Raw genomic sequence first — 72,089 nt, 5'->3', positions numbered from 1 at the left:
TAAACTTAATCCTTCTCAAAGTACCTGCGTTGTATTCTCAAAAAGGCGGGGCATCCTGCCCGATCCCAACGTAAAACTCTTTGGTGACTCGATTCCAGTAAAAAGAGAACACAAGTTTTTGGGTGTGGTGTTTGACGAGAAACTCTCATTCATACCCCACATAAAACGACTTAAACAAAAATGCCTAAAAACAATGAATATTCTAAAAGTCTTGTCTCACCAATCGTACGGTGCAGACAAGCAACTCCTGCTTAGACTTTATGCCGCGTTGGTAGGGTCACGGTTGGACTACGGAAGCGCTGTGTATGGTTCAGCCACAAAAACAGCACTTAAAATGCTCGACCCAGTGCTTCACTTAGGGCTTCGCCTGTCTTGTGGGGCGTTCCGTACCAGTCCTGTCCACAGTCTTTATGCAGAGTGCGACAAATGGTGCTTAGCGTACCAGCGAACTTATGTTGACCTCCTATATGCCTCCAAAATCTCATCAATGAATAACCATCCCTTTAAACCGGTTTTTAATGATACGTCCACAACTAAACTCTTTTTAAACCGCCCATCCATTGCTGTTTCTTTCTCGCAGAGAGTGAGGGACGAGGTGACTATTCATGACGTCTCCCTCTTAGACACATTCAAATCATCTCACACTGATCTTGTAGCACCATGGCATCTTCGTCCTGTGGCATGTGACTTGTCTTTCGCACAATACAATAAGACCAGGACACCAAGAAGTGGGATTTTGCAGCATTTCATGCATCTGCAGAATAAATACAGGGCTGCAGAGTTTTTCAGCGATGCATCTAAAACGTCCACTGCGGTGTCTTGTGCTGTGCATGGGCCCAATTTTGAAGCATATAGAACAATGAATGTTAATACAAGTATTTTTACGGCAGAGGCATATGGCATATTCCTAGTTGTAAGTCACATAGTTGAACATCATATTCCTACATCCGTCATTTATACAGATTCGTTGAGCGTCGTCCGTGCATTATCATCCGGAAAGTCATCAAAATACCATGTCATTAATCTTGTCTTCCAAACGATTATGGCAGCTTATTCTTCAAACCTTGGGGTGACTGTGTGTTGGGTGCCAGGCCACTCTGGCATTGGCGGTAATGAAGTGGCGGATGAAATGGCCGCCAATGCTGCACTCCGAAACACAGTCGACATGGCAACACTACCTTACACAGACCTCAAGCCACACATAAGACAACAACTCCGTAAAACTTGGCAAGCAGACCGGAGCGAACAGACAGACAACAAACTACACGTAATAAAACCACACTTGGGACAATACACTACTGACTCACACAACAGGCACATTGAAGTTACCTTAGCTAGGTTACGGATAGGCCATACGCATGTAACGCACTCGCACCTGCTCACGGGATCTCCAAGACCCCTGTGTAGCAGGTGTGGGGAGGGCCTATCCGTAGTCCACATACTCATACAATGCAAGGCACTTGACACAACACGACACAAACACTTCAGAGAACTCTACAGACAACATATTCCCCTACACCCATCTCTGTTTCTAGGTGACGATGCCATGGTTTCTGTGAAACACGTTTTTAAATATTTGTCAGATGTTAAGTTTTTAAACCTCATTTCCTATCATGCGTAATCACATCTGGCCCTATACACCAGCCATCACCATTATCTTTATTGATCTTACTATGTACAGTTTACACATTTTATACCTACCTTTTGTGGTAATCACTTGTTTTTATTAAATAACTTCTCTGGCGCTCTCTGCCCTCGTCGGCCTTGCGCCATTAAAGACCCAGCATCATCACCATTTGCGCTTAAGGGCACATTATTTTTATAGCAGCAAGAATTGGGGGTAAACAGTGTAAGTTGGGAAAGTACACGTATACATAGAAGCAGCGATGTGTACTGCCGTTGGTACTGCGCACACTATGCTTGTTTTAGCTGACTGCCCGATTGGCGTAAGAGACGGTGTCTTACGTGACCATAATTGTCGAGCGAACGCCATGTTTCACGAAACGGTTATTTTCTAGCTTAACGTAATCTAGCCAGGTTCCAATGTGGTCAAAAAAAATGAAATGCAGAAAACGGCTTTTTGAGGTATGGTGGCGCCATCTATGTCGACTAGCGGTAAACGAGGCTCCTCGATCCGCTCGGGAGCCGTTCTAGTGAGATGTCAGTGGAAACGTCGGGAAAACGCAATTCGTCGGGAGAATCGACATTCCAACTTGAATTGATTAATTTCGCAGTGATTAAAGCATCATTTCATTCCCGACAAGTGCTTGAGGTACTATAAAATACAAGATCTTCCGAATAAAACTTGTACTTAGCCTGCATGGCCCCTCTAAAGAGACACTGAAGTAAATTTGCAGCCTCCCATTTTTGCGTGTACTGCGTATACTGGCTCAAATAAGCATTCTTTTCATCGTTTATCTGTTCAATAAGGCGGTAGTTATTTTATAAAACCCTAAAGAAGAAAAACTACCATGCGCGGTCTGCAGCATCCGCACCAACTAAACACGGTCACGTCGGGAGGAGGTGCACCGTGTTTGGACAATGTCCAAGATTAGCATTCAAACAAGTTTCGGTTCCGATTCTGTAGAACAACCCGCTTGACACCCGACGTTATCGTCGGAAGGACATTCTCAATAGCGAGTTTTAGGTGACTGCTTTTCACGGTCCGCTCCGTTCCGATAGCAAGCGGGAGCGCCATTTCGCATGCGTGGCGCGCCTAGCCGAGAACGGCATTGGCTCCGGTCGCCCTGACCGTGCCGCCGATACCGGAGGGGACCGTCGAAAACGGTTTGCTAAAACTCTCTAATATCTCAGTAACCGCCATACCGCGCTTCTCTCATGTTGTCGGCTGTAAAATGACTAAGATAAGCCTCCCAGGACGACTTGGAATCGTAGCAATCACTAGCAGAGACGCACGCAGTGAATGAAGGCTATCCGCGTCACCGCGGACGCTCACATGCCATGCGCTTTTCCCGCATATTTGGAACTTGCCGCACTCATGCCTGCATCGTAAAAAGTGTGGTCGCACCAGCCCAAGGGTCTGCTGATTCTCTCCTGTGTCAATTGCCCGCAGGCAATCTGTGCTTATGGCAACGGCACACCAACGAGAACTCGCTAGCGCGTCACTGTCAGTCTGCGCGCGTTTTGCGAACTCGCTCGTAGAGAAATGAACGTTACGGCCCACAAATTGTGGATTCAGTATAAAAAAATCTGGTGAGAACGAAAAAATCCACGCTCAAAAAAGAAAAGCGACCCTGGAAGATTCGAACTTGCGACTTGAAAAATAACATACCTAGCGCACCAGATCACTCGGCAACAGGCCAGCGCTGCCGCCGTGGGAAATATGAGGTAGATAATGTATAACCAGCTCACACTTTTATTCTTCTTTAGCATTTGAAGCAGCTTAATTGACTATTTGTTGTATAGCGGTCGTGCAGTAAGCGTCCACGAAATTTCCACTATACATCACGTCTAGCAATTCCATTTCTTAGACTTTTCTAGAAAAGCATTTGGAAATGTGTCGTCGTGCTGCTGACCGCTGTGCTTGTTGACCTAACTTAAAAATGGGCTTCCTGCTTCCTAGTTTTACGCTAAACGGCAAAAGTTTCAGTTGATTTTATTTCTTTAGTACCTATAATAAATTCGCTGACTCTTCTCCCGCCTTCAAATGCCCTTAGATTTTCCTACTAGCGTACCAGTCAGCGAAGTGCAGCGCTTCTGTCGAGCGACCTGGACTTAAAGCTTCCTAAAGTGTACAAACTATCAAACCAAAGACAGGCATAATCTTCCATTTACAAACGTATCATGGGAGCTTCAGATGAGCGAACGAGTTGCGACGACTCGTCGGCGGCCGGCAGACTAAACGCTGGACCGACTGACACTGTCGGAGGGTGGACGAGCCGTGCAGTGGCGCAGCCAACATCGTTTTCAAATTATTTTTCTACTAAATAAATTCACGTAAACGCACTCAGAGTGTTTGAAACATGGCCTATGCACTCTGGACTACACATCTAGTACTAGTAGTCGCGCATTGTTTACAAATTGTTTCACTGTCCCTTAAAGCAAGGTGTTTGCTAATAATGGCTTTTCGAATTAATATTCAGTTATTTTTCGCACCACGGGCAAAATATAAATTTGATTTTGTGCTGGAGCACTTCCCTACAAAGAGATTGATAACGACGCCGGGTGGCAACGGATGCCGGCGGGTGATTTATTGGCACTGCAGTTGTAGCCGGCGCTGCATCTAAGTTCTGCGTGGGCTTGCCTCGGCTGGTCTCCTGTCATTACGTTACAGAAATATTTTTGGTGAGGAGACAAATTTCACCATTGTTTAGAGCTCCCCTGATCTGGCCCTAAGTACGACATCGTCTCGCGTTTTCTGGAGGAAAGTGAACGTCGCAGGTCTCCACGCCAACGAATGTGCCGACGATACCTCAGGCTGCCTACGACGACAAATGGCAGACGAACCTGCAAGCGCCATTGTGCGAGAACGGGAGGCTGCGTGAAGAACGAAAAAGTCTTCCGAGGCAAATGGCGATAGTTGGCCGCACGTTTTCCACGGTGCCTCAACTGCACGAGATCCGGAGACAGGCAGCATGCTCAACGACACTTACACGAACGAGACGACGCACATGCAAAATGGTGCACCGCCTGCTCACTGGAGCTCTCCGACGTGATCGCTACAATTACGGAAACGCAAGCGGAGATCAGTTCTTTTCTTGCGAGATCACAAACCCCCGCTGCTCTGACAAAGAGCGAATATGCGAGCTACGTCAACCACGCACAGGTCCTTCCAGTGACGAGCAATGAGAGGCGCAACGTACTTATCGCGCACGAGCCATAAGGAAGCACGCGCCTGGCACCCGCTCTTCAGGTCCAGACCTACACGAACGAAATGTTTCGAGCGGGGAACGCAATGGAGCCAGTACGTATGACATTTTTCGCAGGTACTGCCCCGGCTACTCCACGTAACCAGCGACATTGCACCCGGATTGTTGGATCTGGTCACGACGAGTGAGATGCATGGTGCAAGAAAAGCATACGTGGAGAACGACAGCGCATCAAGATTTGGGGGAGTTTCCCACGCAACTGAGGGGCACAGCGCACGAAACGCACGAGAAGTGACGAACGACATCCGATCAGGACCGGTGGAGCTGACCATGGCGAAGGAACCTCATAGTGCACGAAACGCGCGACATCCTCCGCTGCCGCTGCTGTTATGTGGACTTGGCCAGCGAATGCAGCAACCGCAGAAATTAACCTTGCCACAAGGAACAAAAGCCCCAGCGCACGTGGTTCAACCCTAGCGCAACGTACGAGCTCTCCGGTACTCGCTGCTCGAGCCCGAGTCCAACGAACGAACGACATCACACTAGTGCAGGTAGGTCCGTCAGCGAGCAACGATACTGCACGCGCATTCAGCACGTCCGCGCCGGAACGGACAAGATTGCCGGCACCAACTGCTCCGATCGAAACTTACCCGACAAACGTCTGTTACACAGAACGCAACTGCGAGCCAGCGGACTTGGAACGAAAGGAACGCTTTTGATCCTGCTTCCATGCAAGAGATACCGATCTCCGTATTCTTGAAACAACGGGCGAAATACGAGGGTGAGTGATGCCACGGACACGGATAAACGACAATAAAGGAACCCGATCCAGACGAAGACATCTCCTGATGGCAGCACTAGCACCAAAGCTACCGCAACCGTTCAGGAACTATCATGTGAAATCAAAGCCATTTCCGAAACATGTGACGATTCCGAACACCGCTTTCGACGATGTAACTTGCTTTTTTTTGGAATTCCGGACGTGAAAAATGAAACCTGGCCCCAGTCAGAAACAAGCGTTGTTTCTTTCTGTTCCGAGAAGCCCAGCGTATCCATTGCTCCTACCGACATTGAAAGAGCGCATAGAATAGGCTGTTACCAGAAAGATAGGAAGTGCCCAATTATCGTCAAGCTAGGCCGTTTTAAAGACAAATCCAAAATTCTGTTCGCTGGACCTAAACTGAAAGGCACAGATTTTTCGATCCGTGAAGACTACTCTGCACGTGTCCGCCTTTCCCTCAGAAAAATTTACGAGTTCGGCCAACAAACAAAAGCTGATATCAAAATACGTTTTGATAAGCTAAGCATATGAGACAAAAAATATATCTATGAAGCGGTATCCGATTCCGTGATGGAACAGAAACCATACCAGCCACGGCTGGCTTCCAAGCATCCGGCCACAGCGCTCTTATATGCACGCAAAGACCGCACCCCTTCCTACGATTCAATATCAGTTTTACTTCCGAACGTCCGAAGCTATCTACCCAAAACGGCAGCTTTTGAGGCCATCTTAGAGGATAATGCAACCGACATTGCAATACTAACTGAAACATGGCTAACTACTTCGATTAGAGACGAAGAGCTACTCCAGGATTACACATCATGCCACGTGTACAGACTTGACCGGGCCGGGCGTAGGGGTGGTGGTGTCCTAATCTTTGTCAAAAGTGCTTTGCCATCCTTTCATGTTAAAATTGACACTAATAACAAAATTCTTTGCGTAAATATATCCATTCCTTCTAGTACAAACATACAGCGAGTTACCGAGTTCCTGATTCCGATATCTCGTTTACTTACGACCTTCACTCCGTGATGCTTGATATTTACTGTCGCTTTCCTCGTGCCAGTTAATTCCTACGCGGTGATTTCAATTTTCCTGACATCGACTTGATTAACCTGTCCGCACCATCCCGTCATTCAAAAGTTTTTTCTGGATTCGGTACTAATGTTCAATTTCACCCAAGCAGTCAATAAGCCGACACGTGGAATTAACACTGTTGATTTGGTTCTTTCTTTGAAGCCTTATCTAATCCAATCATTATCGTGTAGAAATGGGCTAAGGGACAACAAAACTGTTTTGTTCGACATGGTCATTCCTATTCTTCGTCGACTATCCTCCATAAAATATATTCGGGATTACAAGAAAGCAAACTTCACTGGCATCAACACCGATCTTGAAAACTTCTACAGCTTTTGTAAGGTATCCGTCCTTCAGAGGGCAGTCGAACAAAATTGGCTTCTTTACAAACATAAAATTCAAGAGCTAATCGAAACGTGTGTTTCCCTTATTCGTATTCGCGGCGATTCCAATCATTCATAGTATTCTAATGCCTTAAAAAGCTTTCGCAAAAGACGAAACGCCTCTTTGGAGAGGCAAAACGCCGCACTACTGCCGCCAAGTAGTCCAAATACTTCAAGTGCCTTCATGATTACACGCGTCTTCTGCGACGCTCTAAACAAACGTTTTACCACCTTGACATGTTAAACATTTTACGCGTTACCCCCGTAAATTCTGGAATCTCCTAACTCCGAAAAACAACCACACACATACAATTTCTCTGAGAAATTCCCACAGTTCGGAGGTACCGCAGGACCAATGATCTGACAACATGAATACATGTTTTCTGTCAGTTTTCACCCGTAAAATGACTTTGATAGCCCTGCTGCTTTACCCTTTCACATTTCTCCCAAATGCTTCCAATTTGCATCACTGCCTAGGGTATCGCCAAACGTATAGAAAAACAAAAAATTTCTTGTGCCCCGGGACCAGATAAAATCACAGCCAAAATACCTAAAGGTATGCTAACGCTTTCGAGCAAAATATTAGAAATAATATTTACGCAAACGATAAAAGACAGTACGATTCCGCATGACTGGAAGTTAAGCAGGATATCTCCAATATTTAAAGCGGGTAATCGGTCCGATCCTTCACATTATCGTCCAATTTCTTTAACCTTACCTTGTAAGGTTACCTTGTAAGCTGCTTGAGAACATATTCTACTCTAGCGTGGCAACCCATCTTTAAAACAACTCCTTTTTTAAAAATCAGCATGGCTTTCGCCCAGGTTTTTCCTGCGAATCACAACTTTTTGAGTTTACGACACACCTCTAATTAAACCTCGACTGTTCATTTGAAACCGATGTCTTCTTCCGCGATTTTTCTAATGCGTTCGATCGCGTTCCTCATCAACGACTTATGCTTAAACTTTCCTCCCTTGATATCGACCCGCTCATACTGTCAAGGATACAAGCCTTTCTCACTAATCGATCCCAATACACAGTCATCGGATGTCACCGTTCCTCGACTGGCGTACCTCAAGGTTCCGTCCTTGGCCCTCTCCTCTTTCTAATTTTTATTAATGACCTTCCCTCAAGTGTTGCATCTCCCATACGTCTTTTTGCATACGATTGTGTCGCTTACCACCGTATACGTGGCATCTCTGATCAACTTGCGCTCCAAAAGGATTAACGGTATTGAAAATTGGTGTTGTTTATCCAACTTAATATTTCTAAATATAATTTATGCAAGTTTTCCGTAAGCGTTCCAACATAAATTATACTTATTCCCTGCAGTCTACCCATCTCGCTCTAGCAGAATCGTACCGATACGTGCGTGTACTCAACAGCAAACTGACATGAACCGACCATTACGCACAGCTAACGGCCGATGCCTCCAAAACATTACGTTTCATTAGAAGGTACCTGTCCTGCTCACCGGCCTCTCTTCGTTAACTCACCTACGAAACCTACGTCCGTAATAAACTCGAATATGCTTCTCCAATTTCGAATCCTCACCAGTCTTATTTAATAGACGCCCTTGAAGACATTCAGAATCCTGCGGCTCGATTCATAGCCTCTTATTACAATTTTCGCACAAGTGCAACTACACTGAAATTATAACTGTCTCTCAACTCGTTGGATCTTAGACGAAAAATAGCACGCCTCAGTTTATTTAAGAAACTGTATTTCAATTTCGCTTACTTACATGGCTCCATGCTTCTTCTGTTAATTCAAACTTCGCGCCGTCTGTTTAATTTTTTAAGTGACCAAAATGTCAAAGGTTCAACTAATGCTTTCAGCAAATCTTTTCTTCACTTAACAATTGAGGACTGGTGGTGGTGGTAAAAACATTTATTTGAGCTTTAGGGGAAAGGTAAGTGGAAGTGGTCAGCCCCCCATGCCCAGGAGGCCGCGAGCCTGCGCAGATTCCACAGCTCGTTTCAGCAGGGCGAGTTGCTGCTCCGGTGCCTAGCTGGTCAGAGCACACTCCCACTGCTCAAGGGTGGGGTGGTGAAGGGGGGTTGGGGAATCGGCTTCTAAATGCAATAGCTAATGAGCGTAATACTTAAAGTTTAGAACCTTACTCGAAACTCATTTGACAACCCCATCGTTGCAATTTCTGTGTGTAACCAGTTGCTTTTTTTACATTTTTATGCCACTTTGAATTGTGCTATGAGTTGTATAACAAGTTCTGCCATGTAATTCAAATTCTTGAATTGTATCCTACTTTTTGTTCTTGGTCTGCAATTGTCTTTGTGTATGCTTGTTCGACCCCCGCCGTTATGTATTACCGCGTCAGGGGCCCTTAAGGATAAATAAATGATGATGATGATGATGATGATGATGATGAATGCCCTGCCGATTAAGCCCCGGTTACATCGCCAAGGAACGCCGGTGCGGATAGACGAGACCGACGACGCCCGCTTCACCTCCACAGCAGCTTCACGTCCGACGCAACCACGTGAAATCGCGCATGGAGCCGCAACGATTCTGACTGATCAGCCATGCCACTGTAGGGAGCAGACTCGTTTGGTGGGCTCCTACATTTGTTTAGAGGGCGCAGGCCCGGCCAGGAGTGGGAGCGTGCAGGCATGCGGCCGCTCAGGCGCTCGGTCGTGTTTGATCGGTGTGTCCCGTGTCACTGCTGACGTGCCCGCCCACTGATGATGATCGTAGTGAAAGGATACGGATGATGATAGTGGCGGTGATGATGGCGATCGCGATGATGCCGCTACAGGGTTCCCCCCCTAGCGCGTAGCTCGTTAAGATGACAGATGTCGAACAAGTGTGGCGCGAAACTAATATTATGTACAGGTATGTACAATTTGTCCGTTGTCAGCAAAAGTCCATGGGCAGTGAGTGCTCACGTGGCAGGGGTTGACTAACGGGACGGTCCTGGTCGTCGGCGAGGTAGCGTCCGGGATGTGAGGAGATCTCTGGTGGACGAGGCTGGGAGTGGAGGGTGGACGAGTTGGCGTGGGGTGTAGCAGCCGCGAAGAAAAAGTGACGCTAGCCGCGACCACTGCGTAGACGACCAGGCGATGCTTGCACAATAGGCGCTCCTTGAACAGCCACCCGCTACGCTTGTACAGCGACGTTCGGCTGCATGCGCGAAAAGGCTAACATTTCCGCCAATGAAGTGCTGAGCATAGGTTCAGGCGCAGCCCCGCGGCGCTGATTCCACGTGAGGCTGTGGCAAGACACTTGAACTGAACTCGGCCACTGCGAGACGTCCAAGTCCAAGAACGCCGATGAGCAGCAGCATGAATTCCGAGTCGCCGTCCACCGCGTGCGTGCGGGAGACGTTGGGCAAAGCGGCGCTGATGACCCCCGGGGGTGCGCCGCAGGAGTGCCAGCGACGAAACTCACTCTGTTGGCGTGGGCGTACAACGTCGGTGGCCACGTCGGCGCCGAGTTGCAGAGGCGGGCTCCAGTGGCGGCGACATCGGTGAGTTGCAATACTTAACGGCTGCCGCCGATTGGTCGGGCTTTCTCAATGCATCCTGCACGGCATGGGTGACGGGCCGCTCTCGGGGCGCTTCTTGCGGAGCAGAAGTCGTGGCTGTGTTGTCGGTCTTCGCGAAGGGGGGCACGATACCTTGCACCCGAGACAGGCCCTAATTCCAGTGGAGCCGCGCATTGCGTCAACGTCATGGTGAACTTCACATGCAACGCTCGCGTAGCTGTCGACGAGGATCGGCAAGATTACACGGTCACGGAGCAAAGGCGCTCATCAGAGCCCTCGCCTGGGGTAGTACAAACGGTCGAGGCGGGCGGTGACAGGTGGGTATCCGTGACGTCGTCCGCTGCAAGTGTCGTAGGTGTAGGTTCAGCTGCTTCAGTATTGTTTGGCTCACTAGTGCGTTTACGTGGCGTAGCAGAAGCTTGCAAGGCGGGAGGTGGTCGGTGAGCACGTGCGATGCCGTAGGGTTCAAGTCCGGTCGGTGAAGGTGGGGCTGCCGTGCTGCAGATGGAGAGGAGCTCGTCGGCCTCGGTGGTAGAGGCCTCGCCGTGCTGGGTGGCACGGAGGGTACCGTGTGGGTCGGCGTAGGGTGTGCAAGCCTTGCGGGTACCTCGTGTGCTGCCGGTGGAGGCGAAGGGTGCGTAGGCTGCACGGGTATCTCCACTGCTACCGGCCGAAAGCGTTGACAGTGAAACCGTAGTGCGTGAGCACGGCAGCACGGTCATCGTAGGGGGTGGCGCTGGGCACTGGTAGGGCGATGACGCGGCGGAGCTCTAGCGGAAGCGTCTCCCAGAAGATGGAGTGCTTCAGAGATTGTACACTGAAGTGGTTGAGCCAGAGGGTAACCTCGAACTTGAAGAACCTTCCTCTGACATGGCGTGCGTCGAAGACCGATATCGGTGGTTCCCCCCAAGTCGCCATGTCGGTGTGCAGCTGGCCGGGTATATGACGCGGAACGCCCGGGTCACCACATGTAAGGAACGTCCGGGTCACCACTTGTAAGGAACGTCCGAGTCACCACTTGTAGGGAGCACACTGGGTTGGTGGGCTCCTACATTTGTTTAGAGATAGCAGGCCTGGCCAGTAGTGGGAGCGGTGCAGATATACAGCTGCCCAGGCGCTCGGTCGTGTTCGATCTCTGTGTCGCTTGTCACTGCTGACGTGCCAGTCCACTGATGACGATCGTGGTGAAGGGATGCGGATGATGATAGTGGCGCTGGTAATGACTATGGCGATGATGCCGATACACGACCCTACGGCAATGCCACGCCACCACACGCTAAACTTAGAAACAAACGGCTCACACACCATATGCAACGCACATCTCTATCGAAGCAACGTCCTGAACACGCCGAACTATGCCATCCCTGCACACCGAGCTCACCAATGACAAAACGGATGCCTACGCTTCCACATGTATGAAGCGCGCGACGAGCTACACGAACACAATCGTCGACGGAAGCAACGTGGCTAACGCAACGGCGTCCACGCTATGGAATTCCTGTCTGACACAGTGAATCCCACGGTACGCAAAAATATTCAAGCCGATTTGAAATTAACCGACCGTATCGAGACTAACGTCCCGTTAACCACGTTTATAGCATCCGGAACAACGAAAAACAAACATGAGCATCGAACAATTGCTACTCAGCGGACAGTGATCTCGATATGAACGGACGGTAATCTACACGGACACCTACTGGCCCTGGGGGCAGGCACAAACTTGAGGTGGGGCGTTCCAGCTAGCAACGACGATTCGGAGAATATCATCACGCCGAGGAACTAAAAATGCTTCCGTCCGAAGACACGCAGAAAACCGCAAGCCCCGAGCCCCCCCGAGAGATCGAAGCGCCCCGGACTTACTTTATTCCTGAGAACACAACGAGACACCAGAAACAACGCGAGTGTTTACGTACCGTTTCTCACTCATGTGTATGGGGCTTCTCGCAGCAAGTCGCCCTACGATAGTGCACCGCGGCAGACGTTTTCTTCCCGTGCTGCTGTGTCCTAATCTATATGCAACTGAAGTTTTCCTAGTCAATAAACGTTTAAATTTTTCCTATTTAGTCTTTCACTGGAGCCACGACTTAGCTAAAAGAGATAAGTTGAGTACCCGTGAGTGCAAATTTAGTTCTCATGAGTACAGATTGATTCGAGTATAATGAGCAGAGATTGAGCACGCATGACTACAGATTGAGTAGTCATGATTACAGATTGAGTACTAAGTAAGTGCGAGTACAGATGAGTATCAGTACTCGTGAGTAAAAATTAGGTATGAGTACAAGTGAGTAAAGATTGAGTATGAGTACAGGTAAGTACAGAAGAATTGGGTACTCACGAGTACAAATTGAGCACCAGTGCTGTTACAAAGGAGTATGTGATGAGTGCGTGCGAGTGATTTTGAGAACAGACGAGGTCTTTGAGTCCGAGTTTGAGTGAGTACAGCCTGAAGGAAAAAAGTGAGTTTGAGTAAGTTCTGTTTTTCCGACATATGGGGAAAGGCGGGGATTCGAAAAGGTTCCATCGACGAAAACGGACGTGATGAAAGAGCGCGGGAAGTGGAGCGTGTGCGCCTCGTTTCCCTCCAGGTAACAATGGCCCGGTGTCCGCACAATCTGAATGAGGGGGGTTCCCTCATTCAGGATAGAATCCTGATCCCTGAGTGCGAAGTGCGGCCTGTACACTGGTTGCGGCAAGCGTGTTGCGAGTCAGTGAGGATATACACGTAGTTGGAGGAAGCCAGTTGGCGGTTGCTGCCAGAATTATGGCTGTCTCGAGCCATGGCCGGTTGATTCCAGTGGCCTTGCTTCACTCGTCGTGGTGCTTGCGGAGAGAAGCCTAAGGGAGTAATATTACCCGATTTGGAGTGGGCGACAACCATTGCTTCAGCGGGACGGGGACGTGTGAGAGCGATGTGGCTGTATCGGTTGTCCGGTTTGTTGTGGTATTCGGCCATGAAGTGGGTGACGCGGGCCTGCGACCCTCATTGCTGTTCTACCAAGTGGACCCGCCCCTTGCATACCCTTGTGCATCTCTTGGTCCTTGAGTTGACACGATAATCGATAGCCTTCTTGACGTGGCCTGTGCCAATAAATTCCCTTAACGTATTGGATTTGCTCACGAGGCATGCTGTTTTTGTGGACACCAAACTGGAGACGTGCGTCTGGATCTGTTTTAAGCTTCAGTGCCTCCTATATGCAACCGAGGGGAAAGAAATTAGGGAAGCTTGAACTCACGCGCAAGACTTCAATGGAAATGCTGTTGTGGATGAGCATTGCCGGACACATGTTTACGTTTTAGTATCATTGATTTGCGTAGTAAAGGTGCTCGTAATCGTCGTCATGTGCCTCGACGAGGTCGTCGTCTTTGCGGCGAGTGGTGGATGCAAAGTCATCCTCAGCATTGGAGACCTTCACCAGTTCTTTGCCATCGACCCGACGCAGTGGTGGCTCGATCTGCAAGTCGTCTCGGGAGGCATTGGCGCAATCGCATCCATGTCGCTAGTTATCCATAATAGCTTCTAGATAATGTGGCGGTCACGATAATCTCTCTCAAGCAGAGTGTATTTTCATGTTAAGTAATACAACGTGAGTTTCTTTTTTTTGTTTTGTTTTTTGCTAAAGGCCCTGCGCGTGCCGCAAACGCTAGGCATTTTCTTGGTATTTTTTAAACAGTGAATCCACGGCTATTAAAAACAGCACCGCTTTTACATTGATTGTCAAGCTTAGTCTGCTTTTCTGTGAGACTAATATCTTTGAAAAAATTGTTGAGTACATGAAACAATGTGTGCAATCAAACCAAAGCCTTCTTCGCCATAAGGGATTTTTTGCAACAAACCAAAATGCCTGAACATGACTAAACGAGTGAACATTCCTCTGGGTGAGTGTGGAAACACAATGGTGTTAGGTATATTACGTGCAAATATCTGTGACCTATCATGGCCATTTCTATTGCATGTCTCTATTATATTTCGCTATTGTAAGGAAACATATACGGCATTATATACTTCTGTTATAACCATTGGAAGTAATTTTCCGTGCGATCAAGTGATCTTTCAGCCGGTGCTCCTTTATTATAGCACTTCTAACCATGGGATTCATTAAGACAACCATCGTAGCTTTTAATTCAGCCAAACTTTGAAGTGGCAAGCTTCTTTTTAGGTTCAATATAGACCCTCGAATGAATCATTATTTCTCTCTCGCTTATTTGAAGGAAGGTTGCACACTCTTGGGGATGGGAGCCACGAATACGTGAGTGCGGAGTGATTGACGGAGAAGCTGGGATCGTCGAGACGGGGCATACTGGGGTACCCTAGTTTCTGCAGCACCGTGCGTTCCGTAGGTGTGAAGACAAGTCGAGTGAGTTGCTGGACCGGCTGCTCTTCTAGTAACTCAGGAAGCGAATTGTGGATAGCTAAATGCAGAAGGCGGGCAGTACGCATGAAGCCAGGGAGGCGGCGGGTGATTTTGAAGGATTTCCTGATGAGAGCGTCACATTTCGCATGTTCCTTTTGTTTCAGATTGACGTACAGATTGCCGTATGTGATTCGGCTGTGCAGCAGAGCTTGGACCAGACGGCAGGTGTCTGGTTCGTTCAGTCCATGGCGCTGGGTGCAGATTCTTCTGTTGAGATGTGTGAGCTGAGGGACTTGCATGAATCGGTGGGAATATGGCCGCCCCCATGCCGTCTGCATGGAACGTCACTACAAGCATGCGGAGTAAGGCAATTTTGGGAACTAGCCTGGAATGAATCGTAATAAATGGGTCCACAGAAAAGTTTGGGTATTGGCTTTAGGTGCGCACTCGAGAAACGAGGAGTGGGGCGAGAGAAGAAAAAACTTTGGGAATGCAGTGGCTCGAGGCCAAAACTCCTGAGGGTGGCGGCTCCGAAGGGTCTCACGGCGAAGTGTGCGGTCGCCGGAATTCCGTTCCCCATCGGACGCCCGGTTCTAGGCACGAGAACACTGCGGCAGTCGACCGGAGTGCTAGTGTTTAAGGCAGAAGCCATTGCCACTCAACACGCCCAGCCTGAAATCATGGAGCAATGACCTAGTCAGAAGATGATGATTTCAGGTCGGAGGTCTCGTGCAGAGAGGGAGAGCTGTGCGGTTGTCGGAATTTCTCTCCCTGTTCCACGCCCGGTCCTAGGGACGAGAACACTGCGGCAGTCGACCGGAATGCCAGTGTTCAAGGAAGACGCCACTGCCACTCAGCACATCCAGCCTGCAGGCATGCAGCAACGACCTAGTCCAACGTCTCTGCACCTCAGGTGCGGCTGCAGAACCGTCGCTGTCGCCGGCTGCTGATGTTCCGCCGCACTTACGCTGCCTGCTGTTTCTCGCAGCGGCCGTCACCCACCAAGTCTGGGCCCTTCTGCAAGAAAGTGAGACTTTTTTCCCTAGCCCTTCCTGGAGTTTGCTGAGAGATGAACCGTTTTCACGCATTTCCCTTATGGTCCGTCTCACTTGTAGATCTCGCGACACCCCGAAGTTCCAGAGATCCTACCGATAGCATCACATGCTCCTACAGAGTCAAAGCGTCGCTCCAGCGCCACATCTGGCCCGTCAGCTTCTGCCTTCTGTCTTGAATATATGTGTTGTCCTGTTGCTCGGCGTTTTCATAGCATAGTGTAACTTATTACATTTCCACGCGGCTCCTCGTTTGGTACAAAATTGTCTTGTCCTTTGAAAAGAGATAAAGATTGCAGTTAACTTGTTTTTTCTGCAAAGCTGAACCACCCAGTACCCAAAACAAGCTACGGACATAAATTTCAAATTCTGCTGGATCATTCATCTTATCCCGGTTTCTCAGGTAAACTGTGGGTGGGTTTACCTGGCTTCCTATAAAATATTTACACATTCTAGGGCCTTCCCTTAACTGGTTCCGATGAGTATGGAAAACAACTGCTATCTGATCGGAGTTACGTTATTCTCTGATTAGAAAATTCACCCGACGAATTGGAGATCTAGTCCTCTGACGGAACATTCGCTACTCGTCTGTCTATGAGTACCGCTTGCATGTTTGGCGTCTTGCTGCTTTTCCTTTCTTGCGTTTTTCGCATTTTAGGGGTTACAAAACTAGAAATTTGTGAACAAAACAATTTAGCAACCAATTGTGTGCTCAGGCTTTGGAAATAAATTGCTACCTGGATCATTTTGTATGCTTCTTATAGCTTCTACAATGCAATTTGTAATGCCTAAAATCCCTGTTGTAATCCGTTTTATTTTTTGTGGTAGTGTTGACTCCTTCCTCCGACATTTTTTGGATGGCATCGCTGTGTTGTCTGTCGAAATGTAGTGAAGATAGCTGTTTCCATTTCATAACAGTTGCACATGTCTTTCAATACGCGGAACACCTGCCAACACGGAAACCTGTGGCGTCGTGAATCTGACTTCGCTCAGCGTTTTGCGAACGCTTCCAGCATCATCATCCCTGTGATACAAAATAAACGAATCTATTCTATGACACTCTATGTTGAAGATATCGTTTGCAACCTACCCAGCGGATGAGCTAACAGTCATTCCAGGCAGTATTTTTTTAACCCTTTCAGTAACGAATGGTTATATTCACTGTATAAAAATCCATACTTGGTGGTTTAGCAGTGTCAAGTGTCTAGAGGTAAGAAAAAATGGTTCAGTATCTCTAGAATACTTATTACGCAAATGGCGTTGTGTCCTCATACGGTGACACCATTACTCAATCCTGCTTTTCCCTATAAAAATAATAAATATTCTGAGGCAGTTTACAAACAAGGAGGTGAAATAATCATTTCTGCATATGAAAGAGGTGTTTATAGCCTTCATAAATGATTTACGCCACAGTAAAAGAGAACTTAGGACGGCAAAACACCGGAGTTCCCACAAAACTTGCTGGCGTCCATTCTGAAACAATGTTCATAAGTGCGATTCCACCATTCTACATCACATGGTGCTACCTTTCACTTCCGTATGTTTCGAGCATCAGCCGCACCGCTCTGCTTTATGAGCTCTCTTCGTTTTCACGAGTAAAACGACGAAGAAAGTCGCGTCTCCATATGGAGTTACGGTGACTGAAAGGGTTATTGCAACAATTCATAAGTGGCATTTTGTTACTAACTTCTCAAATGAGTTTTTTAGTTCCTGTGATCGAATGCTGTAAAAGTGGATCGTGAATACGTCCAATCAGTATAGGTTACGCATGATAATTTCGCGCGCGCATGACACGATGACGATAAATATTTTTATTAAATATTCTTGTATTTCACTATCCAACTATCATAGTTCTGTAGAAATCCTTTCGGTCGACATGAAAACTGAGCCTGCAAATAAAGCGTAGAATAAGAGGGATTATCCCAAGGCTGAGCACCAATGATGTTTTTGGGAAATCATTGCTTCCTCAAACGATGCTACTTATTGAACATTGACTGAAGTACGGCTACAGATATTTCACACTGCCCCAAGCTAGTATCATTAGTACAGTTAGTTTATAATTGAGAATTGTTAAAATCGGATTTTTTTTAGGGGGTCTACTTTATATATAGTCTTCACTTTTCTTGAGAGCAAAGAACGCCGCGGTGCACAACGCTTCGTCCGGACATCACACAATAGTATGCGTCTTTTGTTGTTATAATAAAACGTTTCACTTTCGCAACACGCTACAGAGAAATGTGTCACAACTCACGCTTAATTCCGGGAGTTGTAGTTTCAGACGGAGGCTTCTCGGTAGGCTTCTGTGTAGGCGTGTGTGTAGGTGTCCTTGTAGGCTTCTGTGTAGTCCGCCGTGTAGTCTTCCGTGTGGTCTTCCGTGTAGTCTTCTGTGTAGTCTTCAGTGTAGTCTTCCCTGTAGATTTTGGCTTGGGGTTCGGTGTGGTCGTTTTGGCTGGTGGGGGTGCTGCGGGAAAAAACACGCCTGATCAGACTTGTTCACAGTATAAGATGCTGTCGCCGGTAACAACTTCACTAAAAAATTGCTGGCACGTTAGCGACACGAACATTGCAATGATCTCGCACAGCGCATCGGTTAATGTTACACATGCAGCGTCAATGCGTCATTGTCACAGCACTTTATCTAAATGGTTACGGATTAAATTGCGCCGCAGTCACACATCTCGTGAGGCCATTCTGTCGACTTCATAATCTGTTGCCCCTGTGCAGAGTCACCAGCTGCTGGCCTACAAAGACCTAAAAAATCTGTAATTTGACGTTGATGGTACTCTACAAAACATGAATAACCTCACATTCATCTAGGCCTCCACAGAAGGAACCACTGCCAGCCAAACGGCCCCGATCTGCGAAAGCTGCGGAAACATCTAAAACCCGGCGCTCTTCTGGAAAGACGTAGAAATGGAAAATTCTGCGTATACGGCCAGCCCCTAAGCTGTCCACATGAATAGGAGGCGAGACACCTAAAAAGAACATGCTGTGAGAAGTTGCACTTTCTTTGCTCGGAAGTGCTATTCAGCACATAGGCAGAAGGGCGTTGCTGCTGCGTTGTTAAGTGAATGCGGTTTTCTCAATTACAATACAAGAAAGCCATTATTCTGCCAGTGTTTACAACTACAATGTCGATTGTCAATATACCAAACCGTATCTAGTATGCACCTGCATCAACGTAGCTGGTATCAGGAGTGCTTTTTGATCGGGCCCAAAAGCAACGCAGGAGTGGGAATTTTTGGGCACAATCTGTCACCTTAAAGGATAGGCAGCTCCTATTTAACACAATATTGTGGTTCAGAGAAAGTTTTACCTTGGATTTAGGCACGTTTACATTGTTTTGGAACAGCAACAGAGAAGTGGGGTGCTTTCAGCGGCCAATTTGTCACCAGGAAAGAAGCTGGCCTTGTTTTAGAGAAAAAATTCACTTCTACCGCATTTTTTTTTCAAGGTGCGTTTCTTGCATTTCGGACGCCGCTACTTGTGTGGCGTAGAGCAAAAAATTGAAGCCAGGTGTTTATCTATGAATCATTTATCCGAGAGTCTCACTCTGACAGGAACATTTATTCTCAAATTGGTTACGTGCATCCAGCTTTAACTCAAACATCTTGCTCTGACTAGCCACTTACACAAAGCTTTACGGTGAACGTTTTATGTGTAAACAAATGATCACAATATCTAATGGAATATGGGGTTGAAATCGAATTGGCGGAGCCATGAAATTTATTAGTAGACGTTATTAAAATTAGTGACTACAATGTGGAAGATTTATGCAACGCTCAAGAGTGTAAAAAGATTACAAGAAGCTGTAGCGTCACCATCATAATCTTCTTAAGCGCCACCATCATCATCAGCAGATTGGTCAGCTGGCTCAGGAGGACACGCAACACTGGGTACCCGGCACACCTCGGGAACGGCACCCTCGTTCTAAGCGTCCTGTCCATGGCACAGCCAACGCAAGAGCAATTATTGTGGGCTCGGCCGCACCGCCTCATCGGCCGCCTACAATTTGGTGACCCGGACAAGCGGCTTCGCCATGGCATCTCACCGCTGCTTCGCCAGCCACAATGCGGACAGCGGCACGCGACGAACGTCCATCGCCCTCCCAGAACTTCCCTTGCTGATTCCGTTTGACGCCATCAGAAACCACGCTGCTTGGTTCGTCATCCTGGAGAGCCATTTTTACACTCACGATATCCAGTCCCAGGAAACCAGGTACCTCATCACTTTAGAGAAGTTACCTGCTGACCTCATTGAGCGCATCCAGCTGCCGGCCCCAGGCCCTAGTGCATACGACAGTCTGAAGGCCGCTGTCCTAAACCATTGCGGTATGGGAACCCAGCGGACGCCAACAGCGGCTGAACCAACGCCATTGTCTATACCACCACGCCTTCCAACGGCACCTGTCGATTCCAATTCGTGGGAATGTCCAGCATCGCCTGTCCAGGAAACACGAGCCCCAGCTACGACTTTCAGCAAGACGGAGTCGACCTTTTGCTTCGTGAACTCGACAGTACATCCCGACGACGAACCACCTCCTCAGGGCAGGTGTACGAGTGATCTCCGAGACCACTCCACTCCCGTTGTACGACAGCCGTCTTCCTCGCCTCAGGATGTACGACAGCCTCCAGCAGCCAACGACAGCCCGAGATTCAGGGAAGTCCAACTTACCGTCAAAGCAGATCAGACTGCTCCCGACAATCCTGACGTCCTGCCTACGATGACAAGACTGGAACAAGGATTGTGGGACAAGCCTCCCAACAAACGTGGCCGAAAGCAGCATTACGCGTCTCCGTGCCATCGCGAGACGCCTCACAAACTGGCCACCAGACCTCTACCGATTCCCTGCTGCAAGAGAACTTTCAGTCGACACTATAACATTAGCTCAACTGTGCGACTACGAGCAAGGCACACAAAACTAGCGCGCAAGACGGGAAGGAGACTTCACGGCAGAGCAACCACAGCTCATCATCAGACCTCCCTGCTTGCAAAGGCTCCACGATGCCGCCTCCCGTTTGGTGTTCGCAAGTTGCAAAGACAGCGGTGCAGCCACCATCCCCACTCTAAAGACCACCCGCGCAGGTATTTCAACTCCCCTTACACTGCATATCGGCCGCTCCTGTGCCTCCCGTGGAAGCTGTGCTTGCTAATCACACCGTCTACGGAAGATCCAGTTGCACCACTTCCTCCCACGCGTCCTCTGCCGCACTCCCAGCCTCGTCCACCAGAGGTTTCCCCACATCCCGGACGCTACCTCGCCAGCGACCAGGACCGTGCCGTTATTCAACCCCTACCCCTTGACCACTGACTGCCCACGGACTCTTCCTGACAGCGGACAAATTGTACATACCTGTACATAGTGCGTAGTGCATTTTCGTGCATTGCCATTTACATTCGTCACTTTACCGCGCTTCACGCTAAGGGGAAGCCCTGTAGCGCCACCATCATAATCTTCTTAAGCGCCACCATCATCATCAGCAGATTGGTCAGCTGGCTCAGGAGGACACGCAACACTGGGTACCCGGCACACCTCGGGAACGGCACCCTCGTTCTAAGCGTCCTGTCCATGGCACAGCCAACGCAAGAGCAATAATTGTGGGTTCGGCCGCACCGCCTCATCGGCCGCCTACAAAGCTAAAATGAGGCTGGCTGGTGCAAAGATCCAATCTACTCACTATGAAACGGAATACATAACCGTGCGCACAGCATGAAAAGACCGATTGGTGGAACAAATCTATACTACGTTGTACGCTGTAAAGGTGAGTCAGGGTACAGCATAATCCTACAAATACTGCTTGCGAGGTCTCACTTATGAATATAGAGGGGGTACAAAAGGCGCCAAATAGTATGCAAAAAAAGCGTCTTGCACTACGGCATCACTAGATCACGCGAAAGAGGGACGCAAACGTGGAGCTAGAAAGCTACATTCAAAAGGCATGAAAATAACACACGGATAAGCCTACTCTGTGTTTTAAACAAGCTGTTTACAAATACATTGCGTACCTACCAGTGGGTTAACCAACGGTGTTTAACCCGTCGAATAGGGGACATACAATACAGTAACCGCCCAAACCCAATGACAAAATGCAGTTTTGGTTTCCAAGCCGCGTGGAAATTGATGGACATGAGATAGCAGTCCCAGTGGCACGCAGGTCAGTATTAGGACAACTAAAATAGTAAAGATTCTTCACTGTCGTTCTATGGAATTTATCAGGAGTAAACTGACAGCAAAACGGCTATCCTTGTGGAGTAATGTATTTAGCAAAAACGCCCCCTGGTTAAGCCCAAATGGTGCAGACACCAAGAACTCCTCACTGAAGTGCTTTTATGTCGCCTCCCCATTGTACATACGTATCCTACACAAGATTCTATTCCCAAAACAAAATAAACCGAGATGTGACCAATGTAACCACGAGCTGAGAGTAAACCACACCATACTCGGATGCGAAAAACTCGGGATCGTGAGAAACGTCTTCAAGCAGTTCAGGTGGAACAGGTTCCTCTCCATTCCAGTTACCTATTAGGAGACCATGCGCTAGTTTCCATTTCCTGTGTTTTTAGTTTACAGCGTCTTAAAAACTATTTAGTCATTTTCTATACGCAAACACACAACCCGTCTTTTGTCGCATGGTGGCCTCAGTTGCTTATGTGCCATAAAAACAAACACGGCGCAACAACGTGTGCCTACTGTCCAGTCATGAGAGAATAATTCTAGTCGAAGCAGAGCAGTATTAAAAATGGGATGATTCACACATACAACAAGAGGCGGCCATCTCGTAACGCCACGTGACACGGGTATCACGCGTCACCATAAATGGCACGACGCAGCCTACTGCGTGCGCCATACCCTCCAGCTGCCCTTGCTACGTTATCTACAAATGACCTTTCTCACAAACAGCGAGTATTAATTATCGGTCAGGCAAACTCAATACCTTTTTTCAGCCCATTGCACCATGACACCCAAACTAAACCCAGGACCTCCCAGTGCCCTAATGGTCGCCGACGACTAAGTCACCCAGCCCCGGCGTGTACGTCTGATGATCTCCGTCGAGGGAAAAGTGGGTCTTTCTAACACCGACGCCAAAGGTGAGACCTAACAAATTGCCTCTTGCTTCATAGCTTTTACGCCTTCGCAAGAGGCTTTGAGCGCTTGAAACACAGCAATGCTCAAGATTTTGTGTTGTATTTTCTGGACAATCAGTATATAAATCAGGGTGTCGAACCAGAACGGACCCGAAAACCAGAGCCGAACACGAATTGTTGCCCTGAACCGGAACCGAACCGTACCCGCATTTTTCCGCCATTTTGGAGCTAAACCCTAACCGGAACGAATCAAAGAAACCGTTCCGAACCGGTTCCGGTGCTTCAAGACTGATTTATACTGTTTGATTATGGGGCTCTACTTCAAGTCTGAAGATATTTTTACCACTCGCCTGACAGCACCGCCAAATATTATGCATAGTCTGTAGTTCCACAAACCATATGGTTCTCTTCTTATTATTACCTTGATTTTATTTTGAAGTTGTATGTATATACCCTCAAATTGTATTAGGTACTGCGGTCTCCTCCAGTTTTCTTTTGCTTTTAGAATCGTATATTTGGATTCTTCATGGTTGCAGTGTACATATTGTGCAAAGTTTTCTATGTCTAATTTTATAAACCCATGCCCACTTCTGAAAGTCATCAAGTATATAATCAACAATAAATCCATATCTTATACTTGTTCTTGTTCTAACAGGCAGTTATTTATTTATTTATTTACACACACTGCCAATCCCAATTAGGGATTATTGCAGGAAGGGCACATACATTGTGGAAGTGCAAGATTTATACAAAGGGTACTCACTGAAATATTGCAATACGAGTGAAACAAAACCGACTGCAATACATTTTATGAGTACATCACTACAATTATAACTACATCAATACCATAGAACATCAATACCAACTAGTACTGAAAAAAGAATACTGAGCACTTCAAACAGTGTACAAAAAAACTCAGTTTGTAATTCCAAAGACAATAAGTAACATTCAAGCAGGGATGAAAAAGTTTCCAATGATTGTCTGTTCGTTATGCTGATTGGCAAATTATTCCACTCACTAATTGCTAGTGGAAAAAAAGAATATTTCAGACAGTCAGTACGGCACTGATATTCATTCAGTGTCTGTGAATGCTTTTGTCGTGTTGGCCTTGTTTCTGCGTACGACATGTACTTTGAACTGTCTATGTGTAGCTGTTCGTAAATTAATTGATACAGGAATTTCTGATGTGCCAGTTTAGCGCGGTTTTTTATTGTTAAGAGTACTGCTTTTTTTAATTAAAAAGTTCTGTGGGTGAGTCTTATTCTGTACTTGTTTTAAACAAATCTCATCGCTTTTCGATATATTCGTTCTAGGGCATTTATGAGATTGATTGTAAAGGGAAACCACGCGACATTTGCATATTCTAAGACGGGTCTGACGAATGCTCTGTAGGCGAGAAGTTTGGTTTCATGTGGTGCAGAACTGAGACTTCTACGAAGGAAAAACAGTTGTTTTAATGCAGCTGGTGTGATATGGCTAATGTGGATATCCCATCTAAAATCTTGTGTTAAAGTTAAATCTAGATATTTGTGTTCAGTCACTACCGGAAGTAGAGAGTTGCGTAAACGAATTCAGATACATGCTTTTTTCTGGTTATCCTCAAGAGAGCAGATTTTTTTAATATTCAGGGTCATTTGCCATAGAGCACACCAGCTAGATATGTACTGCAAGGCATTGTTCAATTTTACATCATCTTCTGGTGCGTTAATTCCTTGGTAAAGTATACAGTCATCGGCGAAAAGCCTCACATTAACACCAATGCCAGCAGGTAAATCATTAATTAAGATCAGGATTAAAATGGGCGCCAAAACACTGCCCTGTGGTACACCTGACGTAACATTGGCTATGGTAGAACTTTCGCGATTGACTTGCACGTACTGTGTTCGGTTACTCAGATAATTGTCTATCCAGTCAGTAAGTGGACCTGTGCCTATTGTTGCTTCTAATTTTCTTACAAGTTTTTTGTGTGGCACCCGATCAAAAGCCTTTGAGAAATCCAATACATTTAAATCGGTTTGTTTTCTTCAGTCTACATTGAGGGAGATGTGGTGAATTAGTTCAACCAGTTGGGTAACTGTGGATATTCCTTTGCGAAAACCGTGTTGTAATGGCGATAAGATGTGATTCTGGTCAAGATACAATGTTAGATGTTTAAGAATTATGTGTTCTAGTAGTTTGCAGGTTCTGCTGGTTAGTGAGATGGGTCTCAAGTTTGATGGGTCAGCTTCACTACCAGATTTATGAATAGGGGCTACCTTTGCGATTTTCCATTCTTGGGGGAGGGAACAGGTTGATAGGGACTTATTGAAAAGTATACACAAGTATTTGGCTACCCATTCAGCATATCTCCTAAGAAATTAGTTCGGCAAGTTGTCCGGACCGGCACCCTTTTTAGTATCTAATTTTAACGACAAATTAAGCACTCCGGACTCTGTCACAACAAGTGGTTCAATATGTTGGTGGTTGCAAATGTCAACATCAGGCACATTTCCGTCAACAACCGTGAAAACAGATTGAAAATAGTTATTTAGCGAGTTTGCTTTATCTTTGCTTTCTTCTGGGGCCACGGGCCTATTATAGTTTTTGGGATTGAGGTAGTTCAAGAACTTCTGGGCAGACGTTTTCAAAAATTTGGGTAGCGTTCTCGTAAAACAGTTTGCTTTGGACATTTTTATTTGGGATTTCATGTTACTAAGAGCTTGACTCAACTTGTTCCGAATTTGTGGCGTAGGTTTTGCCTTCAAAGTTTTTCTGAGGCGTTTTACTTTACGCTTGGAATGAATAATTTCACGCGTTATCCAGGGGTTATGTTTTCTTGTTTTCTTTGTTTTAGACGGCACATAGTTAAGAACGCAGTGTGTTAGGACCGCTTTGAACCTTGCCCATAGGATTTCTATATTTGTGTCTGCATCATTCGCAAGTAGTTCAAACGAAGCAAGTTCATGGAAAAGATAATCAACTATGCTGGTGTCATCGGCATGGATCATGTCAAAATATGTAGTAAAGGAGTTGGGATGTCAATTATAGACACAGAGCCTTGAATAACTTCGTGGTCGAATACGCCTGCAAGAATTACGATCTGTGCTTGATCTGCAGGGAAATGATCGCTTAAAAACACCACGTCAAGTACATTAGAACAGCACCCTTGAACACGGGTAGGCTGTTTTAGAATTTTGGAGAGAATAAATGTCAACATGATATCAAGGAGCACATCCGAGCATGCGCTGTGGTGTTGCATTGTTTGCCAGTTTATATCGGGTAAATTAAAATCGCGAGCAAGATTAGCCTGGCTCCGAGTACAAACAGCAGCGGCACACAAACCCTCGAAATCCTCTACGTCACCGGGACGTCTTGTACAGGTAAATTTTGTCGTGTTTACTGCTCTACTAGAGTGTGACAATTAAAAAAAAAACTTGGCTCCGCATTGGTGAAGCTGAACATAACAATAACGAAAGCATGGTATGAAAAATTTTCAGCAAATTGAAGAGGTGGAACAGCCACTCTTTGTTCGATCTTATCTGAATTCATCCGCCCCCCCCCCCCCCTGTGTAATTCGAAATTTCGGGTTCTTTGGACGCGCCGTCTAGTCCCTTCCGAATTCTGCGGTCTTCTATGGCCGAAAACTCAATAATTATGAGAGATTCGGCCGCACTTCGGTAAATTTGAACTCCCAACCGAGTTCAGGTGAGAAAAAGCAGGGCATTCTTCCGCGCCCCCGTTCAGTAATTCGGATACGCAGAAGAAATCAAACGCGCATTTTCGTGATCAGAACTTCGAGATTGGAATGGGATATACGAACCAGTTTGGTACACCTCGAAGGCACTCACTAAAGAAACACATGGCACCGGTTCACAACCAAGTAAAAGGCAAAGTGCCCACCCATGTGGTCATTATCTAGCCGACAAACCAGGCGACCATGACATTGTCTCTTCAGCCTTCTGTTTCGAACACTTTTTTATTGTCAGTATACGACAGTGACTAACTTAAAAAAACACGTTTCCTGATTTTCAATGCATCTTTAGGTTTCATGGCTGTTCTCCCGAAAATTCGTACAATCTCTTCGGTACCGTGACATTCAAAATAACGGGGATCCACGGCCCTGTATACATGGGGTAAGTCTGTAGGAAGCAACGAAACTGAAAGGAAAAATCTGCAGAAATTCAGATAATGAGCTAATAATGCCGCTTATGCCGCTTTTGTAGACAGTGAGTTTTCTGCAGCCACAGATGGCTATGAGTAGCGAGAAAGATTAGAATATTTGTTTCTTTTTGCGTTCTCTTTTATTTCTGTTCACCAATGGTATAAACATATTGACCAGAATAGCGATGAAGTGCGTTTCCTTCGCTAATAAGGTTTTTTTTGACGATGGAAGGCGCACTGCAGAGTTGGTTCATTCACATTATTTTATAGGAATTTCCAACGTTCTTTCGCGGTAGTTTTTTTGTTTATTTGTCGGCCTTGGAAGAACTGTATATATATATATATTTTAATTTTGTCAGTTCATTTTTGTGAAAATATTTGTTCTTTGTAATTTTTGCTTTTCTAAATTTTGCACGATCAATTATTTCGGTTTGCGCTGTTATAACGATTACATGCGGTACTTTCGTCAAATATGCATTTTTCTGGAAATGCAGATTGTAAAACTACTGCTTGTGAATTCACTATGCTACTACCTTTACTAGAACACAGTCGTTGTCACCTGTCCCTTGAAGTGTCATTCGCAAGCATCAATTGTCCTTGTTTCCGTATATTCAGTGAGTCATTATAGCCGTTCGTTGCATCTGTGCTGTCTGTTAGCCCTGAAGGGGGGAGAATGAAACCGCACTTCGCCCTGGAAGGTGGGGAGAATGAAATTGCACTAGACGCCACTTACCACGCTTTCGAGGTGGACGCCGGACAGTTTTCGACTTCTCGCACTGCTAATGATCTCGTGTTATAGCTAAACCGCCATTGGAACTATGGGTACATGAAAAGCGCAGAAGACCAAACAGTTTTCGTAAAATGCCTCACTGTGCGACATAACTGCCACCTACAGGGGTTGCCTGCCCTCCATTTAGGCTGCCCGCTTGCCAGTAAACTACTTGTCTGCCTGCCTGCTTGCCAGCAGAAGCTTCCGTTGGGGACCTGTGATTTGAAGACGAGGTGCAGCCCGTCATGAGGCACCCAGCGGGGCGGGGGTTCACAAAGCCGCACTACGGTGGCAATACATGCTACCAAAAACGATGGTGGACGAAAGGGTCGTCTGCTTTGCGGGCGAACGGGGCAATGGGCAGCCTGCAGGAAGGCTCTCCGTTGCCAGAATATTCAGGAGAAGACGCTACAACAGCGAAGCAGAAGGGGTAGGGGGCCGTACTCGGCACCGCATCGCTGGCCCCTGGCCATGCCTCCTCGCCAGAAGACTGCGGCGAGGGTGCGTAATTTGAAGACGAGGTGGGAACCCTCACTGGTCGGTGAGGGGAGTGTGTTCCAAGGCGTCACCGCGGCGGGTCATGGTTTAGGGCGCAGCACTTAAGTGCCCATTCCTGTGGTTTCGCGTAGACCCTCCGCGTCTGCCTTGTTGTAACCGGGAGAACGAAGACACCACCGAAGATGGAGCGAGCAAGAAAGCGGAGGTCAAAACTGCGAGGGGGAGCGCGTTATGCGAGGCGGCACGAGATATACTCTCTCCGCGGAAACGCCGTAAGAGAGAATAGCGCGCGCCACCCCTCGTTCTCTGATGACACGATCACTTCCTGTAACTCAGCAGCTGTGCACCGTCACCTAGAAGATTGCAGTGCACGCTGAACTCAAATGTCGCATTACGGAGGCTTCCAATCGGTAGCCATTTTTTTGTTTCTTCAACAAAACAACTGCGGGGTATTATACTGTGGATTTAGAAGGCCGAAAAAAATGAAATTCAATTATGAAAATGAGCGAAAGTAAATTATTATAAAAGAAATTGGCAGAACAATGAATAAATGGTTAACACACAAAGTGAAGATTAACAGATATTAGCAGCCTTAAGAGTCCTTGCGAATTTTTTATTTCAGTTCAGCTAGGGTTGTAATCGTTGACCTTACATAAAAAGATTCAAGTTTGCAAGACAAAATATTTGCGCAAACAGACATTAAGAATTTGTTTTTCTAGCGACATGAGATAGCAACGAAAACGCAGCACAAAAAACTTGTTTTATTTTCTCCGAACCCTTTACAACCCGTTCGAAACACTTTGAACCGGTTCGAACCGGAACGGAATGGTGCTCCAGAACGGAACCCGGAACTGTACCCGAAAGGCTTTAACCCTAGGCCAAAAAGCCAAACTGAACCCGGAAAACAATCCCGTTTGACATCCTGATGTAAACACGCACGTCTCTAGCACTCCCCCAAAAATTCAAGAAGGGAGTGACGTAATCACTGTCACCGATAGCATGCGTATACGACGTTCCTGCAAGGCTGTTGAACTCTTCGATGTGAACCTTGCACTACTGGAAGGAAAACAGAAACGGGTAAAGTCTTTGCTCTGGCGATACAGTGACTTTTTGAAAACAAACTTTCGCTAATGTCGTCGTCGAGCCGTTTCGCCGTCGCGGGGGATTTGACCTCACGCGTTGCTAGGTTTAAAAACATAGCAACGCATGCGGCATGGTTCTGCAGCCAAGGAAAGTTGAAGGAAGCTGATGTTGACCGTTTCATCCTATAAAACCTGACAAAAAGAAGCAGAGCCTTGCTGTCGGCAGCCCGAGAGTGGGCGCATACCACCGGTTATCAGTATGCAAGGCACAGGGACGGAAAGATCTGAGTGCGCACGAGACGGCGCAGGTGCGATAGCAGTACGAAGTGTTGGCGAACTTGCACAAAATTGCACCTTAAAGGGGTCCTAAAATGCCTTCTGCCGATGCATGGATGTACATGTAACCAAATAAAGCAATGTATTAGCAATCTCCTCCCGCAAGAATTTTGTTAAAGCGATGAGTATTAGCTGAGAAATCGTAAATCAAAAACCGCGCATTATCATCGCTCCGCGTTTCCTCCTCCTTTCGACTTACTCTCCGCTGTTGACGGCGCGCGAGACTTGCCTCCCATGATGTTGCGCTCCTCAGCGGTGACGTACTTCCGCTATTGCGCTGCTCATACTGCCGTCTGCCACGGGCAAGTTTTGTTCACACCATGAATCCCGCACTCCGCTCAAGGCTGGAAAAGCGAACGAAAAATCTGGCCGCATGTATGCGGCGGCCTGGCCTTTGCCCTTTCGCGGTGTACGTTGCTGAAGCTGCTAGCGGCGGCACGTGACTTTATCGGCGGCGAACTCGCAGCCGCACGGGAAGGATCGTGCGCTCGTTCTCTTTGATGCACCGCGCACTGTTCATCCAAAAAGCGCAGTGTCAGATGTGGCCCCACTGGTGCCGGGTCTTATTTTGCGGCGGTTGTAATTCCTGCCGACGGCATGTGAAAAGGGCATTTTAAACAGACACAGAACCCATGCAAAAAACGCTTCAATCATGTGACGAGTTCAGCTTGGGGCGACGCGTGGTGGAGAGTCACAACGTTGGCAAAACATGCTGCGGCGCGGCTCTGAGCTTTCTAGCGCTGGAGCGAGCGCCATTTCTTTGACAATCTCAAACATCGGTTGCCTTGGCAACAAGGCACAAACCGCTCTAGAAGTCAGTTACGGTTCCGGGATCCCGGTTCAGCTCGGGGCCCCACCTAGCGACATGTGAGCACTGCAGGCGTACCACTCACTCCCATTCCGAAGTGCGAGATGCGTTTGGCATTAGAGGAGGCGATGCTGTGTATGTTGTGGGCGCCTTTGTTTCGCAATGAAATGCGACGCTGTGCTTCTGCGGGTGGATAGTGCTTCCCATGGTCTGGATTATATTTCGCGATCGACGTACGACTCCACCTCGCGTGGGGTATGTGCAGTGTCCGTGGCTAAAAGCCATCTCGGCTTGTGGGCCAGAGTAAAGTGACTTGCTGTTCGTCCCCGCAAACCGCCCGCGAGGTGAGTGCCGAATTTACGACGGGCAGGAGGAGGCAACCGATCGTCTGTCAATCGCTGTTCAGATTTGCAACGCATGTTGTGACGTGGTGTTCGTTCGAAACGCATCTCTGGATTGTTTTGAAGTTGAATAAAGTGTGTGCGTCAAACCCGAGAATTCGGCTCAGGGCGTTCTCTGCGATTGCACGAAAGAAGTTCCACGGGGCTTCAACGCTTTCTTTATGGAACGTACTCAGGTAAGACAATACGCATGTCGTGGTATGGCCGTGTTGCATTCAATACAAACGGTTATGCGTTTGTTTACACTTGTTTGGTTTGTCGGAAAATGTCCAAGCACTCCGGCACAACGCTGGCAGATCAGCCGGCGAGCCGACGCTGAGCAGACGACTCATCTCTTTGGCGGAAGTGTGGGAAAACGTCCCCCAATAGCAGGATGTCTAGCTCATGACGAACATCTGGGAATCGCTGACGTACACATGTGAAGATGGCGGCGTCCAAAAACACGAACGGAAGGTTGAGAAAAACGCGACAAACTTTGCAACAAAAGTGTGAGCTTTCCGCTGCGCGTAAAAGAGTGATACTTGGCACAGATGGCGTTGACGACCCAATCTAGCGATTGCGCTAACTCATTTAGTGTGCTCAAAACGCCTTTCAGGGCCCCTTTAGGCTTTCGGTAGATTCGGTATGGCTGAAGTTCTCGTTCCGCAGTGGGCAGCCGCTATTTTGAGCCAGAAACGATTGCCAGTGATGGAAAATACAGCAAAAGAGCCTTAAAATGTTTTCACCTCAATTTACAATCTGCTTCTAACAAATTTCATGATCTTGACCACTTGTTTTCTCGTTTTGGATTTGAGTTTGATGTTATGTTTACGGAAGCTTGGTATACAAATCATTCACCTCTATTTGAACTGCTGTCTTTTTTCATGAACCGAACCTCCAGACGGGGCCCCGGTGGAATATCAATCCTGCTAAAGTCGAACTATTTAGGAGACATAATAAACGAACTTTCCTGCATAAGAAGTGACTGGGAAATGCTAAGAATTAAAACTAAGAATTTAAAGTATTAATTTTTGCAAACGAAAATCGATGTCAGCTGGTAGTAGGAGGGGATTTTAAAATCGACTTGCTTACAGATACTGCCATTTCACGTAATTTAGGAACAACTATTTTATGTTACGGATACGTAAACGTTATAAGCGAGCTTACTAGAGTCACTCCTCAATCCAGAACTTTGATTGACCTTTTCCTGATCGACAATAGTAAATTACCAACGCTTTCAGGCATGATACTAAAAGCAGTAAGTGCCCACATGGCCACATTTTTTTTTAGAAGCCCAGCCCCCACCAGTCAGAACGTAAGGAAGACCGTTCTTGCATTGATAATATAACGACGACAACGCTCGCTCAGTTTAGGATACTGATATCATCACAAATAGATTGGCAAGACGTATACAAACAAAATAGTACTGAGGGTGCTTACATATGTTTCATTGAGATTTTCAAGGACCTTTATTGCCTGTGTTTTATTTCAAATATTCGCCGTAAAAGTAAAATTAGAAAGCCACCGATAACTGCCAAGCACACTGCAAACATCAAGCAAAAAAATAAATTACATAAGCCTTTCATCAATAAGAAAGATAATAAATTGTTTGCTCAATTTAAAATATTTAGAAATAAACTTCAAAAGGAACTTAAGGCAAAGGAAGCCTATTACCACGACCTTTTTACTTCTTGCAGTGGCAAAACAGATCGTACAAGGAAAATAATTAACACCCTGCTAAACCGGAGCAGGTCGAACAGTTTGCCGTCTGAGATTGTACGTAATAACACTGTGCTGACAAATGATTCTCTTTCAAACGCTTTCAATGATTATTTTGTGCGCATGTTTCAGGGCACCACAAGTCCTGTTGCATATGGCAGCATCGAGAGCAGTATAAATTCTATTAGCCTACTACCCGTTTATGTCACTGAAAAAATGCATGTTTTCCAAAGTCTAAGTAACAGCCATGCTTGTGATAGCGATAATATACAGATAGGACCTGTCAAGCATGTTATCATAGAGATTGCCCCAGTATCATTTATCTTTAACCTTGCGATCCAACAAGCAGTTTTCCCTTCACGAATGCAAACTGCGAAAGTTATTCCTATACATAAGAAAGGTAAAAAAAACGAATTTGGTAACTACCGTTTTATCTCCATTCTCCCAGTATTTGGCAAAGGATTTGAAAAAATTATTTTGTTAAGACTTTCCAATTTCGCTAACAAACACAAAACCTTCACAGACTCGCAGTACGGATCTATACCTTCGCGCTCTACTGAACGGGCTCTAATTAGACAGAAGGAATTTCTTTTAGAATCACTAGAAAACCAAAACGTCCCACTTGCCCTTTTCGTAGATTTTACGAAAGCTTACGACTCTCTATCACATTATATTCTGTTTAAAAAGCTAGAGGCATATGGGTTTCGCATACACGCGTTACTCCTGATAAAGTCATATTTGATCCAACGTCGCCAATACGTTCAAATCAATTACTGGACTTCTGCAGTAAAACCGATCATGTCCGGCGTACCGCAAGAAAGCATATTGGGGCCGTTTTTGTTCAATTTCTACATTAATGATATAGTTACTGCTATCCCGCAGGCCAAGCCTATTATTTATGCCAACGACACCACCCTTCTATTCTTTGGACCAAACTACGCTAATTTAGTAACTATTGCGAATCAAACCTTGCTGGCGCTGGAGAAATGGTCCGACAACAATAAATTAACAGTTAATGCGTCTAAAACGAAGGCTGTGTTCTTTTTTGCTAAAAATAAGCAAACACCGGAAAACTGTACCCTTTCATATAAGTCAGAGACTATTCAGGTCGTGAGCGGCGTTAAAATTTTAGGAGTACATTTCTCTACTTCACCTAATTGGAACATTCACGTAAACCATGTGATAAATAGGCTATCTTTTGTTGTGGGCGCGTTATCAAAACTGAGACTCGTAATACCAACTCGAGTAAAAATACTAATCTACCACTCTCTTTTTCTGTCCCATCTGAATTATTGTCAACTTGTCTGGGGATTGATAACCCAGACAAATAAACAAAAAAATATTTTGCAAAAAACAGCGTTGAGAGCAATTTTCAATATTCGATTAGACAAATCCATGGAACCGGCCTTGAATACCCTAAATAAATTCAGTGTTTTAACCTTATACGACATACGTCTATTCACGCCCTATAGGAAACCGTGTTCCCACCAACGAAAGTTTTCTTCAATTAGCAAACCTCACCTAGCGAAATCTACCTTACCCTACACTACAACCTGACAAATGGATTGTAACATGCCCTAGACCAAATTACGACTCACATATGTTGTCTTTTGTTGCGCCCTCACTGCTAAACCAGTTGAGAAAATATAACGTGGATACCATGTATTCCAATCTACAAGATATTATTTTGCTAAGTTGAATACACACTCATTAACAATTTTTTTGGTTGTGCAGTAACGCGGCCCCCTTTTTTGCTTTTGTTGATTTTTTTGTCTCGTTTACTTGTTGTCTGAAGTGCTGATCACCTTGTCTTTGCTTTGTACCCGATGGGGCCAAGGGCTATTCAAGCTGTCTAGTCCAGCTTTTTGCCTTGTCCCCACCACTTTATACGAAAATATCTGTACATAAGTGGAAATAAAGAATTCATTCATTCATTCATTCATTCATTCATTCATTCATTCATTCATTCTTTGGACCACCGCTGCGTGGTACTGTCAGCGACTCATCACGTGACCCGCTATCCGCCTCCGGAGGCTTCGCGTATACTCTCTTCGCCGCAGTGTCCCAGATTAGCTAAGTGGGAGAGGGAGGCCATAATGTCTCCTATGAGTGTTGCGCTGGGGTGGAGGTTCTGAGCCGTAGTGGCAAAGTGGCGTCTCACCACCGCCAGGAGGTTGCCCGGTGAGCTGCTTCACTGGAAGATGGAGGAAGAGCGACCCGATCGAAACGGAAAAGGCGGGAAGCGGGATCACAACGGTAGACAAAAGCAGGCTTTGGACAAAAAGTATTATCATTACAGCTTCCTCTTCTTCATGGTTAGCTCAGCAAGCTGCAGACATTTTTTCGTTGACTCCTTCGTAACTCGAGCCTCTCCCTGCCACACACTGCAGCATCACCAAAGATAGACACCGATTCCCGCTAAAGGCCAGGCATCTTCACACGGGTCCGGAGATATTCCGGCACAAGTGGAAGACTTGTTCACCGACGAATCCATACTAACTTCTAAAACCGCACTGGTCAGCCCGTTTGTGCTTGTGTACAAAAAGACGTCACACCGAGGTTTTGAGTTTGATGCCGAACAGAATTACCACAAAGACGTGTTCTGCCCTTCCAGGACCTCCTCCATCACCTCTGCTACGCGAAATACTGCTCTTCGATGGATTAGAAATCTGCCTGCTGACAACTTGAAGCACCGAGCGAGGATGGCCTCGGGCGTGCTCCACGGGTTCAAGGTTATGCCTTGATGGCGGAGTAAGAATGAAGGTGAAATTAGTGCCGCAAGTAGGGTCAAACGTGCTGAATTGCTCCAATGCGCCTGCAACCGGCGCGTCCATGAAGTGCACGCCTCGTGGGTTGTTAAATTTGTGTCGGACGTAGCGAAACAACCAAGCCGAAGAGATCCGATCATAGACAGAAGAAAAAAGACGGATGGCGTGTGCATATTATTAGTGACCCCAGTATAATGCGAATATACTGCCCTTGTATTTTGATTTATGGCTCCTTTCTCCCACATGGGTAGTCATCGGATGTGTGTGACTTAAAGCATCGCCACTCAGGTTGTCTCTTACAACGGAAAGCAAGGGGGTTGGTTGGTGCATGTTAAAAACGTGGAAAGCAGCGCGAATTAACGCCACGCAGAGTAGAAGACAAAGACGACGCTGACAGTGCCGCGTGTGTGTCTTCTACTCTGCGTCCCGCTAATTCGCGCTGTTTTTCACGTTTCTAACAGGCTCTCCCCTTGAAGTCGTCGTGAGGGTAACATAACAGGCCCTGATCACGATCATTTTAACTTCATGCAGAAAACAGCTCCTAATATGTGTACCAGGCCCAAGCGTGGCCTTAGGTTACTGACCGCTTTAACACCAGCTTGACGTTTTGTCCCACGTGTCCATCGCATCAGTCATTAGCGTCCTTACAACCCTTCCTCGTGGGAAGGGTGGTAAGGACGCTGCTGTTTGCGGGTCGTTACTCGGGAAGACCGCATCCGAGCATTCCTTGCCCCCAAAATGGCTCGGGCAACAAGACTGCTGTGCCGTCCCGTGGTTGTTTGCGAACTAAGCAGCGCCTAGCCATGCAGACAACGCTGGTGTTACAGTGACTTTGTGGAGTGCGCAAGAAATGTCTTGTTAACTGTGCAAATACTTACTCCAATTGTCCTTTAGAAGCAAAGTTCCTTCGATTTTTAGCATGTTCGTGTATTCCTGACCAGCGAACATGGGGGATATGCAGTGTGCGTTGCGTGTAGGAAATACTTGCTTACATATTGCCACGGGGCAAACTACTAGACGAAGTAGTTCTGAGGGATTGATGCACAACCAAAAACAGGACGTTCAGAGACGGGTATTGGTAGAGGAATACGAGGACTTTTTGTGGGGCTGCTAACAATGCTGCCGCTAACAATGTTAGCGGCACCACAGCTTTTCCTCGTGTAAATAGGCTGAATATTTTAAATACATTTTTGTCTACCGCATCGTCGTCTCGTAACATCTTGTGGTGGAGCTGCAGGGCCTTCTGCGAAGACGGAGCTGCGGAGCGGACGCCACGTCTGGCACACTTCCCTTCGCAAGGAAAAATCGGTGACAAGCGTCACCATGACAGCCTACCCAGGCCGCGCCAGGCCAGACCATCATCCTTACCCACATGCGCGAACCCGATAAATTCAGTGCACGGATGACGGCGACGTGGAAGCGTGGATCCTTATGTACGAGCCCGTCAGTAGCCACAACTGCTGGGACCCCACACTCATGCTCGCCAACGTGAACCTCTACCTTAAAGGTACGGCCAAGGACTGGTGAGGCCCGCCTCACCAGTTGAGACATTTGTAAATAGCTTAAAGCTTTGTTCGGACGGCCCCAGAATAGGCAGCTGGTAGCCAAAAATGACCTTACCTCCCGCGTGCAAATCCCCACTGAGTCGTACGTTACTTATATTCAGAACGTGCTGTCCCCTTTGCTACAAAGTCGACCGACTGATATTCGGAAGAAAAACTGTGCAACGTGCTAAGAGGCATAGTCGACGATGCTTTTAACCGGCTGGTATTCAAGAACTGTGATAAAGTTGATACCCTTATTGCCTAATGTCGTCGTTTTGAGCAGGCGAAAAGCTGCCGAATCGCTCAAAAATTCACTCGGCTCCCTAACACGGCCGCGACATCTTCCTGCGAAGATAACCTCCAGCCGCCAGCAGGGCACGGCTATTCCACCGGAACGGCCCCGGAAAATATCACGAGACTCGTAAGTCGTGAGATTGAGGCCATGGCCTCAACTTGCTTCCCGCACGAAGCAAATAACTCCTGGGTGGTGCGGGTAACTCTCATACAGGCAGTTGTGAGCAAATAGCTGCTGAACCTAGGGGTGCCGGCAATTTGCTCCGTGAGTCACCCATGTGTTCGTAATGGCCGTCCCGTCAGCACTTCTTGACGCGACAGTATGCCGCCACGTTTCCAGAGCCGTCTCACAGATGATAAGCTGACTCCTGACGACAGGCCGATCTGTTTCAACTGCATACGTGTAGGCCACGTCGCTCGATACTGCCAGAGCCGTTCATTTCCGCCCTGCCGGAACAACTTCTACCGGTACCCTGACCACCCTCCTCGACGCCTCTACTCCCGCCGTTACCCCAGCCGAACACCGCCGATTCCGCCGGCAATTGCTGGTCTCGTGGTTCCTCATCGCCGCAGCGTCGCCAGTCCCATTCTCCTCGCCGCTTTTCCTCGACGACCCCGCCGGCCAGCTACTCGAGACCCTCCCAGAAAAAGTAGAGGATGCAGCCCCCGGAGTCGCCGCTGCATTTTCCGACCGACCTGAAAATCCTCTAACAGCACTGCCAGCCGAAAAAAACTTGTTGGACGTTAAAGCGTATGGTGTCGACGTGAGTGCACTCATTGACACAGGGGCGGAAGTATCGGTCAGGAGTGCGAAGCTTCGGTGCCGCCTGCGAAACGTTTTGACGCCAGCCACTTGGTGTCTCCGGGTCGCTGATGGAGGAACCCCGGCGGTTGCTGGTATGTGCACCGCGCACGTCACCATCGCTGGCCATGACACAACCGTCCGTCCTGTTCGCCGTTTTAGACCACTGCACCCATGACCTTCTTCTAGGCCAAGATTTTTCGTCGGATCATTCAGTGCTCATCGATTCTTCGCTCGGCCTCGTCCACCTCGACCTTCCAGTGGCACCAGACACCGTACAGAACCCTTGCGGCATCTGTGCTGTCTCGAAGATGTTCGTTTACCGCCTCAAGCATGCACTTATGTCGCGCTGTTCATCTCTTCCCTGTACCGGACGTCGTCTCGCCAACCACGTCGTCTCGCCAACCACAGCCGTTGCACTAGAGCGCAGTGTGAAACTACCACACACAGTTGTCAGAATCAAGCAAAGCGTAGCATCTCTTCCGTTTGTTTCTACATTTCAGCTTTTCTGTGCACTCACTCCCCAAAGGCATCCCTCTTGGTGTTCTTTCCCCTTTAGGAGAGTACAACCTTTCTTTTTTAACTGCCGATACCCAAAAAACCCCGCCATTAACTTTGCTTGCGCACCTACCCCGACCGACGCATACTCAACGATGTTGGCTCCCGATCTTCTTCTTCCTGCTCCGATGAGCTCCACCGCCTGCTGGCTTCCTGTTGGGACATTTTCGATCTCAAAGATCGCCCTTTCTGTAAAGTTTCGTCGGTCACGCATCGAATTAATACCGGGAGCGGAAGCCCCATTCACAAACTCCCGTAATAGTTTCCCGCGCTGAGAGGCGAATACTCCAAGTGGATAAGATGCTGGCAAAGGATATTGAGCCTTCCTGCAGCCCATGGGCTTCACCAGTGGGGTTGTTGTTGTTGAAAACGTTTATTAAGAAAAGAGTGGTTAAACTTGGATCACCGGGTGGCCATCCTATTCCGGCAGGCCGCGGGCTGTGGCTGCAGTCTTCGACCGGAGAATCAGGGCTTCCTGTTCTTCGAGATGGCTGCAGCGCAGCGCGCGCTCCCAAAGCTCACGAGAGTGGGAGAGGGGGGTATGGAGGGGGGATTGGACGGACATGTCCAAACTAGGTGGCTGGTGGTGTTGGGAGAGTTGCAGTATGGGCTGTTGAATGGGTAGAGGGTGGGGGAGACATAGTGAAGGCGAGTGTGATTGTGGTACGTCTGTGTTTGTAGGCGCCGCCATATGCGGGCGTCGGTGGTTGTGAGGCAGGGGAGTGCTAGCCAAAAAAAAAAAGATGGCACATGACGGTTTTGTGTGGACTATGGACGTCTTAATGCCGTCACGAAGAAGGGCATTTATCCCCTTCCGCGGATAGACGACGCCGTTGACGACCTCTACGGAGCCAAGTATTTTTCATCCATGGACCTCCGGTCGGCATATTGGCAAATTGGCTTGGTTGAAATGGACCGTGAGAAGACCGCCTTCATAACTCCTGGTGGTCTTTATCAGTTCAATGTGATTCCGTTTGGCGGCTGCAACGCTCCAGCAACATTTGAACCCATGATGGACTCACTACTCCAGTGCTTTAAGTGGTCCACATGCCTCTGTTACTTGGACGACGCCATCGTTTTCTTGCCTTCGTTTACTATCATCTAGAGCACCTTTCTGAGATTCAGGAACTTTTCCGACGGGCGGATCTCCAGCTGAATTGCTCAAAATGTCATTTTGGCCGTAGACAAATCGCAATGCTGGGGCACCTCATCGAGCCCAGGGAAGTTCAAACGACCCAGATAACGTACGCGCAGTCGAGAACTTCCCGGCACCGCGCTAAACCAAAGACGTTAGAAGCTTTCTAAGACTTTGTTCATACTTCCGCCACTTTATCAAGGACTTATTTCCCGACTCCTTACCGGCCTGCTGAAGAAAAAATTAGTGCCCTTCCACTCTGTGAGGAAGGATGACCTGTAAAGCTGGGCGCATTCCACGGAGTGCACAAAATAAAACAGGTTTATTGTACTTTGCGATGGAGAACGTTTCTTACACAATTAGCTGAAAGAACCTCGGACAGATTCAGGCTTTGTTCTTGCAGATAAACATGGAACTGCTTGTATCCCTTCCGCGTCGTAAGCATGTTACTGTTTGTGTAAGGCCAGTTTCAAACTGTTGACGGAAATGTCGTAATAACTTTAAAGAATGACGTTGTTTCACGTCTCAGCCAAACGAACTGCGTGACATGCCGGTTTTTTTGCGTCTATAGATCACGATACGGCTTTTGCGTCGGTAATCTGCATGTAGCCTAACACACAAACCCAATCTGCTCTACCACTAAGAACTCCGGACCGGTCCTATTGAACCGTTTAACGTCCGCGTTTAAATCTTGAACCAGCACAACGGACATCGATCAGTACGGGCATGAAACCTATAGCTGCGTGTTCACGTCCTCCCTCCTTCACCCCCCCCCACTATTCTCCACTACAAACCTGCGCACGCATAAACCAGCAACCGGTCATTTGCGCGTGCTTAGAAGTCACAGGCGCCGTGGCAAATATACCCTGAAAGCCCTCTAAAGAAGTGATATGGGCTCACGCCGGCGTTCCCAGCGGGCAATTTGCTGTTTATCCGGGAGGGATTTGCCGCTACTCCAAGACCAGAACTTGAGGAGGTAACAGAGGGGCCAGCAGCTTTCCGTTGTTTTAGCACGCATTCGCGCTTCTGTTGGGGCGAACGGTTCCTTTCTTGCTCTTCGTCCGCCAAACGAACGGCATGCATCCATCCCACACCGATTTAAACCCGGAAGCCCTTGAGCTCTAAGCTCGCGTACAAACATCCGACTGTCCGTTGTCCTTCCCCCTCGTATGCATCTCACTGTGTGTGTAAGTTGTCTGTGTAACACATCAACCCACACACGAACGGCTCGATTGAGGAGGACAGCCGGCTCACCGCATTTCGAAATCTAAATACCAGCACAATCGGCATTTCACCGGTAGAGGCATGAAGCCTAGCTGTGCGGGCACGCCCCCCTTTTTCTACACGCAAACTGTGCATGCATGTACCGGCAACCGGTGATGGCGCATGCTTAGGCTTGAAAGACACCGAAAAAGAAATATGGGCTCAAGCCGGCGTTCCAACTGCGGAAGTTTGTTTTCTACGGAGAGGGATTCCTAGCTACTTGGCTAAGTGAATTTGAGTAGAAACAGCGATGGCGGGTTTTGGGTCGTTTTAGGGGGCAGTTCTTTTGCAGCCGCTACCTGGGCTTCGCGGGAGCTGCGTCTGTATATGTCCGCCTAACCGAGTGTGCGAACGCAGCAGCGACGAAAAAAAACAGACCGAAGTGTCTCGCGAAGGGTGGAGTGGAGTATGACACGTGCGGCTACGGGGTCATTTCTCTGACTGCCTTTCTTTCCCACGTTTCATGTGTCGCCACGAAGGAGCACCATCCTCCTGGCATTTTCCCTAGGCGCTGTTCCATCCTCCGCTAATCCGAACCACGTGATGTTTGCGCGGGAGGTTCAAACATGATATGTGCCACAATGTGCTCGCTGCTCTCTTGTGCGGGGCTATGGGAGGTTCAAACACGATTTGCACTGCGGCGGTGGCGCACAATGAGGTAGAATCAGGGTAGCGCACGACGGCGAAGGTTGGCTGATCACCTTAACGCTTCCTGAGACGCAGCAGAAATGCGCCGTGACCCAGAAGAACAGCTCGCGCTGAGAACAACCTAATATCAGGGAGTGTAGTAATTTTCAGTGTTTTTTTACGCCCATCCGTGCTTCTGTTTATTTTTCTCAATGATATGATAACTGCATTACCGCCGTTTGCTGCCCACTGTGCAACTTGCCAAAGGGGCATCGGCGGAGGCGAAGGGAGAAATAGTTGTGAAAGAGGTGTCAGCGGTGGCGAGGAGGAGCCCTGGAGCGGCGCCGAGTAAATCAATGACACCGGAATGAAAACTGGGGGGTTTAGACATATACTGATTGGCAGTAAAACTCCATTTTTCCTGGGTCTCTGATTAAATGGCAGCTTTTACCACCCTAATTTACACGCTCACCAAAGCACCACTTCTGGCTTATTTTGATCCTCATGCTCCCACAGAAGTCGGTACGAATGCCAGTGGTTAAGGTATCGGGGTGGTTTTGGAGCAACGACAAGGTGTACTGGAGCATGTTATCGCCTATGCCAGCCGCCTTATTTCCACCCCAGAGCGCAACTACTCAATTACTGAAACATAATGCCTCGCTCTTGTGTGGTCAGTGACCAAGTTCCGTCCTTAGCTGCACGGCCGCTCGTTTACGGTCGTGAGAGGCCATCACGCGCTGTGTTGGCTCTATACGCTAAAGGACCCCGTAGCCACACTAGGTCGCTGGGCACTGCGGCTCCAGGAGTATACATTTGATTTAAAATAAACATCTGGACGTTTGCATCAGGGCGCTGATTGCGTGTCCCGCCATCCTGTAGATCCACCGGACGACAATTAAGATGACAGTGCAGCTTTCTATGCACTATATCTGGCCTTCTTCACATTAAGGAAGAGCAGCGTCATGACCCGGCACTACGATATATTAGAGAACCTTGACTCGGCCTCACCCCACACTTCAACGGCAATTTTTCTGCTCCGTAACAACATCCTATATCGTCGCAATATCCGTTCGGACGGTTCTGAGCTGTTGCTAGTTGTTCCCCAGCACCTGTGATCCACTGTGCTCCAGCTGCTTAACGACATGCGGACTGCTGGGCATCTCGGCATCTCTCGCAATTATGATCGAGTCCGCCGTCGTTTCTTCTGACCTGGTCTATACCGTGCAGTACGCCGCTACGCCAGAGCTTGCCACCAGTGTCAATGCAGGGAAGCACCAACGTCGCTTTTAGCTGGCCAGCTCCAGCCAGGGTGTCGAACCGGAATTTTTTCGGGTTCGGTTCGGGTTCAGGTTCAATCCTTTCAGGTTCGGTTCGGGTTCGGTTCCAGAGCACCATTCCGTGCCGGTTTGAACCGGTTCGAAGCAGTTCAAAGGGGTTCAAAGGGGTTCGAAGAAAAAAAGCAGGCGTGTTTTTCTGTTATTTTTTTTTCATCGTTTTTCTTTTCCTTATCCAGTCGGCATAAAAACAAAGTCCTAATGAAGGTTTCTTTGTCCAAATATTTTGTCTTGGCCAAACTAATGCGACCCTACAACACTTTTTTATCTTTTTTCTAAATATTGAGTGCTTGCAGAAAGTAGTCAACCAACACCTTAGATTATGGGGTCCCAATGTGCCTCAGCCAAAAATTACTGCTCTCTCCTCGTCAGATAACTATGAAATTTGCTCAAAACATTTCAGATGCGACTGCATCTCATTCACTCGCCTTGTCCCTCTATACGGCGTTGTTGTCCATCCACACCCCTCCCCCATTCTCCTCGCCGCGCGAGCTGCGCTCTCCGCCGCTCACCCCCTCTCCTCTCCGATAGCGAACACTCTCTCGCGAGGGGCATTGGATTGGATTCGATTGGCTTGGCTTGGCTTGGCTTGGCTTGGATTGGATTGGATTGGATTTGGATTTGGATTGGATTGGAGCAAAGTGGATTGTGTTGGGTTGGGTTGCGTCATAGCCGCGTCACGTTGCGTCATAGCGGCGGTCGTTCCAGCACCGGCCAAAAAATAAAGAATACGTCATACGCGTTCCTCACCCGTTTCACGCAATTAGAGAATCAACCGAACGGAAACACCAAGTGAACCCCCAACATGCGTCGCATCTCCTCAGGGTTCCCCTCGAGGGAAGGTGGGGTAATTTTTTCTCTCTTTCCGTTCTTGGCGTTCTTCTACCGCTGAATGACGTCATTACAGCGGTGTAGCGGGTGTTTGCCGGCTTTCCTTAAGTTGCAGAATAGAACGCATTTGATAGCCACTTAAAAAATCCACAAAAGCGAAGCAGAAACAGGAGGTGTATCCGCAGCGACGAGCAAATCACGCACTGTTGCTCTGTGCTGGCAATAGCTATAGTGTTCGCGGTGCTTCCAGATGCGAAGAAGAGTGAAAGCATTTATCGAAATTGTTAATTTTTTACTTATTTATTTATTTATTTATTTATTTATTTATATTTATTTATTTATTTATGTTTCTTTCTTTATTTATTTATTTATTTATTTATTTATTTATTTATTTATTTATTTATGTTTAGGTTTCACGCGCCGATGCAACGCCGACGATGAGGCGGGATATAGTGGAGGGTTCCGGATTAATTTTGACCACCGGGAGATCTTTACGTGCGCCGAAATTTTGTACACATGGACGTTTTCGCTTTTCGCTTCCATTAGAAAAGCGGCTGCCGTGACCGGGAATCTAATCCGCGTCTGTGTGCTCAGAAGCGCAACGCCATAGCCACTTTGCCACTGCGGCGAGTTTATCTAGAGTGTTGAAGAGCTCCGTTAACTGTACAAGCTACTGCAAAAGATTTTCAATGGTATTGTGACGAGTATGTGGCGCGCACCCCCCCTTCCCCCCACCTCTTCACAATCTTCGTTGGCCGCTAAGTTTGGTGGCCCTGCCAGGCTCGGTGGAAACCATTGTGCTCGGCTGGCGAATAAACACCGAAGAGCACAGCCTCTCGCGGTCAGTCGCCACCAGCACGCTGCAGGTCGTCACTCGGGTGGAGGGTACTACGATCCTCCCACGTTCACGAATGGGGGGCAAATCGTGACAGGTAGGTCAACGACTGCAGCAATAACTGAAGCGAAATAAAAGGTTCGTTGGGACACTTAAGGCTCCTTATATATATGAATATGAAAGCATTACTCTTTATGACCGCAAGTTTACCTTTATTAATTTAGGTTCGTTCATTTTCATGATTTAATTTTATTTTATTCTTGGCTCCTACCGCTGCAGTTTTATACACCATAGTTGTTTTCTTGAAGAAACAAAAAATATGGCAGACGATTACGGTAGTCGCTAATGCGAAATTTGAGTGCACCGTGAACTGTAGTCTCCTCGGCGTCGGCGCATAGGTGCTGTGTCTTAGGAAGTGATCGCGTCCTCAACGAATGCACGACCGCATGCGGTATATTCTGTCGTAAGGAGTTGCTGCCGTAGAGCATGTCTCGCGCGTCTGGAAATTTCGCCCTCCCCTCCCACTTTCGCCATACTTTCGTCCTCCGCTTTCCTGCTCGCTCTATCTTCGGTGGCGTCTTCGTTCTCTCGGTTACAACGAGGCCTACACTGATAAACTACGCGAACCCACAGCAACGGGAGCTTAAGGGCTGCGCTCTAACGCATGGTCCTTCATAGCCACCGCTGTGCCGCCCTGTTATCCACTCCCTTCGCCGACCGGTGACTGGCCGCACACCGTCTGGAAATAATGCGTAATTCCCACAGTCTTCTGGAAGGCAAACATGTACCCTCCTGGCCAGCGGGCAGCGCCCCGGTGCCTCCTGCGCCTCCCCCATCGGTGCATCCTCAGCATAATATTCTGGCAATGGGTAGCCTCCGTGCAGGCTGCCTTTTGCCTCGTCCTACTAAGCAGATGACCCGTACATCCGCAATCATTTTTGGTACCATTGAGTGTCGCCGATGTGGGGAATTTTGCGTCTCCCCTGCCCCCCCCCCCCCCCCGGGCGTCTCGTGACGGGCCGCCCCTCGTCCCCAAATGATGCATCCTCCCCAGAATGTTCTGCCAGGCGGGCAGGTAGTTTACTGGCAAGCGGCCGGTCTCTTTGGCGGGCAGGTGAGCCTACGCGTCCGCCATCTTTTCATGGATACATCAAATGTTACGCACGCACGCACGCACGCACCCCTACTTTCGCACAATGGGGCGAAAAGAATTTGCATTGTAAATAAATCGGTTGGTCTGCTACGCTTTTCATCTACCCCAAGTTTCAACGGCGCTTTAGCTTCAACACGAAATCATTAGCAGTGCTAGAAGTAGAAAAGTCCGGCGTCGGCGTCAATTTCCGGCTGCCAAGCGTGTCAGGTGGCATTTAAAGCAATTTCCTTCTGCTCATCTTTTATCTGCTAACATAGTGGTTAGAAAGAAAGAACGGCTGTAAAACTCATTGGACGGCGTGTATAGGGCTGCATTGGATGGGATAACACCGGATATAGGAACTCGCTAATGGCCCTTCAGTGACCGGTGACAGCGATTGGGCTCTAGGAAATATGATGGCAAAGTGAAGTCCCAAGCAGCAGTAATTATAACTTGTAGAGAAAGAGAGAAAATGGAGTTTAATTAAATTGAGGCAAAGTTGCAGAGAGGCGTCCTCATTCGAGGGGGCCGAATCGACAGCCGTTTCCATCAAGAGTAACTGACCTTCCAGGCTGGAGCTGGCCATGGCTGTCTCCCAAATCTATACGGAAACATGGAGGTTGGATGGATCTACGGTACGCTTGTCGCAGCCGCCTACTATGTGTTCTCAGGCTCTCGCAGCCGCCTACTATGAGGTTCTCAGGCTCTCCACAGAGGCAACGAAATTTAGAGAGTTGTGTCCCGTCAAACAGGCGAAGTCTGGTTGTGTGTGGGAAGGTGTATGCCCGCAGGTTAATCGGTAGCAAATCGGTAGCGATTTGTGCGGGGAGGATTAGGTTCTGCGGAAGAGGTCATAGTTCTGAGTAACTTCCTCGTCTGTGACTGCAGGATGCATGCACTCGTGCCTGGCTTCATCAGCCCTGGCTAAGCGGGTCAAATCTCGAGCCACGAGGTTGATGATCTTGTTTGCCGGGGATGCCAGTATGAGCTGGTGCCCAACAATAGTGACTGGTATCGTTGGTGGTCTCTGATTGATCATCGGAAGTGGTGTAACATGCAATCGACCGTTAACAAAGTTGTGCCCGGCCTGCTAAGAGTCTGTTATGAGACTTTTGGTGCTGCTTTGGCTAAGCGCACGTGCTATCGCTGCTTCCTCAGTTTGAAGGGGGCTGTGTTCGGGGGTTGAGATGCTGCACAACGGTAGCACAAAGAAAGAGAAGGTATTGAAGAATGCTATCGGGCGTCTCTTGCATCAAACCAGTTGATCGTTCCTCCTTTTTTTCTTTCAGTTTAGTTTCTTTCCTACTGTCTCCCCTCATATACACACACGTTTTGAAAACCCTTTGACGAATATAAAATGTGCATTAGGCAATTAGTATATAGCAGCAACATAATAGCGCAATACGAGCATATAGAAAGACCTTTTATAGCATCCAGGCGGTCGTCACATAACTTTGCGGCTACTTTGTGCGTGACAATTTTCCTGATTGGTCGAGAAGGAGAACGCTGCAAAATTTCCAAATTCCAAGGACCCCAAACATCATGTTTGGTCCGACCGTCTAGTCCGCCTTAACAGACCCGCTAATTCCTATAATCCAAATTAATCAAGACGCTAGTCCCACTAATTCACATTAGCTGATTCACTCACCTAACTAATTCACCCCAGTCTACCCGCTAACCCACATTAATCGACTTTACTCCATCTGCATCTTAAGTTTAAAGTTGAGCAGATTCAAGGTAACATGAAAATGCTATCAAATATACTTTTAAAGCGGAAATGGGATTCCCATTCTTTTATATCTCATGTTCTCGATGAGCAGTAACAAAAGGACACAACGGCACTGTATACAAGAATAAGTGCCGTTAATTTTGAGAACGGCGAGTGTTTGTGTTCCAGTGCTGTTCGCATATAACTGCCCACTCAAACTAAAATAAGTAGAAGATATAGATTTATTGCTGATGGTGTCCCTGAAGGCCTTCACAAGCGGACAGAGATGCATGCGAATTAACAATACATTGAAAACATTACACGATTTTAAATACCATGCAAATAAAAACAATGAAGAATATTCTATGATATTTTGCCCGGAATATGTGTTCTAACTTAACTTGTCCTGATTGTAAAAGATAATTGGGAGAGATGGGCAGTACCTAACGCTAACTGATAGTATATACGGAGAACTTTATATTAAATTCAGGGCAATAATGAGAAGAGAACATGATGGGCCTTGGGAATTGCAGGCTATGCAAAATATTTCGTGGTGCTGTCTGGGTAGTGGCAAAATATCTTCAGACGCAAGGTAGGGTACCGAAATGGAAAACTAGAAATCACATTTTTGAGTCCCCGGAACCGATTTAGAACTGTTACTTTGATTCGTTCCGGTTCGTTCAGTTCCAAAATGGCGGAAAGAATGCGGTTCCGGTTCAGTTCCGGTTCCGGGCAAAAATTCGGGTTCGGGTGAGGTTTTCGGTTCGGTTCCGGTTCCGGTTCGACACCCTGGCTCCAGCCTCTTGACATCCCGGCAGAACCATTCTTCCGCGAAGTCTGGACCTGCTTGGCCCTTTTACCTTGTCCTCATCGGGAAACAAGTGGATTGCTGTCGCGACCGATTACGCCACGCGCTACGCAATCACGCGGGCTTTTCCGACCAGCTATGCTACCGATGTAGCCCATTTTCTGCTTCGAGGTATTATTCTCCAGCATGGGGCGCCTCGGCAGTTGATCACTGACCGCGGACGCTACTTCCTCTTAAATAATGTAATTCACGACATCCTTCGCTCATGTTCTGCTAAACAAGAGCTATCTACAGTATATCACCCCCAAACTAACAGCCTTATGGAACGCTCGAATCGCACCCTGACCGATATGCTCTCTTGTTACATTTCTGCAGTTTATCGCAACTGCGACGTCATGCTGCCTTATGCGACTTTCGCTTATTTATCCTGGCATGATACCGCCAGATATCCACAATTCTACCTTCTATATGGCCGTCATCCTAGTCTACCATTGGACACACTCCTCCCTACGTCGGCGACCTACCGCTACGGCTGTCGGAGTACGCCCGCGAAGCCATTGATCGCGCTTAGCATGCGCGGCAGATAGCCCGCCACCGACTTTATTCCTCGCAAGCTGTTCAGAAGACGATTTACGGCCGGAAACACCGCGTGGCCCACTTCACACCGGGATCCCTTGTCCTTCTCTGCACACCTACCCGCAAAGTCGGGCTTTCTAAAAAAACTGCTGCCCCGCTACTTTGGCCCGTATAGCGTACTGCGTCAAGTGACCGAGGTCACGTATGAGATCTCCCCCTTTTCTCCACCCACGTCGAGTCGTGCATCTCCTACGGACATTGTCCGCGTTGTCCGGCTGAAGCCGCAACGAGCGTCTCTCATGAATTCGCCGTAGCACCGCGACGGCGCTCGTTCCGCCGGGGTATATTGCCACGGGGCACACTACTAGACGACGAACGATGTAGTTATGAGGGATTGCTGCACAACCAAGGACAGGACGTTCAGCGACGAGTGTTGCTAGAGGAAGACGATGAGGTTTTTGTGGGGCATTCTGAATGTTAGCGGCAGCGCAACCTTTTCTCGTGTAAATAGGGGCAACATTTTAAATACATTTTCTCTACCACATCCTCGCCTCGTAAAAATATCGTTGCAATTCCGTGCGTGGAAGACAGGTGTAAATTGTTTTTTAACATGTCGCCACTGGAAGATCACGGTACATGGCCTGGAGGGTAAGAATACGCAGTGCACATTTTTTTGGTGGTTCAGACTTAACAGATCGAAGATTTCCGCCATACGTGCCAACGATTTCCCCACCGGCGTAACGCGAAACGCCCAGGATGGCTGAAGACAAGGGATTCAGTTTCAAACTCCCAGTGTGTTTCCTGCGATTGGTATTTATCAGGTAATACTTTTCGTGTATTGAAGGTTACCCATTCCGTGGGGGAGAAATGAGAGAGCATTTTCTTTACGACCACGAAAATAATGTCGCCTTTTTTTTTTTTTGGCATTGCGTGGATTATTTTATCCAACGCAGCTTTCTGTCACGTCCTGCAGCGGAAGATTTTATGAACGGCATCTACACGTTGATGTAGGCGTATTATGTTCAGTATTGCGAGCTGCGGCTCTCGAACCTTTTTTTCTATTATTACGCTGGATCAGCAGTGCGGACATTTTTTGAATCTGTCGCAATTTTTCGTCGCTCGCTGCGACTATACCCAAATCACACTGCGAGTACATCGATTTGTAGATTAGCAGAGTAGGCAGTTAATTCGACGAACTCACCGCTCAAAGCGATTGCACCCCTCCGTCTAACGACGACGACAGTTGAACGCGAAGCTTTCTCGTGCTGGATTCTTTGGTTGGACAATCGCGCTCTGCGAGTATATGCTACTGTGAAGGTACGCACCATTGTTCTAGTATGCCCACACCACAGGTGTACATTCCGTAGGCCTAACGTTTTGCTTTGGGATGTATGCAGCAAATCGGCTCCTCATGCCTGGCGTTCACTACGACCATGTCAAAATGGAACAGTCGGATAGACCCAGCTTCATAACGTGACGGCCCCAGGTTCGATTGTGTCCACGGGCAGTGTTTTTCTCTTTCACCTACCCACGAACATTCATCGTCATAATCAGAGAACCGCGGTTATCCTGCAGGGCGTACTGGCGTACAATGGCGTCAGTGAGGGCACTAAAGTTTCGCTTTAGAAAAGCCCCCACTCCGATTCGCCGTCCTTCTCTCGCCGTGTCGGCGTCGTGCAACTGGACACACCCCTTCGCAAGGGAGCCGACCCCTGATGTAAGAGAGCGGTTTTGAAGCGTTGGTTGACCCACTTATAACGTAAGCATGTACGGAAGGAAATAAAGTCGAAGCTCCAGCCTCCGCCGCAACGCAACTGCCGGTACGGCTTTGCTCTGGTTGCGCCAATGCGCACAATGTGTGCAGTACGACAAGGCACGTGTAATGCTTACTGATGCCATGTTTCCGCGCTCGTCTCGAGTCTTTAAGGAGGATACGTTAGCGGCAGCTCCAAACTGCCGCACTCCTGACACGCTGGTGGTGCGATGAAAGGCGTTTGGTGCACTTTAAGTGACGCGGGGCTAGATATTCCGCTGCGTGCAAAAGCTGATATGCGCTAGCAAAAACTACAAGACAATCTGGGCGACACCACGCTGATCGGCTTAAACATTCAGGCTAACTCGTTTCGCCGCCAAAACACGCACGCCACGCGTAAACACAACAGGAGGCATGCTTTAGAACAAGCGTGACAAGGCAGATTGGTGCGTACTACACTACGTTTGCCGGCATCCTTCCGTTACCCTCTGAGGAAGTAAGCCTGGTCGATGTTCCTGGGACAAAATTCATTCGTTGGAAAGTGAAGATGCAGCGCAGCCGGTTCTCCGTGTCGCGCTCACCCTATGGAAAATGGTGCATTGCGAAAGGCCGCCCACAAGGACAGTCTTTGTGAAGTTGAGGCCAGCGAGAATTGCATGGCGATTCGTCCCACTCCTGGACGTCCCAATCGCACATGATACATCCGACTACGGCATAGTTTTTCCCCGTGGCTTTCACAATTTCTGACTCCGCACTTCGCGGAGCACTATGGCAGCCTATGGCGGAAACCAAAACCGCCCCGTGCTAAAGGCCAGTCATGGCGAGTGCGGCGCTAGCGTCCCTTGTTGGAGGTCAGTCCACGTGCTTGCTGGAAACGCGCTTTAGGTGCGCTGTGACATATTGCTGACTCGCTAAAGGGAAAATAATCGGAATAGCACAATGTGCTAAAGCAGTGCCCTTTGCGCTTGAAGCAAGTTACCGAAATGGGATTTTCAGGCAAATGAAACGCCGCTGTCAGGAAATCATGGCCGAGTGAGTTTGCATTTGGAAGCTCTATCACAGCAGGCGCAAAACCTGAAAACGACGTGAGTTATCAGGATGACTATCAAGCCCAAAAAACATAAGATGGAGTCACTGCTTTGTAGTGGCAGTGACCTCGTCCCTTCAGACAGTGGTCAGGAACCCATGGGTTCTGCTATCATCTCCCACCAGCTGGACGATTTACTTGGGGCCTCTCGGCGCATTCTGTCTTACATGCAGCCTAGCGACGTTGAGGGGTAACTTTCTACTGCGACGCAGAGGGCGCCGCTGTTGCGGAGGTTTGGATGCGCTCCCTGGTGATTGGGCTTCATCGCCGTTCAAGCTTGCCTAACTCGTGGCGATGGGCTTTTGACGCAGAGCCGTTTGCACAAGGCTTAAGATCTGCTCTTTACTTTGAGCCGACAATATTCCCTTTCAATGGAGAGCGCTTATTCGTGTGTGGTTGGCTGTCAGAGTCAAGTTGAACGTCACCAGGCTAATTCGCGTGCTACATAAGTGCTATATCTCAGACTGCCTGCCGGAGTGATGATGCCCGAGAGAGTGAATTATGGAAGGGGAACTAAATGTGGCAAACTACCTGTCGTCATCCTGAAATCTAGGGGCTGTAATAGGTGCCCCGGCACTCTCGATGTCGACTCGGCACCTAATGCAACCTTCAGAGTTTGCGTCAAGCTGCTATTCCTAGCAGGCGTTTGTAATAGGCACTGCTCACTTGGTAAACGAAAAACGTTGAGTGCGGAAAGGTCATGACAGTACTGAGAACCTCCAATTTAGTACAATCTGTTCACGAATGCGAATTAACAAACACTAAGATTCCAGACCTGGACTTTGTCTACAAGAATGTCACACTACAAAAAAGTGTTTTCTGTCTCGTACCCTTGGTTCCGGTGGAAATTTTCGGGGCAGTGGTAGGTTCGTCTGTTATAGTATCGGTAGAGTCGCTGGTAATGTCGTCGGTGAAGTCTTCGGTAAAGTCGGTGGTAAAGTCGGTGGTAAAGTCGGTGGTCATAGTCGTGATGGTAGCGCCTGTCATCCATGTTCCGAAGCTTTCATCATTATCTCGGTAGACTGCAGGAAAAAAGCAATACGTTGTCCTTTTGTACTTGCACATTTCTTTGCACGAAATTTAGGCAAATGGACAGAAGTCAATTAAGGTAATGGTTCAAACAACACCTTGTAATCAGGCTCCAACGTCATGAACGGGGCTCAATTGGGCTACTGTAAAAGGTCGTGGGACTGCTCAATTAGGAAAGCACAACACGTCGCAATTACCTCACATTAGAACGTGCTCATGGCAGCGCCACCGCCTTCTGAAGGCACTTATGCTATGCTATTCCTGAACAGTATGTCCTTCCTGTCAAAATATAAGGTATAATCCGTGATGAGTCGATTCGTGCGAACTGCTGCTGACGTGTAAAAACTTGTGATGGAATTATTGAACAGAATACCTGTTGCAATGGTCGATTATTTCTGATTTACATGAACAACTTACGGCATAAAACCTATAAGCTAAAACAGATTCTTTCCTCGGAAACGAGAACCATTATCCGAATATGTAAACGTCTTATGCAAGGTTGCATTAGCTGTAGAAGCGATATACTGTTAACCTTTATTCGTGTGACGCGTGTCCACTGCCTGCGGCCTCTCTAAAACCTCTAGACGATGTCATGGCTCTACAGTTCAGCATGCGGACGTAGCTGGCTACATGAAGTGTCAGAGCCTCCTTCCACGCCCTTGGTTAGTCAAATACGGGAATAATACCACATCACAGCAAGCCATAGAAAAATCAACATTTATCCTCAGGGACACGGACATTGGTGTGAAATGTTTGCGATTTTCAAGATGGCGGTATTTACCACATTGCGCACCTAATCAAGTTTTGGTGACCCAAACGTGCCAACCGCAGACAGCAAGCACTGCGAGGGTCAAGTCGAAGAATCTACCACTTTACTTGCTACTTTTACAATTTTTAACTTCTTTTTGACTTCGGGCGGCCATGTGCAACAACCTGCTGATGCGATAGGACATGTTTCAATCGTGTATTTTTTCAATAATACTGTTCACCGTGGCAGCCGTCTTAAGTTTTGAAGGCGATGTTAATCCCTCGACAGGTACTGAAGCCTTAGTGAAGCCTTACGACTGTTCAGCTTTGCAGCCGGCTTAGTTTTTCTTAAGGCGGTGTCAATCATTCGGCATGTTCTTTGTGGAGAATCCCGGCTACTGATGGTGGCTCGTAGGATTTTTCGGCCCTTTTTTATTCTTCGAACGGCCTACTTTTTGCTACAATGGTATTGAAGGGAAGCCATCTACTTGTAGTGTTTAGGAGTGCTATCGTCTTTAATTACACAATATATTCAATAACTGAATTTATTTCGGGTAGAACACGTCTGATGTGCTTTTTGCGCGTACACAGGAGGATTTCCTTACGAAAAATCAGCGCGCGCACATTTGTTAGCACTGACACTGCCGCAAGAGAAATCGAAAGCGGTGGACCGAACTACAGTAGAGCAGGAATAAAAGAGGACGTGAAATGGCTGCACGCAGTGTGTAGACTGTGCGGAAAGGTGAAGAGAGAAAGAAGTGACTATTTGCATCTGTCAGGTAGATAACGGGGGTAGCAGCTTTTCTCTGGACCCCAATGTACCTTCTGACAATCCGCCGGGATCCCTTGTGACGCGGTGGCTGAAAGGGCCAGATCAATTATTTGCCTTTGTGCATCTCTTTCCCGGTAGAGTAGCATCTGTCCTGTCAAAGCCGGGACAGGTTCACATCACGTGGACTTAGTATGCCATACTATGAGAGTGTATACACCGAGTGCTACGCATATCGGGATGCCGTTTGATCAGCCGTTTGCGTGTAGCTAATGAAGCTTTAAACCCCCATTTTCACCTTCCTCCCGATAATTTCCTCACTTTTTCTAGGGTTATCCTCCATTCTCGGCGGAATGGTACAGCCTGTCTAAACGCGTCTTGTTGTGCAGAAAATGTCCATGGCCTCCACAATGGCCTCTGCAAAAACGTAATGGCCACATGAGACAGGGAGCACGCAAGCTTCGTTTGAGCAGGCTTGGACGAACTATTTTCCAAATGGAAGATGCTGGTTCACTCAGAGCAAACATGATTCATGGTGTCCCGCTTAACATTTACGGACTTGAACTAGCAGGATTTCATGCGGCCTTTCAACTTCCGGTCTCTTTTTGCGTAACTCTGCAATAAGTTCCCTAATCTCCGAGTGCAAGGTCGCAATCATTAAGATTCTGAAGAAGTGCACCATCATACCATAAGATTGGGCCCTATGTGTAATCATCGTCATCATCATTATCATTAGCCTATCTACGCCCACTGCAGGAAAAGGTCTCTGCTATGGATCTCCAATTATCCCGGTCCTGGGCTAACTGCGACCAATTTATCCCCGCAAACTCACTGGCCTCATTTGCCCATTCCTGCCGCCCCCCGGTACGCTTGCCTTCTCTAGGAGTCCACTCTCTTACTTTTAATGGCCAATGATTGCCTTGCCTTCGCATTACAAGCCTTGCCCACACCCACTTATTTTTAATTTGTACTCAAACGTTCTTAACAAGCGTTTGTTTTCTGAACCACTCCCCTATCTTCTTTTCTCTTAACGTTACACCTAACGTCTTCCGTTGGATTGTTTGCTGAGTCGTCCTCAATTTTACTTGAACCCATGTTTCTGCCCCGTAGGTGAGCACCGGTAATATGCAGCTGTCATACACTTGTTCAGTCCCTCGACCCACTGCCTCATCCGACCACGAAGACGAAGAGGCAGTAGAAAAAGGGGCGAGAGCTCGTGCATCGAATCTGGCAAGGGACAGTTCGGAAGCTAGCCGCATCGCCAATAAACAGTTTTCTTACGCCTTGAGTTTTACTTTTCGGCATTTGTGGCTCTCCATTTCTTGGTACCGAAAGGCCGAACATCATGGAGAAACTCAAGGGCAAGCGAGCATCGAGGCGGGCGCAGAATACCAAGCTCATCAACGAGGCAAGTGCCATTCTGATGGTCATTTGCGCTTCGGTAGACCAACTGATGTCGTTATCATCACCATCATCATCACCAGCCTATCTTCGCCCACTGCAGGGCAAAGGCCTCTCCCATTTTTCTCCAATTACCTCGGTCCTGTGCCAACTGTGACCAATTTATCCCCGCAAACTTCTTGATCTCATCCACCCATCTAACTTTCTGCCGCCCCTTGCAACGCTTGCCTTCTCTAGGGATCCACTCTGTTACCCTTAATGACCAGCGGTTATCTTGCCTTCGCATTACATGCCCTGCCCACGTCCATTTCTTCTTAATTTCTACTAATATGTCTTTAATACCAGTTTGCTCCCTGACCCACTCCGCTCTCTTCTTGTCCCTTAATGTTACACCTATTTTACGCTCCATTGCCCGCTGAGTCGTTCTCAATTTAAGTTGAACCCTCTTAGTGAGCCTCTTAGTGAGGGGGGATGTTATACGAAAGGCTTAAAACGAACAACCGCGAACTTAACAAGATCAACAATGAGCTCGAAAGCTATATCGAGGACGACGTGTTCCAGGCTGAGTACAACAGCGTGATTGAGTATCAAGACCACGCGACACCCATCCTTCGCTCGTTTGTCACAGTCTGCGACAGTCATTTCAGCGGCTGCTGAGAACCCGATTGCTCAAGTCTTCGCTCCACAGAGAAAAGGAGCAAGCCTTCCGAAGCTGACCATCGCTCCCTTCTACGGGTATTTGAACAAGTGGAACGAATTCTGGGAGCAGTTTGATCAGATGATCAACCAAGACAGTGGTCTTACTGTCTCCGAGAAATTCAATTATCTTCGACTCTTTTTGAAGGGAGAGGCTGCCTCAGGTGTCAGTGGTTTACCAATGACAGAAGCTAGCTACAAGAATGCTATCGGAATACTAACAAAACGCTTTGGTGACAAGACGCGTCTTGAGCAAGAGTACTTCGCCAGACTGCGCAAGCTAAATCCCGTCAAGACATCCAGCGACACAGTGGGGTTTCACAAGATCTACGATTATGTGCTCGTCAATATACGAGCAATCGAGACTCTGGGTGTAAAGAAGTCATCGTTCTTATCGATGCTCTGCGACATCCTTTTGCGGGCTCTACCCCATGACATTGTCGTCTAGTACCGCTCGTCTGCCGCTCAAGCATCTACCCAACGTACAGACGCCTCTCACGAAGAGACTGACCTGGACCGCCTGTTGACGTTTCTTGGCATGGAGCTGGGAAGCAGCAATTTTAAGAGCACCAAGGGCCAGCAGCATATACAAGGTCACATCGAAGGCAAGGGCTTCCATTTCCGTGATCAGAAGGCGACATCGTCCGTATTGCACAACCACTTCAACAAGACTGCCGAGAGCTGTGCTTTTTGTAAGTCGACGCAACACCTGACCGAAATCTGCAGGGCAGATATTTCTTTGCAGCAAAAGAAGCAACTTCTGGCCAAGGGAATGACATGTTTCCGCTGCACAATGAAAGGGCACCGAGCCCGAGATTGCCGTCGGAAAGCGTCATGTGGCAAGTGCGCTGGCCGTGGCCGTCATGCTTCGAGTATGTGTGCACCCCACAGAAACCGTTCACAAGCACAACGAGATACCGGGGGACCCGATGCAAGTGCGACGGTGTGCGCGTCCTTTCAAGGGGGCAAACAAGTGGTCGATGAACAGCGGAGATCTGTCCTTCAAACCTTTCGAGCCTGGGCAGTTAGTGACGATGCCTGCAGATATGTCAGAGGAGTTTTTGACGGCGGCAGCCAGCGCACCTTTGTGACGGAGGAACTATGTGCGCATCTTCGGCCGCGGAGCATTGGTTTCACCACGATTGCACTGGATACGCTCGCTAACGTGAGGACCCAACCACCTACAAAACGTCGTGTTGTAAAAATCCCGCTACGTAGCCAGTTCACGGGCAGTGAAGGTCTGTTGCGGGCAATTGTGATACCCCACATCTGCCACGACATTGAGGCGACTTGCATCGAGTCATCCTTTGTGGTGACCTTTATATAGTCCGGGAAAAACATGGCCGCCGATAAACTGATGCAGCCGACCGTCGTAACTACAGGTGGCATGAGCGTGCTAATCGGTTCAGACTCAGACCAGATGTGGACAGGGCTAACTGGAGAAGTCTCGACATTTGAAGAAAACAAAAGCCTAATCGGAATGAATTCCAAGTTTGGATGGACCTTCCAGGGTACCACAACTGCTTTAGCAACAACCAGCAAAACCTCACGCATGATAGTTTACGTGCTAAGAACACATGCAGTAGAGTCAGACGAGATTGTCCGCTCATTTTGGGAGCTTGAGGGCATGGGTATATTGGAATCGATCTACGAATGCTTCCAGCAAAGCACAACCATTCAGCGCTTCTAAAAGACCACTCGTTTCCTAAATGGGCGGTACGAGGTTGCTCTACCCTGGAAGGACGGCTTCGAGCTCTCTAACAACAAGCAGGTTGCCACCACAAGACTGCAACGACTCTTATGCAGGCTGTCCAAGAATGAGGTGCTGCTGGAAATGTATGACAAGACGATCAGAGAGTACCTCGAATCAGGACACGCTGAAGTAGTAGAAACCCCTCCGTCAAACCCAGAGAAACTCGACTACATGCCTCACAGAGAAGTCATTAGAGAGCAGGCCCTTACCACAAAAGTAAGGATCGTGTTCGACACGTCGTCACACGCCAGAGGGTATAAGTCTCTCAATGAATGCCTTGAAAAAGGCGACAATTTGTACCAAGAAATAGGAAAAATTCTCCGGCTCCGGACTCACCCCATCGCCATCATGGGTGACATAGAAAAAGCCTTCCTTCAGATATCTATCAAAAAAAGATGACAGGGGTGCATTCCGATTTCTCTGGTGTAAAGAAGAAATTAGCTTATAGTACGTTGAGGATGAGCTCCAGGAATGGCTAATGACGAGAGTTCTGTTCGGAGCAACATGTAGCCCATTCCTTCTTAGCGCAACAATCCTTCACCACTTAAAGAATACAGTTGGAGGAAAAGCTGAAACGGCCAAATTGCTCAGCGAGTCATTCTACGTCGATGACCTGGTCGCTGGTGCCGCCACAGAACAGGATGTCATCAACGTTTGCATTGAAGCGCAAGAAATTATGGAGGCGGCCGGAATGACACTGAGGACGTTGACGACAAACTCGGACCAAGTCAGGGAGTTTCTGCAGCAAGAACAAATGGCGGCGAGCAAGGAAATGGTTGTTCTTCAAGAATCCACGATAAAGGTCCTAGGAATCACTTCGGATCCCGCGAAGGATACGTTCAGTTTTGTTCTGACTAACCTGATGGACTTTTTGAAATCAAGAGCAAACACAAAACGTTTTGTCTTGCATTCGGCTTCGCGTATTTTTGACCCACTTGGATTTGTTGGCCCTTTCACCATAGCGGCAAGGATGCTCTTTCAGAAGCTTTGGTCACGCGGCATCGCTTGGAGGGGACGAATGTGTGCGTCAATTACTGAAAATCAACATTGTCACCGTTCCTAGGTTTGTTGGTGGAACCTTCGCCCTACCAGAAGAATTAGATACACATATGTTCTGCGATGCAAGCCCGTCAGCATACGGAGCTGTTGTCTGCATCGTCACCAATCACTCAAGACAAGGACATTAGCTAATTTCAAAATCACGCGTAGCTCCGATCAAGAAAGTAACCCTCCCTCGACTAGAGCTTTTAGTAGCACTGGTTGGAGCAAGACTTCTTACATACGTGGCCAAGGCTCTTGCGAGATTCAAAATAGACTACAGGTTCTGGACAGACTCTACGATCACATTGACTTGGATAAAGAGTGCGTCGGTCAAGTGGAAGCCATTCGTCGCGGACAGGGTTAGAGAAATCAAAGAAGAAAAAGATTCAACCAAGTGGAGGTATTGTCCTGGAAAAGACCATCCGGTAGACCTGTTAACTCGTAGTGCATTCATTGAGAAAATATCAACCCAAGCTTGTTGGCATGGCCCTGCATGGTTAACGGATAAATATGTTTGGCCATCGCTAGCTGTCGACTGTACCACTGAATGGGAACCCTTGGAGGCAGAAGCGGTAACCGTCCAAATCGCACTCGTTACTGAATCTGAAGCACTGGAACCACTTCTTGATATTGCTCGATTCAGGAAGCTTCCTTTGCTGCTTAGAGTCACGGCGAGGGTCTTCCGCTTCATAAACCACTGCCGACGCCTCGAAATAACCAGGGGCCCAGTGACAGCTGAAGAAATGATACGGGCCGAAAAGTACTGGGTCAAGCTGGTTCAATATCAAGCATATAAAACAGAGGTCGACTGCCTTTCAAATGACACCGCTTTAGACGGCTCATCACCAATCACTGAACTCAATCCTTTTCTGGATTCCGATGGTCGACTTCGAGTTGGAGGTCGTCTGTCACGACTACCTGTTCCAGAAGAAGTGAAACACCCAATCATTCTACCACCATACCACCATTTGTAGGAACTCATTGTAGTAAGATCCCACCATCAAGTTATGCATGGTGGCGTGAGCGACACGTTAACTCAACTGAGAAAACGTTACTGGATTCACAGAGCTCGATCCCTAGTCAAGCAAGTCATCCATGGCTGCTACCTGTGCAAGCGGTTCCGAACACGGCCAGGCCAGGCTCCCGCTGCCCCTCTTCCTGGTCACAGCTTGTCATCGACTAATCCTTTCGAAGCTGTGGGATTGGACTTCGCAGGGCCACTCTACATACGGTCCTCTAACAACCCCAAGAGCTACATAGCTCTTTCACATGTACTACATCACGAGCAGTGCATCTGGAACTGGTCAGTTCGATTACCTCAGAGGCATTCCTGATGTGTTTCCGGCGTTTCTTATCACGGAGGGGCCTACCTCGAGTCATTTATTCAGATAATGCCAAGACATTCAGGAAAACATCTGACGTCAAGCGACTTCACAGGATTTTCCTACAAGACGGCGTCGCTGGGCACATCAGCAGCGCCGAAGTTGCTTGGAGGTTCATCGCGCCTGACGCCCTTTGGTAGGGCGGGTGGTGGGAGCGTCTAGTGAGAACTGTTAAGACACTGCAAAAAATTCTGGGTAAAGCTCTTCTCACATTCCAACAACTAGCAACAGTTCTTACCGAAGTCCAAGCTGTGATCAATTCTACACCATTAACATTCATCGAGTCGGACATAAGTGAACCGTGTGCGTTAACGGCCGCCGACCTCCTGAACGGACGAAGGTTTACAGCTCTACCGCATGGGGCACGGAATGCCGCCACCACTTCAACTCGCACAGACGCTCTCCGAAGGCAACAGTATAGAAAGCGACTCACGAAAAACTTCTGGACAAGATGGCAGAAGGAGTGCCTCCTTCAGTTGCGATCAGCCCATTTTACAGGCCGAAGGACTGCAACGGAATTTAACAGGGGGGACATCGTGCTCGTCTATACTGAGAAAACGCCTCGTCAAATGTAGAAGCTGGCTCGGATACTAGAAGTCTACAGAAGCGTGGACGGCCGTATCCGCTCGTGCAAAATCAAGGTGCAGGATGGTCTTGTCACCACCAGAGCTATCCAGAGATTCTGCACATTTGAACTTGCCGCTACTTAACACCTTTGCCGGGGCCCGGAGTGTGTTCAATCCCTCGACCAGCCGCCTCCTCCGACGACGAAGACGACGAGGGAGTAATAAAAGGGACGAGAGCTCGTGCATCGAATCTGGCAGGGGACGATCGCCAATAAACAGTTTTCTTACGCCTTGAGTTTTGCTTTTTGGCACTCGTCGCTCAACACACTCTTATCCAGGGTTGGCGCTCTTGGCCTTAGATGCCCTTGCGCCAAAAAACCCCACCAAAGAAGACTCTTATCCAGGGACAATGGTAGGCTGCCAGTCATTATCTGAGAATGCCTTCTGAATGCACTCCATCCCAGACACTTAGGCAGGGGGGTGCGGGCAAGGGGGCCCCCTCCCTTCCCCCCCCCCCCCCCCCTCCGAAATTCGTCCAGTCGGCCTTTAACGCCAGAGAATAGAGGCACAAGTACAAGTAATGGCGTGCGCATTTAAAGAAATGAAAAACAAACGATAGTCAAGGAACTCGCCAAGAGCAGCTACCCAAGAACCTTTATTCGAAAAGCAGTTCAATTCCGAAAGCACAGCTACGCTCGCCGAGAAATTCAGAGTCCGGCCACCCCAATCGGGTGGTGGACGAAAGCCCACGATTTTAAAAGCGCGGTGTCAATTGCCCGGCGCCGGAAGCCCCACTCCTTATGCCCCGTTTTGGAAAGCACCGTACTCATAAGCTCCCGACACATTTGACCGTGTGCCGATCGCCCCGCGCCGAAAGACCCCCTCTTAAGTCCCTCACTCATGATTTAAGCCCACAGCTGTCTAAATTTTTTTGCCTCAAAATTTTAGCGCTAAAATGCTATATTTTTGGAAGCTCGCTTCCATGTTTTCAATCGATTTGAGTCGTGGTGACTTATGATATCCTGAAGACGCCTGTGACAGTCCGCGGCTATTTTTTTTACACTCTCTATAATGCCGTGCCGACCCCTGCTGGTGCGGCCTCCTCTTCTATATGTGATTGCTTCCATGTTTTGCGCCTAAAGAGGTACAGGTTGTAGAGAGCTGCAGATAACGTTGGTCTCGGTTAATAATAACCAATTTATGACCAGTACGCTTTGCATCAGAACGCCGAAAATCCCAAATGAGCACTGCTTTCAACAAAATATATGCATGTTGCAGAGAACACTAAAAAGGAGGCTTTCCAACTTTCAAAAGGGTCCGGCGGGGTAAAGCAGGTGTCACCCCACAGCAATGCACACCAACGCAGAACGCCAAAATCTTAGAAGTTCTTCGTAATTACGTTACAAAGCGACAGGCTCCTCTCCCCAAGCAATTGCGCGCAATCACGCAGCTGTTTCGCATGCGCAAGAAAATGAAAAAAAAATAATGTTACTTTCGCTGATTTTTCAAATAAAGATACTAATGATGCTAATGCATGATACCATGAATTGTTTCTGGTATATTTATTGCCTGTGTTCCCTTTCGTACTCGTTTCATTCCTATGTTTTGTATAAGCCCCTCCGGCTTGGGTCGAAGTTTTGACCAGTAGTATCTGTAAATATAATAATAATATTAATAATATTATTAATAATAATAATAATAATAATATAATAATAATAATAGTTTTTTTAAGAGCTACGCTTATTCCGGCTATTATCCTGCATCTAAATTGGACTTTATTTTGTAAGGCCGCACAACTTTCCACAGACTTAAAATAACGCGTAATTAAGAGCAAGAGCACGTTGCGACTGCGGGGTATCGTGGTCGAAGTGGACGAGGTTGGTGTCGTGCCGGGGCAGTCATCAGGACCAAGTCGATCAAGAAAGAAAGCTTTAAACTTGTATTTTCATGTTCAGGGTCTGAGTGAACAGGCATTGCGTTCCTGGTGGCACGAGAATAAATAGACTTTGTTTGGTCCATTCCTGTTCTCCCTGTCTCCACGCTGTGATCGGGAGGCACCAATCAGGAAAAATTCCGAAGAGTTCAAAATGCACGCACGTGCGCACACACACACTGAGAGGGCATCTTTCCCCTTCTCGTAGCTGAAAGTCGGTCGCCTCCGGTGGCGCTTTCTGCCGAAGGTCGACGTCCCCGGGGCCCCCAATATCGAAGTCCCGGAAAAGCATCTCCTGCATTCCCACGCTCTGGGACTCGTTGAAGAACAGCGTCCCGGGCATCGGCCACATGCCGCCATTGAGGTAAACCGTCAGCATGCAGCTCGCCCACGAAAGGAACATGCCGCCCAGGGCTTTTGTGATCACCTACGGTCGTTAGGGTCGCATTCGGCCCGCCGAAGGTATGGGCGCTCGAAGTCGCCGACAAGCGGATTAGCCACCGCAGCACGGATCGCCGCCGTGCAGTCGTGGCAACTTAGGGAGTATTCAAGTGCTTTGTTTGACTAATAGCTGCGCGGCGTGGGAACACGCATGTGTACGGCTTTGCTTTGCCGCAGACGCAGAGTGTTTCCGCAACCTGACGGCGGAAGCTAACCGAAAGCTTTGAAATGGGTAGTTCTGTATATAAAGCGACGTCTTGACGACCCATTAACCCGTTCGACCCTGCTGGCGCCTCTGTGAACCCCCAACACCTTTTGTCCGCTGCCTATGTCGTCGGGCAAGGGCCTGTGGGGTGGAAAACGTAAACAGGTGTGATGGAACACAGGCTCTTCTAACAATCCCCAGCGTTACGGACGGGAGAATAACGAGACAGGGCACCGGAACATGGAGATGAACTGAAGTATGGCACGCTTTATAGGGTTGGGTTATGGCAGAACACGCGGAGTGGAAAGGCGACGGAAAAAGAAAACTAACTAAGGCTGCTAACTTAAAAAGAAGCACGAGTCCGTTTGAACGGAAGTCAAGTTGGCCAACTGCAACAGTCTCACGTGTTGGATGAGCTGTTCGGGAGTGTTCAGATTGGCTGGAGCGTCTTCGGCGCGCCGGCGGAACTTCCTCGAACGTGGGCAGGTCGTGGGGCGCTGGTCCGTGCTGTCGTTCCCTGGCCGTCGCCTTCCAGGCCGTCGCAGGGGAACCACGGTCGCGCACCCGGTACTGGAACAGCGGCGTCCGGTCCGAAGGCTGCCCTCTCGCTCACGATCACCGCCGAGCAATCCGGACCACACCGTCCCCTTCGTCGGGATCCTCTCGCCCACCTCCTCCTCCTCTTCGTGGCACATAGCCCCACCATAGGGATTGGCTTTCTTCTCTGACGAATTGGTCTTCATAAACGCAATGTTACCGCTACTTCCTCACATGTCTCCCCACTTTAGAAAGTTGTTGGCGTAGACACACACTTTCACACCCTCACTACTCCACCAAGAAGAAAAACGCACTGGTGGGGAAATAACACGCGCGGATGTTCTCGCTCTGCTGAGGAAATCGGCATTACGTTGTTACTATGCCTAATGCACTGCACAGTGGATCAGTGTCCTAACAATAGTAGTAGGCACTCTTGCTGAAGGGCGGCTCCTACATTCTTGTCGAATGCGTCCGTCCGTAAGATAACGCTGTCAGACAAATAGGCGTCTTCCACAAAGGCACTACACCAAATTCATGGTTTGGAGCATTCCGCTTGCAAACATTGCAAGATCTGATGAATGTCTTGATGTCGGTGTAGATATTCGGCCAGTAGAATTCGTGAAGAATTGTTTCTGTTGTCTTCTGAATGTCTTTGTAGCAGGGTCTAATGTTTTTGTGGGCTCTCTGGAGCACAGAGTCTCGGAATTGTTTTGGAATTACCAGTTGTGTGTACTGTTGACCCGATGAGAGGTGGCATTGTCGGTACAGCAAGCCGTCCTCTTTGACAAATAGGTAGGTGTTGCCTCTTCGAGATGTGGCTTCCTTTCCTTCCCTCTTAAAGCAACTACGCAGAGTTCTGTCAGCACATTGCCTTCTTTTCATCTCCTGTGTTGTCACGTCAGCGATTGTGAAGCTCTTTGTTGTTAAGTTATCGGCCTTGACAACGGAGACTACTTCGGGTGGTTTGTTGTCTCTGGTGTCGCTGTGCTTACTGAGGTGCGCACGTAGCTTCTTAATCTGGTCTGCTTGCTGTGCTTTTTGCGTGAAGTTCGATCAGGATCGCATGGATCTCTCGCACCTGGGATGTTACCCAGGACCAAGTCATAAAGTGGGTCAGTCATGCACTTTGCAAGGACGTGGCCTGAAAAGTAGGGAGTGTGGATCTTGATATACGCCTCTGGGAGGCGCTGTGTTCTCTTGTCCAGGAACATCACGGTGTCGGCTTGACCTGTCAAGCACCTTTCCGGCACAAGCTCTTTACGAACAATTACGGCGTTACTTCCTGAATCCCGTAGCACAGTTACAGATTTCCCGTATAACTGACCGGTAACGACACGTAAGCCGTCGGCGGAGCGACCTGGTTGAGTTGCGTCTCCTCCAATCGTCTTCCGCGGATGGGCAACAGAAATATACGTGTAAGGACGAGTAGCTCGTCTCCTTTTCCGGGATGTCGCAACTATGCAAGCAGAAACGTGGTTGGGATGGGGCTCTCTTGATTTGCAGTTCTCGCTCTTGTGGCCTGGTTTGCCGCACTCGGAGCAGATTGGAGCTTGTCCCGTCATACGGCAATCAGGAGCGCGATGTCCAACTCTACCACAAATAAAACAAGTCGGTCCTTTCTTTGCAGCCCCATCAGTGTGACTCGAGCCTGCGTTAATCTGAGTGCCTTCCTTGAACTTCCCCAAGTTCTTCAGAGACTGGGCTTCCAGAAACCGATCGGAAACCTCGGCCATTTGGTTAATGGTCTGGCAGTCTCTTTCTTTAATGAAGACCACAAGTTCCTGGCTGCAGCACTTCAGGAACTGCTCGGCGATAATTTTGTCGCGTAGGCTATCAAATGTCTTTGGTACGCCCGACGTCTGGATCCACCGATCACAATATCCTGACAGGCGGGAAGCGAACTGTAGCCCAGTTTCTCCATCTTCAGCCTTGGCATGGCGGAACTTGTCATTATAGCCCTGAGCCGTGAATCTAAATCGCTGGAGAAGAGCCAGTTTAACCTTCTGGTAATTCAGAGAGTCCTCCGGCGTCATTCTCCCGATGACTGTGAGAGCATCACCAGTCAGACACATGCTCAGGCCAACAGCCCATTTATCTTCCGGCCACTGTTGCGCGAGCGCTATCCTCTCAAACCTCATGAGGTAGGCGTCTAGATCGTCCCGACGATTGTCAAACGGGGGAATAAAATTGTGTGGGCTTATGGAGATAGGCACCGGTGCTGCCGCTGATGCGCTCGCTTCGTTGCCCTGCGGATTGTTCCTGGCACCTTCCTGCAGTCTTAACTTCAGCTGAAGGTTCGCATGCTCCAGCTCTGCAGCTGCCTTGTTAGCCTCACGTTCTGCTGCCCTCTCAGCTCTCATCCGATCTTGCTCTGCCCTCACCCATTCACGGAGCTCAGAGTCCCTCAGACCCAGTTGGGTACCAAGCGTGACTAGTTTGTCCAGTTCCATGTCACGTCTCGCACTCTCCAATCCTCTTGCTGGTGACGTTAGCTCTTCGGGTTAAGTTAATGAAGAGTCCTGTCGCGGACGCCAGATGTGATGTAGTACACAGGCTCTTCTAACAATCCCCAGCGTTACGGACGGGAGAATAACGAGACAGGGCACCGGAACATGGAGATGAACTGAAGATGGCACGCTTTATAGGGTTGGGTTATGGCAGAACACGCGGATTGGAAAGGCGACGGAAAAACAAAACTAACTAAGGCTGCTAACTTAAAAAGAAGCACGAGTCCGTTTGAACGGAAGTCAAGTTGGCCAACTGCAACAGTCTCACGTGTTGGATGAGCTGTTCGGGAGTGTTCAGATTGGCTGGAGCGTCTTCGGCGCGCCGGCGGAACTTCCTCGAACGTGGGCAGGTCGTGGGGCGCTGGTCCATGCTGTCGTTCCCTGGCCGTCGCCTTCCAGGCCGTCGCAGGGGAACCACGGTCGCGCACCCGGTACTGGAACAGCGGCGTCCGGTCCGAAGGCTGCCCTCTCGCTCACGATCACCGCCGAGCAATCCGGACCACACCGTCCCCTTCGTCGGGATCCTCTCGCCCACCTCCTCTTCCTCTTCGTGGCACATAGCCCCACCATAGGGATTGGCTTTCTTCTCTGACGAATTGGTCTTCATAAACGCAATGTTACCGCTACTTCCTCACACAGGATTGAGCGAATATGCGGCTCTCCAGTAAGTGTACACGGGCGGCGTCGTCTCCTCTTACTTTTTTCATGCGGCCGCCTAAGTACGGCGGTGACTTCGCGGCTGATTGCATCTTTAGTGGATGCGCAACATGCGAAAGGAAGCAAAGTGAGGGATTAGTTCTCAGCTGGGTGACTCCGTTGAATGCCGCGCCGCTGGGACACGCCTTCGGCGCCCGAAGGTCCGGTTCAGCCGCGAGTCGACGCGAGAACTTCATAATAGTCCAAATAGGACTCTCCGCTGTCCGCAGTTTGAACTCGACGAACGGACTTGCTGGGGTCAGCTGAAGAGGGAGAAGGGAGGGCGACTCCTCAGCTGTCTTTCCCAGGCCATGTTCGCCGCGGGCTGGCACAGCGAGGCATGATTCAGCCGAATCGGCACCTCTGTTCGGCGCTCCTTAAGACCAAGCAAATTTGTGTCGGGGCGCTCTGCCGCAACAGGACGCAGCCATGGTGCCACGCAGCCATAAGGTGCCAGCCAGGGTTCAACTTCAGCGGCCAGGACAAACGATGAAATTAACAAGCTTCTTCGCTAAAGTTCCAAAGGTGGGTCCTGTGTTTCTTGTTGCCTTTGCTTGTTACGCCCGCTTTAGCGAAGGGGCAACTTAGTAATTCCCAGCTTGTGAGCTTCTGAGCAATACTATGGTACTGGTTTTGCCATAAATGTCTATTTAGATAGTTCACTCACTTGAACAGTTCATGGACACCCCTGATAAAGCAACACCGTCCACCGCTCATTGCCTCCATCAGGGAATCTGTTCACTCAACTTTCTTTTATGCCTCGCTGTTAGTGACACATTTCTAGGCCTCACACACCACTTGCCTGCGTATCTGCAGAGCCCAGCTATTGAAATGAGCGTCGCCTTCGAGCAGGTTGACTTGGTGCTGACTAAACCCGAAGAGATGGGCACTAACGCGGAGGGAGAATTCCACAAAATATTTTCTCTATGTCGAGATACAGCGGTGGAGTTCGGAGTGAAGTGCGAGAATCCACGGGTGGTAGGAACAGAGATACCGGGAAAACTACCCTTGTAGTTCTGCGGAAGATTACTACAGGCGAGCCACGTTCATTCCATACATAAATGACCTGAAAGCTTCCCTCGAACGGCGCTTTGCAAACCATCAGAAAATACTGTAATGTTTGCAATTTGTATTGCCAAATCAAGCCTCCAAGGGCAAAAATGAATCTGTGAAGCCTGCCTTCAATTTTTACCTCAGAGATAAGACAACAACGCATATCCTTACACTAAAAGGTGAATGGGAAATCAGGAAAACTAAATGGCAAGCCATGCAAGAGGAAGAACTTCCCCACTTTGAGACTGACGCTTTAGCGGAATGTGACAAAGACCTCTTCCCGAACGTTCACACACTCCTCAAGATATTGGCAACGCTCCCAGTAACTACAGCTGCTGCAGAACGCAGCTTCTCGACACTCAGAGTGAAAGCGTATATGAAGAACCGGACGGCTGAAGAGCGGCTTAACGGCCTGGCCCTTATGCCCATTCATCGTATGCAAGTCAGTGTCGACGAAGTTATCTCTGTGTTTATGGAGAAACCACGACGTTTGAAAATTGCAGCGTGAACCGCTCATTTCGGCCAAGCTACATGTGTCGTATTTTTTTCTTTTGCATTGACTTTTACTATATAGTAACACAATCGCAATGCCATTGTTTAAAATTGGTTGCTGTAGAAACGAATGTTAGCATTTTGCATCTTTTGTGATTATGAAAGCATCCGTGTTTTGGCTCTTTGTGTTCAATAAAACTTATTTCCCAAATATGTCCGTTTCTTCTTTAGGAATTTCTGTCATAAAATGGCTCACGTTCTTCCCGCCGGCCTGTTGTTGAGACAGAGAGTGACAAGTTGGGTAGCGAAAGCGTTCGAAAATTTTTTTATATGCCGCACATCTCCCTGATTAGGCGCCTGATTCCTTTGCATCTCCCTTATTTTGTCACTCCTCTTATCACTGGCTCTGTACGGCCCTTCTTGGTGAAGATTGGGTGGAAAGTGCACACGCACTAGCTTCACTGCAGTGTCAAAAACGCTTTCCATCTGGGAAAAACTCGCACCTTGCGCTGCATTCCCCTTTGTTGTCCTTCTCTTTTAATAATTACGCGCCTTCTTTATTTCTGGGCAATTATTTTTCTTTTTTTTCCGTGGAAAGAGTTTTTTTCGAACAATTAGGTCTGCCCCCCCCCCCCCCCTACCGAAAACAAATCCTGGCTACGTGACTGCTCCACCCCATTATCCTTCGAATTACTCTGCCTCATGGTTGAAATCCGGGGTCACAATTCGGCGTAAGTACATTCGCTTACCACTTCCACTGTTTCGCTACCTATCTGAAGCCTTTTTGTGCTCTCCCGACGTTACTTTGTTTTCTGCATAGTAATTTTCAGGACGGGGGTTCTACTCTGCTTGTCCAGTGCGTAATCATGCTTTGCAATTCACCCCCCAAGTTACTTAACAAGGCCACGCCATCAGCAATTTTTAGGTTACTGAGCTATTCTCCCATAAGCCCTACGCCGACCTCTTCCCAATCCAATGTAGTGAATACATCTAGCCAACATCCGGTGATTAGCATTGGAGAGATTGTGTCTCCTTGTCTGACGCCCTGGTATTTTGCTTCTCTCCTTACGTACGATTGTAGCTGCGGACCCATAGTAGATATCCTCAAGTATTCTTACGTAATACTTGTCTGCGCCCTGAATCCACCATTGCCAGAATGGCTGCTGAGGTTTCGCCATAATCAAATGCTTTCTCATTATCTATGAAGGCTGTATATAGGGGGTTTGTATACTTAGCGCATGCCTCTATCGCCTCATTGGTCGCTTAAATATGGTTCATTGTTGAATAGCCTTTACGAAACCCTGCCTGTAAATAGGTTGACTGAAATCTAAGGTGGGAGAAATTCTGTTGGAGATTACCTTGGTACTACCTTATAGATGACTGAAAGTAAGCTGATCGGACTGTAATTTTGTCACGTCTATTTCTTACGGATTATGATGATGTTCGCGTTCTACCATTCCGGTGCACTAGCGGTCAATAGGGATTGGGTATACAGGTTTGCCAGTTTTCCAGTACAATCTGCCCGCCATCGTTAAGGAGGTCTGCTGATATCTGATCCTCATTAGGTACTTGGCCACCATGCATTTTTTTCACAGCCGCCTTTGCTTCTCATGCCGTTGCTGGTGGAATGTGTACGTCCTGTGTACTACTTCCTCGTAAGGTATTATCCAGGATGTCATAACTACTGTAAAGATCCCTATAGAACTCCTCGACTACTATAACTATTTCATCCCTATGTTTGATGAGATTGTCTTGCTGTCTTTTAGTCCATACATCTGATTTCTTCCCATACCTAGACGCCTCTTCACTTCTTTCACGCTAGCCCCATTCTTTACAGCAGTCTCGATCCTCGCCATATCATACTTCTCTATGTCAGCTGTGTTACCATTATTTATAAACTTCCAAAGGTCCGCTAGTTCTATTCTAACAGGTGGGGTGGATGCTTTGCCGTTTCCTAATGAAATATTTCGCCTTCTGCGAAAGCTTGCCAGTATCCTGTCTGGCGATCGTACCACCGACCTCTACTGCACGCTCCGTGATAATGCGTGTGGGACAGTCGCTGGCTCCCTGTGCCGTAAAGTCTTTTTCCTCGGTTAGAGCTGAATATCGGTTCTGCACCGCGATTCTGAATTATTGAACTGTCCGCCTTACGGTTAGCTGGATGAACGGCTTCTTTTGTACTAGCTCGTTAGAATGGCTCCTCAAATCGTGCCCAATTCGAGATTTACCTTACGGTGGTCACTACACCCCACCCTTCAAAGTACTTCGACATCCTGCACGACGCCAGGGTTATCCCATAGTATGCTCCCCATTCGTGCTGCTTTGCGTCCACTTCCGGCTCTCCCGTTTGCAGAAGGTATTCTTGATGCGTAGACTGTGCCCTGCTGGGAACTCTACTATTAAGTACCCTCTGGTAATTTTTCAACCAAGACCATAGTTCGCAACTGCCTCGTCTCCAGCCTGCTTCTCTTCGACTATGGTATACTGTGTGTACTTTAGCCACTGCCCTTTCCACATCATTATACAAGCGTTTAACCGGCTGGTCATGGTGCCTCGATGTAGGTGCGTAGCCGTGCAACACCTTCATTAGGTACCTCATAAGCGTAATTACCAGACCGGCTACCCTTTTGTTAATGCTATAGTATTCGTTTATGTAGCCAGCCATCTTTTTCTCGACTAGAAATCCCGCGCCCAATTCTCTTCTGTCCAATAAACCACGGCAACACAAGACGTGCCCCCTTTTCCAGCACTGTAAAGGCTTCACCAGCCCTCCTTACCTCGCTATATCCTCTTACATCCCATTTAATGCCATCTAATTCCTCGAACAACGCCTCTAGACTGCCCTTGCCAGATAAGGTTTTCGTGTAAAACAATGCCAGGTTCAGATTCCTATGTGTCAGCCAGACGTAAATTTCAAATATCATTTAATAACGCCTTTTTATATTTAGGCTTTCTTTCTGGTATACTAGAGATTACGTTAATTTCCCCG

General features: G+C 48.1%; 1 protein-coding gene across 1 annotated transcript; it reads right to left on the bottom strand.

Annotated features, from left to right (window-relative positions):
• Positions 1–18,238: 18,238 nt before the first annotated feature.
• LOC144165018 (uncharacterized) lies at positions 18,239–52,868 on the bottom strand. Its single transcript, XM_077695188.1, has 2 exons — positions 52,683–52,868; positions 18,239–18,440 (listed from the first exon to the last, which is right to left on the bottom strand). Exons 1-2 carry the CDS (start codon positions 52,841–52,843, stop codon positions 18,254–18,256), a joined length of 348 nt encoding a protein of 115 aa, XP_077551314.1. The 5' UTR covers positions 52,844–52,868; the 3' UTR covers positions 18,239–18,253.
• Positions 52,869–72,089: the final 19,221 nt, after the last annotated feature.

The sequence above is a fragment of the Haemaphysalis longicornis genome, unplaced genomic scaffold (assembly GCF_048455015.1).
Source record: "Haemaphysalis longicornis isolate Haplotype H1 unplaced genomic scaffold, Haemaphysalis longicornis Haplotype H1 scaffold_14, whole genome shotgun sequence".
Lineage (NCBI taxonomy): Eukaryota > Metazoa > Arthropoda > Arachnida > Ixodida > Ixodidae > Haemaphysalis > Haemaphysalis longicornis.
This window is presented reverse-complemented; position numbering and strand designations above follow the sequence as displayed.

What these genes read in the sequence shown, in the direction of transcription:
- LOC144165018 (XM_077695188.1), bottom strand. Translation starts at nt 52,843, where the DNA reads ATGGATGACAGGCGCTACCATCACGACTATGACCACCGACTTTACCAC. An exon ending in AATTTCCACCGGAACCAAGG is followed by an intron (nt 18,441 to 52,682) that starts GTACGAGACAGA and finishes TTTTTCCCGCAG; the next exon opens with CACCCCCACCAGCCAAAACG.